General features: G+C 40.2%; 2 protein-coding genes across 2 annotated transcripts; both read right to left on the bottom strand.

Moving 5' to 3' along the window:
- Positions 1-7258: 7258 nt before the first annotated feature.
- Positions 7259-49078, bottom strand: trim62.1 (tripartite motif containing 62, tandem duplicate 1). Its single transcript, XM_073468825.1, has 6 exons — positions 49020-49078; positions 46944-47502; positions 18509-18604; positions 14331-14587; positions 12562-12677; positions 7259-8713 (listed from the first exon to the last, which is right to left on the bottom strand). Exons 2-6 carry the CDS (start codon positions 47349-47351, stop codon positions 8163-8165), a joined length of 1428 nt encoding a protein of 475 aa, XP_073324926.1. The 5' UTR covers positions 47352-47502; positions 49020-49078; the 3' UTR covers positions 7259-8162.
- A 1395-nt stretch (positions 49079-50473) lies between these two features.
- Positions 50474-57130, bottom strand: tnfrsf1b (tumor necrosis factor receptor superfamily, member 1B). Its single transcript, XM_073468362.1, is given in 11 exon segments — positions 50474-50836; positions 50838-51152; positions 51237-51295; positions 51470-51553; positions 51667-51804; positions 51836-51951; positions 52029-52122; positions 52859-53017; positions 53131-53256; positions 55455-55560; positions 57049-57130. Coding segments are annotated over 11 exon segments (1512 nt in total). The 5' UTR covers positions 57100-57130; the 3' UTR covers positions 50474-50572.
- Positions 57131-59390: the final 2260 nt, after the last annotated feature.

The following is a 59390-nucleotide window of genomic DNA, read 5'->3' as shown; positions in this document are numbered from 1 at the left end:
AAATGACTAACTAGCAGCTGGATGTTGTTAGTTGTTTCCTGTCTTTATGCTAAGCTAAGCTAACTGTCTGTAGCCTTGTACATGAGTGTTATCTCTAACTGTATCTAGAAAGCGAGTGAACACATTTCTCAAAAATGGCTAATTCTTTAAACCAAACAATCAAATCGAGGCTTATTGCTCCTGTGTAAGGATACAAAGAAATGTGAGTTAGTTAGCTATTGTGTCACCGGAGAATTAAAGGAACGTATCAAAACATGCAGAGGACTGGGTTTACTGCCAGCTCACATGTAGAGACAGAGGCTGTGGCGGGAAGAAATGCACTCATGTATCCTGAAGTGACAAGAGTTTGTATCTGGTCCAAAAGGTGAGCAGGGATGAACAGATGTCAACACCAGAGGGCACTCCGGTACAACAACAGCTCCCAGCGACTGACGCCTAACCCCCTGACATGTACACAGACGAGCCGTAGGAGGTAACAGGAGAGGGATGAGGAGGATTGAGGAAACAAAAGAAGGCATTTTTAGGTTGTCTCACCTCTGATGGAGCCGGAGGGCTGAGTGAACCACCTCTTCTTTCAGACCAGTGCACACAAATACTTGAACTGCAGCTCACACTGACTTTGGAAAGATTAAACAAAAAGGCCAGCTTCCTCTGCGGGTGCTATTTTAGGACAAAAGGTTAATGAAAGCAGTGGATTTGTGTCTTGGAGGATTTTTTTTTTTAGGATATGATGACATTAAGAGGAAATGTGTTAGTTGCTGTAATGTCATGAAATTGTTGCTATTTTTTGTGGACTCCTTGGTCAAAAAGTCCTGTAGGATCTTAATAAGAAATTCAATTTGATTATGGTCAGATTTATATATAAATATGCTACAAAAAAGTCTTATAAAAGTTAAAAAATATTAGACTCTTATAGGATTTTTAAGTATATAATCCAATAGGATTGATTATAGATTATTATAATCTGATTTGACAGATTCTGACATTTAAAAAAATAATAAACATGGCAGAAGCAGCGATACACTCATTAAATTGAGCTCACTCAACTGTGCTGGTGGCATGAGAAATATCAAGACGCTGTATAGTAGTACAAGTAATTTCCCTCCTTAACTGCTCCCAGACAGATGATTGATCTATTGATTCACCTTCATGTGACCTCTTTCTTTTTTGCTTTCAGGTCCCATGTTCAAAATCTTGAAGTCCCAAGTTGCACAGCACAGTTTTTTAGAGGTCTACAACCTACTAAAGATGTAGGTACTCCTGTAAATGTTCCAAAGTTTGGACATGTTTTCGAATGTACAGTATGTAACGTGAAGGAGGGCCGTATATTGATATGATACTGATATCACGATATGAGACTTTAAATATCGCCTTAGATTTTGGATAAGGTTATATCGTGATGTGTCCTAAGTGTTGTCTTTTCCTGGTTTTAAAGGCTGCATTACAGTAAAGACATGTCGTTTTCTGAACTTACCAGACCGTTCTACTTGTTCTAACATTGCCCTCAGTCATTATATCCACATTACTGATGATTAGAACAAGAAAAGTGTAATCTGATCAGGTCCACCATCGTGAATACATTGGTGAAGATTGTCAGTCATCCAGGTCATGAGCCATAAGGAGGCAACTGAACTCAGGGATCCTGAGTTTGAAACATCATAAATACAATACTTTTTTCAGGACACAAGAGAGTGTAGGACTGCAACAGAAGTCAGTTTCAGTTGCCCGTCACAGGTTTCCAGAGCCCAGTGTGAAAACTTCAAGTTGCTTGTTTTGTCCAACCAACAGTTCAAAACCTAAATTTATCTTATTTTCAATGATATAAAAGAGTAGAAATCAAATAATTCTCACCTTTGACAAGCTGGAGCGTGGAAAAGTTTGGTGTTTTTTTTAAATAAATTACTTAAATGACTAAATTAATTGTCTGTCCCTCAACTAATTATAGAAATCCATAATTATTTCAGCACTAAGATGGCTCAAAAATCTATTTGTTTTTATTGTAACTGTACAATCCTTAACCCCAAGCTATATTTAACCTAATGCATAATTCTAAGGCTTGTATTATACGAGCCGATAGATCTGTTCATGCCACTGGCAATACAGCTGCAGCTCATGTTCTTTAACTGTAAGTGACGGAAGAAATGAGCCTTCATTTCTGCTTTTTCCATCACTGACGAGATTACAAAGCTCACACTGCCGCCTCAGGAGGGCCACATCAGACTGGAATCAGATACGGGTCTCTCAAAGGAGAGCTCAGTGACTTTTAAATGGAGTCTTTCCCCCTCGGCTAAAAATGTCGATTACAGGACGGACACCTTCTCCTTGGATAAAAATGTCTCTATCACAGGAGTGAGAGGAGAAGAGTACCATGAATCAAAGCTGAGGTTAATGTGTAACTTGGTATCCTGAGGGTCTGCTAAGGAAAAAGAAGAAGAAGAAGAAAAAAACGCACCCTGCTACAAACTGCTCAGTTTGTTGTGGAACGGCTGTAATCATGATGCAACAAGGCTCAACTGCTTTGAGGTGTGAAAGAAAGACGCAGCAGGGTCCCACAAATGTAACTTTCTGGGTTTCTGATGCAGTGTATGACTCAACTTTCTATCACAATGCACTCGCTCCAGTTTAACAACCAGTCATTAAAACACAATCGAACAGGCCCTTTTGAAAGCTGCACTGAAGCCATGCAAACATCTTTTTACTCATTATGTCACACGCCTGGGCCTCAGCTTATGCCAAAATAGGGAATAGTAATAAAAAGAGCACACAGCCTCCCACCTCCCCGCTGGATGGCTGAGCAGGGTCGAGAGTTTGGCACGTCTTAACTGAAATGTCTGGCATGAAACTCTTACTCAACTGGTGCAGGTACTGACAGGCAGAGACAGAGGCTTCCTGCAAATCACAGAAGATTCTTCTGTCTCCAGATATGTTTCATTTTGACAGGTTCAAGTTGCTATTCCAGCGTCAGCATTAAAGGAAATTGACACGTAGGTCCTCTACAGCAGAGCCCCTCAACCATTTTAACTTGTGAGGCTTTAAAATGAAGTGAGTGAACTTGTGGATACTTTTCAAAGGTTATATTTTTTTATGAGCTGTGAGCACCTGAAGCAAAGAGTGATTTTTACCTTCTCATATGGTGCTTAGCCACAAGAACACAGTGGCTCTAAGGATCAGAGCTGTAATTAAAATATACCGGTGGGGTGGAGTGCACATCCCCACCTTACATATATATACACAGTACCTCTGCCAAGGCCCAGCAGTGCCCTTAATTCAATCAAGCCTAATCCATAACCATAATGTGAGCAGATCTCATTGGGTATAATATTCAAAATGTTGTAGTGTAGTCTACTTCACTCTCGCCACACATCTGGTTTCACACCAAAATCCGTCATATATGTTTGGATATACTTCTCAAACTATAAAAGCTACATTAAAACTGTTTCTGAATCCTCACTATCTCAGCTGCACATCGGTGGAAGTTGCATGTTTCTATTCCGATTTGTTACCGTACGTTTTTTTGTTTTTTTAATCAAGATACATGCATTATTCCCTGAGAAATAAACGAAAATGTTTGAAAAAAACTATCTCACAATGTTAAAGACACTGAGGAAATATTCCTGGATCTGTTTCTTTATCCAGATCTGCACCAAAAAATAATGAGGTCTATTCTGGGCTAAGAATCATCCTCCATCCAAGTTTTGTGGAAATCTGTTCAGTAGATTTTGTGTAATCCTGCTGACAAACCAACCAACCAACAAACGGATACGGGTGAAAACATAACCTCCTTGGCGGATGTGACAATCACAACTAAACAAATTGCCATCATTATTACCACTGGTTCCAGTTTTACAGTGTACTGTGAGTAGGTACACTCAATGTCAAAGTCTTTTGATAACCTTTATTAATAGGGGGAAGCTTGAATGTGATAGGAGTGTTGTGTAGGTTATATCACTGTTGATTGTGATTGTTTTTGTAAGAAGTTCTGAAAATGACAATTTTATGAATGGTTATTGTCTCGCAATGTTATGATAAACTCCTGTCAAACTCCAAGAGTGTTGACTCCATGTCTATGTTAACAAACATCAGCATGTTTATGTTTCCATTAGCCTAATTCTACCGAGCAGTCCGGTTAATTTCAGTTTAGGCCGTTACACATTAGAACGGTTATTTTTGCATGTCCATTACCAAAAGTTGTGGATGGTACCGAAGCCAACACTCCGAGCACTTCTGTTTTTTTGTTACCCTTCTGTTGAGATACCTAGCACACTGATCTGATATTAGGTTAAGGTTAGGTTTAAGCACTACTTTAGTGGAAACAAAGTTATTGTGATGTTTTTAGCACGCTGATGTTAGCATTTAGCTCATCAGTGTATAAGTACAGGCTCACGCTGGATTCTCACTTTTATAGGCCTGAGGAGGTTAAACCATCCAGCCTTTCCAAAGATACGAGATAGGGGTGAAAACATTAACACACTTTATGTAGCAGACAAATGATTTTTTCATCTTTCTTGAATTATTTAATCATCCTGTGACCCCTCCGAGATTATGAACTCCCAGGTCGGAAACTAGGAACGCATCAATCTGATATGCCGGATCTGTATCTGCCCCATTACAGATCTCATTAAATGGACCGGGCATTGGCCATGACATGACCTCATCCACATTAAATATAGCACAATTCAGTCAGGGCTAGTGCAGGTCTTTTAAGGCCATGGCAATTTCTGGCTCACATTACCTACATAACAGAGGGATGTGCAGACTTCACATTTAATAAAAACAGAGAACTAGTGTTGGTGGAGAAAAAAGGACCAGCATTTATATTGATGCTCTGATCCTTTGTGTTAATGACATCTAAAGCAGGACAAAGTAAAAGAGACTGATTTTAGCAGTAATTTATTGTACATTAAAACATTTCCCACAAACCTCCAGCAGCAAAAGCACACCAGAGTGTGTTCACACACGATGATGGGCGCACAGCTGCCATCATCAAAAGACACAATCATCATTATAATCATCATTAAAAGTGTCATAGTTATCATCATAATAATTTTAACCATTAGCGTCATGACCACCACCAGTAACCCAACACCATGTCACAATAATCTCCTTCTTAATATTCAAACAGAAAGTGGTTACTGAAGCAGACCACACTGAAGTCTGCAACACAGCAAACTGCGGTCAAAGTGAAGCATTTGTTTTAACCTGCAAAAAAGCATCTGCTGGCTTAATTGTATAGAGAGAAGCAAAATGACTAAATTCTGTCCTGATTGTCAAAACCGTTCAGTAATTTTTATTTTACTTTTTTTCAGTTTCACTGAGCAGGTTTACTGAGTTTATCTGAATACATTTGCCGAGTACATCCCAGAAAATAGACAGATGTTAAATATCTTTTCATGGATTTTTTCAGCAGCGTTTTTCAGACAAACAGTTGCTTCTGGAAACAGGCCCCTGCAGATCTGCGTTAAGTTAAAACAAAGACCAAGAACAACTTGCTGAAGCTCACAATTTGACCGTCGTATGCATACTGCACAAACCGGAATCACATCCTACAAAAACAAGGGCACTGCCCCAATTTTCTTTTAAACAGACAACACAGACAACACAGACACGAATGCAAAGATGTACAGTGGCAAATGAGGGGTGAGGTGATTTTTTTTCTTTTTTTTTTTATGATTTACCGAAGAAAAATCTTTTAAATTCTACCTGGAAGTATTTTGTAATAATCACTTTTGGCCACTGCGTGGGTCTGCTTTAAAGGCCAGATGGGCTTTATCAAGCACGACTTAAGCTGGATTTAAAATTATAGCTAAACCAGGCTGTGAAAACACCCCCGTGCACATGCCCACCCACCCACAGACACACACACACATCTCTCAGTATGCTGGACTTGGCTGAGCGACCGAAGCCTCTTAGAGCCGATTCTGCAGGACATGTGTGCAACTACTGATAAACAAGAGCGCTTGAGGCACGTGGGGCAAAGAAATAAACATGGGTGAGCCTCAGAGGAATTATCAGTGATTTTGTGATTATGTAACACAGCAGCAGCCTTGGGAATGCCAGTCGCACGGGGATTGTATATTAGGGAAGTCTATCCATCCATCATCATTTTTCTAGATAATTCCCAAATATACAGCTCGACTTCATTTACATAAATGATATGATTTAGAATAAAAAGAACATTTTGTCTCTGTTACACTTCGCTGCGATAATTCATCGTTAACTTTTTAGATTTTCACATTTGAGAAGTTTTTCTTTCACTCAAACAGCAAAACTTCTTTTTATTTTAAAAGGGGACAGTTCACCTCAAAAATCAATAATATATATTTTTCCTCTTACCAGTAGGGCTATTTATCCATCTCGATTGTTTTGGTGTGACGTTCAGAGTTTTGGAGATGACTATAATGGAACTAGATCGCACTCTGACTGTGGTGCTCAAAGCGCCAAAAAATACAATTATAAAACTCAACAGCAATTTCTCTTTCCAGAAAACATGACCCGGTAAGTCAAAATAATCCACAGACCTTGTTGTGAGCACTCTCATGTCGGAACTATTTTTTCAAGGATGAGAGGCTCATGACATAATTAATTAACTAACAAGCAAGGCTTAAAACGTTATCGTTTACTGTGGCTTTCCAATAAGTTAGATACAAAACCTCTTTATAGTCTGCTATTATTTATTTCCTTGCTTTTGTTATTGTCTTCCAAAATGTTATTTCTTTCATCTTATTTGCTAACTTTTGTTTTTTGTTGTTGTCATTTTAAATGCAATTTCTAATGTCTTAACCAGGTGGGACAAACTGTAATTAAACTACTGTCTGTTGAAAAGAAATGAACAGAAACCTAGCCTTGTGCATTTGGGATTTTTTGTTACTTTTTTGCTGTCGTACTGAACCTGTACCCAACTGTGACCCTTGTACCAAGCTACATACTGCACTGTGACTTCTGTGTATCGTTGCACACCTATTTGCTAAGTTAGCTAGCCTTTTGTACCACAAACCGAGTGCCATGTTGTTTCATTATATTCAAGACAAGGCAGACTCTACAGCAGAAATTTCCAAAACTCGGCAACTCACACCAAAATAATCTGGAGTAGATGGATAAAGGGCACCACAATTAGAAGGAAAAATATGTATTTTTGATTTGGGGTGAAGTGTCGCTTTAAAAGAACGACTAAAAAACACTGAAGTGGACAAAACAGGTATAATGTTTGCTCAAGGTTTGCAGTTTGTGGTTTTGGGAAAAGAGCAGAAACTTAAACAAGTCAGCATGATGAGGGACTTATTCCTTTTAACCCTTTATACTCTTTATACACAAACATGCAAGTTCTCGCTCCATCAATAGCAGCATATTTCTGGACAACCTCCACCTCCAGACTCTCCTGCCACATGTGGGAGGACTGTGCAGTAGATAGGGATGGGCAGCTTTTTCACTACTTTTTTGATTCATTTTGTTTGTTTTATGTGTCATGGATCACTGGTGGACACAGAACAATAGCTCCCCCCTGCTATGATAAGACACTGAACAGACATATATGGATGTGACCTGCAGGGGATCATGGTCTCACACTTGACAATTTCAGGGTGGATTTCTGGCCAAACAAAAGCCAAAAAAAAAAGGAGCCGAGTGCTGTCAATCACGTTTCCACACACAAAGCTAAGCCAACTGTACAGCACAGAGAAGACAAGTGACCAGTCTTCAGCGTCCGCTTGACTGGACAGAGAGGGGACGTCAAGTCTGACAAGCCTGGAACTTGATGAGGAGATCGGTTCCCCCCTGGGAGTGTGCAAGGTGGGCCTGGGACAGTCACTTTGAGAGGGGAAATCACATCTCTTATCTTATACATCACTGCCACAGACCCAAGAGGAGCCCAGGGGGTCCTTCTGTCTCCATTTAGTGTCATCATTTCATGTAAAGATGCGGAATGAGGCTCAAGTGCAGGCCATTATCGTACGGTTGTTTCAAGTCACAAAAAACAGCGCAGGTTTTAAGAGCAACATCGAGCACAATTCTTAACTGAACGGAAAGAAATAAACATTTCAAACACCCTATTAAACATTTTTTAAACTGATTTCTTGAACATCTTTTGAAACCTACACAAGCCCTGTGAATTCACCTATGATGAATTCATCTGTCAGGACAACTGTGACCACAGATGTGTGAAGCTATTAAAGGCGTACAGTGTTGATCCGCAGCGGCTGCACGTTCTTGCCGTTGGCGTGGCTCTGGCCCGGGCTGAAGTAGGGGAAGACCTTTGCAGGGAATTTCTCCCGGTAGGTGTAGAGCCAGGACATGTCGTCCGCATTGTAGAAGATGAGCAGGCCTTTGGGGTAGTCCAGGTACACCCCCACCTTCTCCAGCTTGCTCTTTACGTTGAGGCGGGTCCACGGCTCGGTGCAGGCGCTGTACTGGTTCCCGTCGTGCATAACGATGCAGTAGAAGCCGCGGCTGGGCTGGATCTGGATGCTGCCCTTGCGGCTGACCGTTTCGTGGGCCACGCCGATCATCCACTGGGTCTTCTCCGACACCATCACCTCCCAGTAATGAACGCCCGACACGAAGCCCTCTGCCCCCAGAACAGACACCTCTACATCAAAGCGGCGCGGGGAGTCCTGCAGGGGCTGCGGATGGAGATTCCCATAGGCTACTATGGTGCAGTCGTCTGAGAGGATTAGTCGTTGGTGGGCTGTGATGGGGTCGAGGGTCAACGCTGCTGGCACTGAGGAGCACAAGAAAAGGGAGACAAAGGAGGAGACAGTTTTAGAACCTGGGATCAGCATTTATTTCACTATTAGATTCAACACCGTGGAGACAAACAAGCTGGTCATGGATATAAGTTTGTATGAAAAAACAAAACAAACAGTTCACTGTGTTATAACTCAGCTTGGACAAACAGAAAAGCGAGGACTGCAGTGTCATTCTCAGCAGCTCATTCTTCTTTATCATTGCAGGTGCTGTGTGAACAGTTTTATGCTGAGGCAGTAAGTAAATACGTCCCGGCTGCTCAGGCACTTAACAAGAGAGGTGGGGTCAAGGTTATGAAATGATCGCTACCAGTGAAAAGACTTCATCACAGGCAGTGGATTAAAAATAAACGACACTGTCTGGTTGGAAAATATATACTGAAAATAGACCAGGAGGTCACACAAAATGTTTTCTATGCCTTTATATTTTCTATAAAATGTTTTTAATCAAAGTTTTGATATGTACAGTATATATAAACAGCCAGTCAAGCAATATTTAGGCTCTGATGATGAACATGATTCGCTAACCATTCACTAAGGTATGCTCTGTTTATTGTAGTCAGTGGTGCATTATAAATAACTCACCACTAATTCAATTTATTTATTTAATTAGCTTAGCTTATGGCCTTAAAGGTGCATTATATAGTTCGGGGGAAGACATTTTAAATCAGAAAAGAAAGATCTACATTGAATGATTTTTTATGCCTAAACAAATTAAATAAACAAACTTTTTGTTTTCATGGATAAACTCAAACAAACTGACCTTAAAGCAAAACACAAACTCATACTGTTTTACCTTTCTAGCTTCAAACTGTGTTCTGGGGACCTTATTGTCCTTAATATCTCTAATATTGTAAATATCAAAATTCTGAGCTTTTATTTCTTCTCCAAAACTACACAGTGCTCCTTTAAATGTTTTCATGCAGAATGAGCAGTCTTCCTGTCGTGTAAAATGACACATAATGCTACGATAATTTCAGTGATAATCTTTATTATAGATTATTATTTCCCTTCCAGCTAAGAAAGATATCTCCAAAACCTGGACCAATAAAACCAGTTCCTCAAGGCTCAGATCCTGATGCCATACCACCAGAGTTATGAGATTTTTTTTGTAACGTGGGTGAACTAAACCTTTAAGACCAACAACCTGGTGGAGATAGGAGGTGATCAAAGCCATGCCCTGCGGTAAAAGATGACTGATGGCTGGTTATTATATGGCACACCCTACTGCTGCTCCACTCTTATTTCAGGAAAATGAAACATGGAGTTGTGCAACCAGTGTGACTGTGAGTGCACCATGATACATTTTTTATACTCTGTTTTCTACCTTCATGCGTTAAATACAGTCTTCAAAGTCAAGTGCTCTCCAGAGTCCGATAGGATAGCTCTATTTGTGCAACATCAGACCACGCATAGAGGCAAAACAACACAGCAAAGAAGTAATTACAGCGATGGGAGGAGCTGCTCCAGCTCGCCCCACAGGCTCTGGGTTGGTAGGAGGCCGTTTGTGGTTTTAGGGAGGAGAATCTTCACCCATGTGTGCTTATTAGAGAACCGTATCACCGTAACAGTAAAGCTTGTTTTCTTTCACATAAATGAGACGAAGGAAAGAGTGAAAAAAAAAGAAGATTTTTTCCGGATCCTGTCTATTTATATCAGCTGGGATAAATGGAGGTGAAATGTCTGGCACTCGGCCAGCAGACAGGACAACGCCTTCTCCGCTCAATGACATCTCCAGTGTTTGTTACAATCAAGTCATTAAACTTTCATAACCTGAGTGCCTCTTTGTGTCAGAGAGAGAAACCAGTGAGCACACACACATCAGCCGAGAAACCATTTTTCCTGCTGAACCCGAGAGCGAGGGGGGGAAATGCATCTGGTGGTTATTCCCGCTAACCCATCAGTGACGGCGAGGGATGAGAGATGATGGGAGGAATGTCTTTATATCGTCTCTGGCAACCGCTGGTGATGGATCGTAACCCATTGTTCCATTTGGCAGCCAGTCAAGGGAGGCCAAAGAAAAAACTGCCTGGCCTCCCCTCGGCGGGCAGCGGGCTGAAGTGGGAGAATTGATTGAGGGAGTAAAAAGTTCCTCAGCACATTATTTTAAATAATCTCCTGTGAGTGAGTGATGGCTGGAGGGCAGAGGGAGTCACGCTCCTCTTGGCACCGTGAAACACAGAGGGGCATCTCACTGCCCTCTGGGCCCAACCAATGTTTTTCATCTGAGGAGGAAGAAAAAGCCCAAAGGATCCCCGAATCCTAATGCGGGGCTCGACTAGTTTGTGCACTCCGTGTTTAAAAGTCAAACAGTCAACTGCTGGAGGATAATTAGATAATAAGCGTGTTTTCAAAGGAACAGCTTTTTTGGACTCCTCGCTGTCCATTAAATTCAAGTATACAGATAGGTAGATGGTAAGCTTAGCTTAGCATAAAGACTGGAAACAGGGAAAAACAGCTTGTATGGCCCAGTCCAAAGATAACAAAATCAGCACCTCAGCTCGCTCATTAACATATTCTATCTTGTTTAATTCATATGTAAAAAAACAGGAGTGTACATGACAATTTGTGTTTTTTACGTGGGGGTCACTGCACCCTGCCAAGAAACAGACTGACACATAACTACTGGTCAAACCACACAAACACCACTTTAAAACAGAGGAGACTTACTAAAAATAGGCGATTGACTCCTTTCTCAACAAGTTTGCCCTTCTGTTTTTTCCGGTCTGTCATGTTCACATCATGCACATGGCAGTTGGTCAATTTATTTTTGTAACTTTCTTTTTATTGTTGTTTTCTGGTTAAAACAAATGAAAAAACAAGGGGGGATAGAAAAATAAGGGTCTGTTGTAGTACTGTTGTAGTAAGTAAAGGTACATTTCTTCATACAGTTTATTTCGTTGACAGTTGACAATCCAATCGTCCTTTGATGGCTGGTTTGCCAAAAGGACTTTATAAAAGGTATTTATTCTTGGCCATGAGATTGTCTGCAATTTTGCCCAGGTATAATGTGACAAAGAGCGATCAACTTCTATTCCAAAAATGTTACTTAATTCTTTGGCAATCTCTTGCCAAAATCCTGACTCCGAAAACCCTGCTGTAGAAATTTCCATTTTGGAGTCACAAAAAAACGGATTATGTTCTTCCGGCGAGTTCTCGCCAGGATCTTGAGTTGTTAATTTTAACCTGGTTTTCACAAATATTATTCCAATCATCCTCAGATGTCTCCTGGCCTGATTCCCTCTGCCACTTCTGTTTGACCTCAGTTTGTTTCTTTTTAAAATCTTTTACTTCCCTTTAGTTTCTTAACGCCAACCGAATGATGTTCGAGCGCTGCTTGAATGGAGATGGATGGAAAACTATTAACACAAAAAACACCTGGAACTTCATTGCGCGTAATCACATTGGATCAGAAATGAAGTAAAAAATGCTTGTGTCCACCCGGGTGTCATCACCGCCAATTGGAGCCGGGGTCAATAAGCACCCATAATTGTACACTTTCCCACTAAAGACAGAAGCCAGATGTTAACGGGTGTTAGAGGGTTTGTAGTGAGGGGGCAGGTTTGCAGACTAGCTGTTTCCCTGTTTCCAGTCTTTATACTAAGCTTAACTTATCTGTAGACTTCTATTTAACAGACAAACATAAGAGTGCTATCAATCTTCTCATTTAACTCTGCAAAAAAAGCAGATGTGCATATTTGTTGAATCATTTCTTTAACACCAGCAGTGTCTGACACTAGTTAACACACAGCATATTTACCAACCAGCAGGTTTAAGTTACATACACCTCATGCTCATGTCATGTCATGTCATGTTCACATACCTGGCGAGATATCCTGGAAGAGCAGCTTCCATATTGTATACTGTAAGGGCCCCATGTACTTGGATGTCGGGAAGTCTTCATACGTCAGATTGGTCTCATGTATCTTCCCTTTAATCCTGCGACAGAAAAACAGATCAATAACAGTCTAAAACCAATTTGCTTTTTCCAAACAATACTGTGTCTTGTTCAATGTCGAGGATTCAAGTAATTATTCTGGTTTCTGTCATAGAAATGTGGCATTATTGACATTTAACGGCTAATAAACTGCTTCATGAATCTCTGGCAACAGAGATGAATGTATCAGCGGGCGGGAAGAGGCAGAGGGGGCAGTTCAGCTTTAACACCATTACACTATGATTCAATATGAACCCCCACATGAATCACTCAGTGCACTCCTACATGTAGTTCAGAGTCCAGGGAAGATATTGAGTGGGTTTCTTACATGAAAATAACTGAACAGTATGTTGAAAACCTCACACATTTATACAGAAAGAAAGAAGTTATTCAATGTGTAAGGATTAAAAAAAATAAAAAAAAGTCAGTTAATCTCTTGGTATATATAAAAAATAATAAAAAATAATAATACAAATATTTCTCGAAAGAATATCATTATATCCTGCAAGATATGTACTTATTTTTGATGACTCACCTTGAATGAGGACAGAAACATAATAATTTAATCAAATAAAGGTGATGTAGGATCACCAACTAACCTATCCCATCATATAAAAAAACGTAACTGCTTGTGGTTTATAATAGCTTATAAAAAGAAATAAGAGAAAAATCTATTGTTGGAAGTTTAGGAACACAAACAGATTTTTCTGCTAGTATTTAAATGTTGGTTCAACCAAATAGGTCTTAAAATACTTGTTTTAATAAAGAAAAAAAAATTAGCTGAATACCTGATGTAGATCAAAGAAATCTGACAAGTGAAAATGACTAAGAATCTGAACCAGAACTTAATATTTGACACCTTTGGATTTCTAATGTGACAGTTAATACAATTTGGTACTAAAACAAAAGTACTGGTAGTTGATACAGAGCCCTACTTTATCTCTTGGGACTGCTCGGCTGAGTAGATTGCATTGATCTTCCCCGCTTGTCCATCAAATCTATTTTATAAAAAAGATGACATAACATTTAGTTGTGTCACTCTTGTTAGCTCTACATTCAACCTCATTAATCTGCTCCAAGATATTAAACTGTTCAATTAAACCGTCCTCAAGTACCCCTCACAGATTAAACACTACAGCTGGTTTATTTCAGGCCTAAAGCACCATCTGGACAGGGATTAGCCAACGCTGCTGCTCAAATCTGCACTTTCTCCAAAATTTAAGCAACCTTACACTTCGCATGAGGAGAACAAACATTAGGCATGCTCTGAGCCTTTTTTTTTTTTAATCATTTCAAAAGTTAAATATTTTACGATTATATTAAGTGTTGCTATGGGATTCAAGGGTTGATAAAAGGACTGCAGTGCATTATGGAGGCATATACATGCATTTATTGAGGAATGTGTCCATTTATTTTTTGATTTTGACTGTTTCAGTCTTCCATATCGTCACTACAGTCCAATAAGAAAAGAAATATTGTTGTAAACACATTTGCATCAAGAAGAATCAGGTTTTTGTTAACTCTTGAAGACCCATAGCAACACTTATCGTGAAATATTTGGTCTTAGATTTCTTAAAATTTTAGATTTTGACTGTTTTAGTCCTCCATATCACAATACTAGGACTGTTTTAGTAAACTCAGGGCAGGTGAAGCACCTCTCAGATGTGACAGCCACTCCCTCCAGGAAGTCATGTCGTCCCGACTCATTAAGGCGCTCCTGCAGGATCTGGATGCCCTCCTTGACGTCGCGCAGCTGCTGGCTATAGCGCTGGATCTTGTGCTCGATGTCGGCCAGCTTGCGGGCCGTGTCCATCTCCAGCTCTTCCAGCATGCTCTTCTGACGCTCGCGCAGGAAGCGGTGGAGACGCTCGAAGGCGTCACCGATAGTCGCGCGCAGACTCTTGGCAGAGGACTGAAAGAAAGAGGAAAAAGGCGGTTAAACCTCAGCCGGGCTATTTATAGCTGCCATAATGAGACTGTGAAATAGACTTTGTACTGTAGTTAGCTGCATTTGTTGAGTGTTTCAGTCACAATAGTCTGACTCTTAATTAGACACGGGTCAGTAATTCAAGAGCTTACAAAGAGCCCTAAATCGTGTTAATATCACATTAACATTCATTCATTGATTTAGCTTGTACACGTATCGATTTAAGTGGCTCTCTGAGAACAGCGTGTGTACAGCCGTCCTTTGAGGCAAAGAAGCAGTTTTTCAATGACTTAGTGAGGAGAAACAAAGCAACAGAAATAACCCTAAAAAGATGACAGAGGAGGGCGTCCCAAAGGACATCCTGTGTCTAAAGATGACTGATTTTAAGACAGGTGGACAGGCAGTTTGCGAGGGACAGCAGACTGGGAGCTGAACAGTAAAGAAACTGGTTTGTAGCTGAAGAGAAAAAATGGGAAGCTGGACATCAAAGAGAATGAATCATCTGAGTCTGAGCAGTCTGAGTGTCTGAGAGACAGAACAAAAGGGTGTGATGTGGAAACCCTGTTAAAAATCGCACAGAGAGAGCAGGAGCCTTTCAGATTGAAGCTTCTGAGGAACAAAGACTGGGCTTCATTCAGACATTTAGTTGAAAGTTCCCCCGTCTGCCCTTGACAATCATTTTTTAAGAGTAAAAGTTGAAGTTGTGTTTGTACACAGATTCAAAATAAATCTAAGCGTCTCTTCATCAAAGAGCCGCTTCAGAACAAGAGAAAATTAATGACTACTGACTCGCAGCGAAATTGATCCAAACAAGAATTTCAGATGAAACTTGTTTATTTTCTCTGTTGGGAATATCAGCCACTCCTCTGATCTTTTCAGGAGGAGCAGGATTCAGGAACTGTGATCTGAGGTTTAATTACACAGCAGGCCCGTTCCTCTTGTTCTTTCAGAGAGCACAGGGAAGGTATTCTTGCTCTGCCTGTGGGAACTTTTCAGATGACTATTTCAGGCAAGCGTGAGAGCTATGACATTTGATGAGCTGGATCGCAGCCCTCCTGCCTAGTTAGGAATTGAAAACTGATGGTACGGAGGAGGACGGGGAGGACTGCAGCAGCCCACCTATCAGTCTCTTAGTGACGTGTCTGTTGCCTTGGCCCAGCAGGATGTGATGGCACTGAGAGGGTGTCTGCAGCCCTGGAGACAGGAGGCTGGCTACCTTTCAGGGAAGCATGTGATTATCAAGCGAATCCCCGGTGGGTATGTGAATAGGACACAATGCCTATCCTTCAGACGGAGACACACACGAGCCAAGGACTCAAATTGGAGTGCAAGGCAGGAACATTCAGTTAAAATGAAAGCCGGGCTGCTGCAGTGATTCATCTCAATCTTAGAACAAGAACTGAGATGCAGCTCAGTCTAACATTAAAGGGGAAATCTACAGATTTTACACAACAAAGTCTGTTTTGCAGGTCCTGGGCAATACTACAGCATACGTGAAAAAAGTAATGTAAAGGCTTGTCCTACATTATCATAATTAATGTAGCTCCAGGACCATCATTCCAACACACTAATCACCTTTTTGTAATGTAAAAGCCTTGTGACTTGGGAAAGAGACCTGAAAAATATGCATATGGGAGAAATTATTATCTATCACATGGTTAACCTGGTAAAAGGGTCTATTTTACCCAAACCATGATCTTTTCCTAAACCTAACCAAGTATTTCTGTGTCCTGAACCTAAACAAACTGTGAGGGAAAACTGAAAATAAAAAAGAAACTGAAAATCAGAAGTCAACTAAATCTAAAATAATAAATTAACAGTATAACAATAAGTTCCACAGAGGACACAAACCCAGGTCTCCTGAGCAAAAGGACTCACTTTTTGGTTAGTTGCAATGATGGTCCTAAAGCAACATTGATTATGATGTTGCAGGAACAACACAAATATCAGATAAAGTGTGTTAAGTCTGATAAATTGCCTGGAGTCAGTGGCAGTTGGGGCTACAAGAACATAGACTACAAGTTTGAACATATTGGGGGAGTGGAGTTACCAGACCCATCTATCCTTCTCCTTGTCTCTGCTTGCTACATTAGCTGCTACTAGCATAACACACCCCGCAGAACTTGGGGGTAAGGCTACAACAAATAATTATTTTTCTTGTTGATTTTTCTGTTGATTATTGTCTCGATCGTGTTCTTCTCTGATCAGTTAGTCGTTTGGTCTATAAAATGTCAGAAAATGGTGAAGAATGTCAATGAATGTGAGAGGATCTAAGAAGATCTAGTTGTTTTTGGACAATTTTAAGCGGAAATGGTACATATTATGTCATCAACAAAAATCAGGAAAAACGAGCAAGAAAAATTACTTCCGGCAACTTTAAATTTAGCGAGAGGAAGAGATGCAGGGAGACATTTCACTGTCAGCTACCTAAATGCTTCAGAGATCACTGAAGTCACAGTTCGGCTCTCTTCCAGGCAGAGCACTCTGTGCAAATAGATGTAGATCTAATGAGATCAGCTCATTTCCAATGAGCCGTGGGGGCGGCTGAAAGGCCTACAATCTAGCAGTCAGAGTGAGTGGATGGACCGGCTGAAATTGACAGGGGATGGGCTCTCTGGCAGCTGAGGGTCCTGCAGTGCAGAACTCAAGAAGACAGAGGAGTGATGCTGTGACATCAGACAGCAGGTACAAAAACAAGAGGAAGGGGAACGTGCCACTGAAATGACAAACAATGCTGACGGCTGCAATATCGTCTCCACCAGAGACCTTTTTCTTGGTCAATAGCTTCAGTGTCACCACAGGAGAGACAGGAGACGTGTATGTGTGTGTTTGTGTTTTTGTGTTTGTGTGTGTGTGTGTGTGTTGAGAGCTGACATATCGAGTGGATGCTCATGGTTCGCTGATTAAAACAAGGTGTCGAGACTAAACAGCCGCTCAATAAACCAATTTACCTGTCGGAATTTAACTGTCAATCTGAATCAGTTTGGAGGAAAAGACGGATAATCAGTGACTGAAAGACTGCACACGCTAAACAGACCCGTCCGTTATTTCCTGACATTTTTTCTATAAGAACTTCATCTACTAGCTGAGCATTACTGTCTCCATTTGATTGCTTATGATGCAAACAAGGATGCTTTGTTTCTGTGAATATCCAAGCGCTCTGTTACGACTGACTTCCCATGACATTTGTTGGTGTATAATTAATTACTTGTTATATTTAAATGGCAATTCTGACATTTATTTTGGTATTACTCAATTAACAGTTCTGTCTGTAAAATGTCAGAAAAGTATGATTAATGGTCTTCACACTTTCATTAAGCCCAGGATGGGATGTGATTTAAGTGGGTTTGTTTTGTCCAACCAACAGACCAAAACACAAAGACTAGAGCTGAAACAATTGCTTGATAAACTTAATCTTTTAAATACCTTTTTTAAAGCAAAAATGCCAAAAATGCACAGGTTATGGCTTCTCAAATGTGGATGTTTGCTGATTTTAAAGCATTTCATGATGGTTAAAGGAGTATCTTTTCATTTCAAACTCTTCATCAGATAAAACAAGACATCTGAAAACATGATCTCAGATGTAGATGTTGATGAATTTTGTCTACTTAATCGACAAACTGTTTCAGCTCAAGACTTGAAAGAAAGAATTATTTCAAGTCTTTAGAGTTCCTACACACTTACTGACTGGTTTGTGCGTATTGTCGTGAACTGAATGTTTTGGTACTAATACTCCACCTTATGGTCTGGAACGGCCATTTATCCAGTATTTTCTGACATTTTTATCCACTACATAAATAAGGAAAACAATTCTTAGATGCTGCTTTGTGCACCTGAATGATTTCTGCTGGTGCAGCTCTACATATGAGGATTGTTCTGTTGAACAATGTTGTAATGTTTCAGTACCTTGGTCTCAGTAAGTTGTCTTTGCAGGAGCTGCAGGGCCTCAGTGTGTCCCTTCTCACTGTCCTGCAGGGTGGCCAGCTGCTCCTTCATCTCCCTCTGCAACACAACAAAACAACAACAAACAACAGGTCAGTAATAAGTTATTGGAAGTCGATATAACAGAACAGCAGAATGCTGTTCGAAGGATTTTGTTAAATATTGTATGACACTTAAAAAACCCTTCACTTCTTCTTTGCTCAAATAAAGTCAGTTACTTAAAAATAAAGCCAATATATCTGGCAGGCAGACATTTTTGCAACTCTAAATTCTATTATAATTATTTAAATTGTATTATTTGTGTAACAGCTCTCTCTGCTCAGGAACGACGAGGCAGCAAAGATTTAAGCCTCAGCAACAAAACAAGCAAGGCAGATGGAGAGCGAGATATGAAAGAGATAAAATGAAATCTCTGGAGATGTTGGGGTGTGTATGTCAGAGAAAACTGGGTCTCATCTCTAGTCAGGCACATGCTGGCAGAACCTGCACTGCTCAGCCATCTCCGAGACTCCCCAAGGCAGCAGAGAGGCTCTGCGGGAGCTGGCTGGGACGGCTGCTGTCACGAACGGCAGGGAGTTTTTATGTGGGTCCCCTGTGCCAACAACACCGGCGCACTCAGATTTAGCTTTTAGGACAGAAGTGGTTCAGCAGACGGCCTCCATTAGGTAGAGACTTGTTTATACAATTGTGCAAAGAACTGTGGGTACAAGACTCAAGGTGCAGCTCTGCTCTTTGTTAATCAGCTCTCAGCTGATGTTTTCATGCTGAGTAAATAAAGAATTAGCAGGAGGAGAGTTCTCTCCCAAACTTTAATCTGTTGAAAATAAAAACTTTTCGGGTTACATCACAGACTTGCAGAGTTTTCACTGGGGCACCCAATGTATTATCAAACAAGGTTGAAGAAGAAGTAGCTCTGTGAAGCTATACACAACGGTGCTTTCAGCTAAAATGCCTTACATGCTAACATGCTCACAATGACAATGCTAAAATGCAGATGTGTAGCAGGGTCACCATATTCACAATCTTAGTTTAGTATTTTTAGCCAGCTAACATTTGGTAATTTGCACAAAACCCAAAGTAGAGCCGAGGCTGATGGGAATGTCATTAGTTCTGAAACTATTTGCTCATAAACCAGAACACTGGAAAAATTTGATGTTTGAACTAATGGTTGTTCCAGATGAAAAAACAGGGAAGACGAGAAGAACAGTTTATGAACAGAGTGTATAAAAAGATGCTGGAAACAAACGGATGACAACAGACCACATGAAAAAACACTTGCTTGTTTGCACGTTATTTAATTTTGAGGGTTTTCCCCGACAACACAGACAATGTGACCTGATTCACGAACCAAAAAACACGGTTGGATGGACAGTTGGACAGAAGAAGCAATCGGAAGATGTCACTCTGTGCTCTGGGGCATTATAGTGAGCACTTATAACTTAGCAATTTTTTGACATGTTATAGACTAAATAGTAAAATCGATTAATTGTGAAAATAGTTGGCAGATTAATCAATAATGAAATCAATAGTTACAGCCCTATGCATGCTGACACATTTTGGTAAACAAGTGTAGGAACACATGTCCATCGCCTCTGCATTACACTGAGGCCCTGTTTTTCTTGTTAAACTCTTCTTGTTAAACTTCTTTTTAAATACTTCTTTCTCTTTTCTTCTTTTTAATTTTTTAAACTTTGAGTAATAACTGAGGACTCGCCCGGCCAGCGTTATTCTCTAGTTATTTCCGTCAAGAAAGTTGAATTAGTTCGATCAAAAGTTCAGAGTCACCACTCCATGCAAGAAGAAGACCTTTATTACGACCAACACTGTTAATAAAGACCTACAGTAATTGCCTGCATCAACAAACTGTGTTAACGGTTTGCAACAAGATAGACTCTGTGTCACGCCGAGACCGGCCTGCCTCCAACGCTCACAAGCGGTGCCATCCCGCTGGGCAGTGGACCGGGACCTTCCTGCTGAGTACTGGACGGACTGCGCTCTCCCTCCGACACCTGGACGAGAGAACCACCCACTGGGAGACCGGACGAGCTGCGACTTCCCTCCGGCTCTTGGACCGGCACTGCAAGCCCGCAGATGAGCCGCGACTCAACTGCTGCTCTTGGACCGGCACTGCAAGCCCGCAGTGAAGCCATCAACTCCGGCGAAAGGTTCAAAGTGGTGGACGTCCCAACTCTTCAGGCAAAGTAGGCTAAACACCCATGCACACTGCTGGAGTCACACGCATGTTTCCTGAGTTGGTGTCTCTTTACTTTTCATTCATAGTAATCTTTAATTAATAAGAAATCCGGTTAGGGTCTCGTTAGTGTCAAAATTACTCCCGTAATCTTTGAATGCTTCCCAGACTCGCGACTTTACCATTCGCCCATGTCCATATATTCATTACCATGATCATTTAGTCTCCACATTTTATGTTATCATTGTTGTTTGCTTAAATCATCCTTTCATTTATTCACCCTGATTTATTTAGTAAATAAACATATTTAACCGTACGTCGTTGTCTGTGCAGGTTTGTTTTAATGTGGAGAACCGATGGAAACTGTGTAGAAATCACTGCTTCATTTGTGAGATTGAATAAATTGATCTGAAATTGATTAAAATTGATACAAGTTAACCTTGTTTAGTCGAATTTGATTAATTACCTCCGGATTATTCAAATAGATAAAACATCGGAGGTGGTGCCCCATTAACGAGTGTTTTATTAATCGCCAGTGATTAATAAATTACATTTATTGGTAGTGTATCTCCTACACAAGCCTTCAACAGAACATGGCAGGCGTGGTATCATCCCCAGGTATGCAGGGGATGTACTAACTTCTGTTACTGCAATGAACAATAACATTCAGAAGAAATGGGGAATCAAAAGGGTACAAAAATACACTGCATCATGGATCTGATTATTAAAACCTGAAAGTCTTTGAGGTGGTTAAACAGCATTCTGGTAACTATCCAGAGACTGAATTTCTGCTCATTAAAAAAAGCTTTGAGTTAACTCAATTTTATAAAAGACACAACTGAGCATCAGTGGAATTATGCCAATGCATTCAATACAGACAAACAAATCAGCCTCAAGTATAAACATACACATCCACATCATCATCCACAACACGGCTTCAAATGGAACAGTGCATTGCAGAAAAGCCTTCTCCATAAAATGACATATATCTGTGGCAGTAAAACTGGCATCATTTTATCTGCCCTGGGATTTTTATCAAAAGGAAACAACCTGGCACAAGCCTCATTTATTTCAAACCCCTCCATTATGCCAACCCCTGCTGCTGGTCTCTTTGCTCATGTAACCTGTGCGTCACTTTGTCTGTGATCCACAAAGTGTCACCTCCCCTGAACACCAACCACGGCTAAAAATCCACCAAATGGAACTGTCAGCTTAGCGGGGCAAAGAAAACAACCATCAGTCAGCTACTGGGTTAGAAAATGCCACAGTAGAGCTCCACTGAAAGGAAAAATACATAATAATAAAACCATCTAGACTACCAGGGGAAAATTAAGGTTATGATACCTTACTATATACGATACTATAGAGTAAAAAATAAGCTGTGCATCAATTTGTGATGCATTAGAGAACCCTTGACCTCGACCATTAGCTGCTAAATTAAAAAGGAGCAGATGCAGGGTGTTGAAGATGAAGCATGTTTCTTGTCAAGGACAGAAACAGTGGAAAACAATGGTTGGTGCAGTGGGGGAGCGTGGCTCTACATGCTAATGATAGGAGTGCGGCAGGCTCAGCAGGCGCTCCGCCTCATCGCTACACGCTTGTCTGCGGCAGGTCAAAGGCCGCTCCCACACACTGAGAAAGACCGACACTGACAGACTGGCAGAGAAAACATGCTCATCCGCTCTGCTGCTGCTGCCCATCGCCTCACTGACTGACTGGTCAGGGAAGGGCAACTTCAAATCTTCCTGCCGTCACGCTAATGGAGAGATGTATCAGCACAAACCCACCCTCTCTGAAATCTAGAGCTGAAAGCAACGATTATCTGTTGATTATTTTCCCAATAATTCCCAACCCGATTAGTGTTTTGGTCTATAAAGTGTCAGAAAATGGTGAAAAATGTCAATCAGTGTTTCCCAAAGCCCAAGATGACGTCTTGAAATGTCTCGTTTGGTCCACTAGATATTCAGTGTACGGTCCGAGAAGAGTAAAGACATCAGAAAATATTCATATTTAAAAGGGAAAGTTCACACAAAAATGAAAATTCAGTAATTGACAATTGAAAATCAACTGAAGTAGATGGGGACTTGTTTTAAAATGTGAAAAAACAACCAAAAAAATGTAAGAAAAAAACATAAAATGGCATCGCACTGTAATCCAAGTCTCCTGAAGCCCAGAGATCTTAAATTGATTTGATAAGACAATATTTGCACCTACTTCTGACATTGTGTGCGCTAACACTTTTAGCTTAGCAGCTACAGTGAAGATTAGGTGTAAATCGGATCCAAAATTGTCCTGAAAAGATGTTATTGACATAATTTTTTAAAGGTGAAAGCTTAACTGTAGTTGCTAAGCTTAAAGTGTTAGCTGCACCCAGTCTGAAGTGGGTGCATGAGCTCAACCCTGCTTCATGGGTGTAAATAACATGTTTTCAAATTAATTTTGGATCTCTGGGCTTCCGGCAACTTGGATTACACTTCTCAGTTGTATGGAGCCATTTTATGTTTCTTTTTTTGTTTGTTGCTGTTTTGCTGTGAAGCTCCAGACAATGTTTTGTAGACTATGAAACTCCACCCGGGCGAGTAGATAATGACTCAATTTTTTCGCTTTTGGGCTCTTAAACTGTTCCTTTAAGAAGCAGGGATCAGAATTTCGAGAGAAAACCTGAAATCATCTGCAGTGTTTCTTTTGATAAACAAGTTTTAGATTCTTGTTGTCTAGTAGTTTTTGCATCATCCCCAAACTGGGTATATCCACTCTGTTCCTGTTACTGGATAGAACTGATACTAAATTAAATGCATGAGAGAATGTGAAAAGTATTTAAGATAGCAAATCCGCATTTTAGAAAAAGCAAAATCAACTTCGGTAAAATCATCTCCTCATACTTCAAGGCCCTAAAGCCTCCTCCATAACGTGCAATTACATAATCCTCTTTAATCTTCCTGGAAGCAAAATACGTCCTTTGAGTATCCTACAGATGGAGATTTTCTGTGGTGACATTTCTAGCAGCAGCAGAAAAAGGCACAGCTGTAGTGTCTGTTACTACAACATGAGTGATGAGTGAGGAATGAGGATGTGACTCACTGGTATCGAGAGGAACAGTGTGCATGACGACAGGCAAAACCATTGATATGTGACAAAACAAAAAAATGCAGGTGAATGAACGCTGGTATCGGCAGAGACAAGGACGTTGTATGTGAGCGTATGCATTGTTTGGAGGCGTCTCTCTCTCCTGTCCATCGCATCTGGCCAAGACAAGTCTGACATGACATTTCCCCAGGACGTCTAGATGCAGGAAATGGGGGTCACGGCTGGGGGATTATAAATCTCAAACTCATTTCATCCTGCTGTCACTCCCAGCTCCCTCTTCCTCTCCTGTCAGGTTAGCACCTCTGGTAGATATTTACAAGGAAATAAATTCATAAAATGATAAACTGCTTCTTCAAAAGTCTGCATGAGGCAAAAAACTCCTTATACTTTCCTTTCAGCTGCGATTTCGATTACATTCAGCAGGATTTTGAAGAGCTTCAAACTGCCAGCCCTGATGAAGAGGCGAACAAAACACATGCAGTGTCCCAGCATGAATAATAAAAAGCCTACAGGGTGGAGAACTTCCTCTCTCACACACAGACAGGACTAGCTTCCAGTGATTTCATCCACATGCATCGATGACAGGAAATATTAAAAACTGGGGAAACTGCAACTCATCTCCTTACTGGAAGACATATAGAGTACAAGGCCAATATCATACTTAGACTTTCATCTGAGAATGCAAACCCCAGCAGAGCCCGCAATAACTCAATGCACTGCAAGTGATTTTCACAAGGACGGACAGTTTGGCACAACCTTCGTCGAGCTGAGGGTGTTATTCTGTCAGGTAGCCGACAGGGTGGGTAAAAAGGACACCAGCCAATGACAGAGCAGTGAACACACTGCAGCCGTTACAGTCGGCCAGTGAGCTTTATGGGCTCACACATGGACCAGGTCTGAAATATGTCGTCCACACCCAGGTACAGAGTCAAAGGAGAAAAACATGCTGGGAGCTCAAGGTTATCAGCTTGGATATTACAAGTGAAGCAACACATTTTGCACACACCCACAACTTGACAGATTTTTCCTCACCATTAAGTGACCAAAAATCTCAGACCACATTATATAACATTATATATAAACTAGCTATCGGCGACGCATAGTCTTAATTCATGCAAAGGCATTTGGCAACCATGGTAACCGGGGTCACCACAGGAGTGCAGAGATTTTCCCTGATGTGACAGACAGTAAAAAAAGATTAAGAAATGAAGGTGTTTTGTGCTTGTGTTGTCTCTCACGGTAACTACCCCTCCATTATATGATGTACTAAATGCCTGTTTCTACCAGTTTATCATTGTACTATATAATATATAGATTATGATGTATATTGTATGTCTTTGTAAGCTCTTCGTGAGACCATAGAGCAAGCCCCCAGGCAGAGTATCAGTCACTTGATGCACTTGGGCCCAAAAAGACTTTTTCCCATAAGCTTACATTGTGCAGGAAGCAGCTGTAAAGTGGTGGGTACATTTTTTTGAGCGTCACAACTTCCCTTAAAAGACTCGTTTCACTATAAGGATTTGAGCCATTCAGTCTGCTAACATATGGAAAGTCTATAGAAGCCACAAGATTAAATCATTTTAATCCCATTCAAGTTAGCTGGACGCTAAACCGGAAGTAAGATGGCTTGGTCGGCAGAAGTCTCTAGTAACTCACGGTTATCATACCAAGTACATTTGCTTGCTGAAATAACATCTAGAAAAAAAACTAAACTGTATGTAAACTAGTGTGTCTTCATGCTTACAGCTCTTGGTGTGTAATTAAGTAAGTGTGAGCATGAACTAAACAGCAACAAATGATCTTTTTTCTTAGTCTGAACTGAATAAATTGAGTATATCAAGTGTATAATCTAATATTCGCTCCTGTTCAACCACAAGTGAAAATATTGTGACTCTGGCGGGAATAAATTAGTAAAACAGCAAGAGGAAACATGAACATTCATGTCATTACTTGATTCAGCTGAAGGTAAAAATGGTACAAGCAGGCAAGCAAACAGAGGAGAGAGCCAAGATAAATAATCTGCTAGTGGACTAAAAGTAAAAGTAAATCTAGAAAAAGGCCTGTGTTTTCTAATTGGGACACAGAAGCCAGGAGTAAGTGCAAACACACAAATACAACAGGCCATCTCATCAGCAGGTTGTCCACATGAAACATGTTGACAAGCGACTAGCCTGTGCGTGGTCATGTCCTCACAGCGCGAGGACCCTTTCACAGCACTCAATGCCAGGCCGAGTGCAGCCTAAAGACACTGACACGGGCAGCAGAGAAAGAGCTAACAGCCGACCTCCACCAGCGAACAGCAGCTACTCATGTCACAACATCAGAAATACTAGCTGTGATGTAAGCTTTGTGTTCTGAGGTGCAGGATTTTCAAAATATTTTCTTTTATTTCTGACACATTGTTCTTACAAGAGCAGCCATTCGGAACAACAACAAAATGCAGACTAATGACCTTTGGGAATACAACAAATTGCCTTTCAAAATGTTTCTTTATATGTTATACAAGTCATCATTTTTATGGATAAGCCAACAGAGGTTGATTTATTTAGGATAAACAATTGGCTAAAGCATTTGAAGCCAATCATAGAAATGTTTCACCTGTCTGTCTGGTGGGACGGCAGTCCGCCTCCTCCAGCCCAAAGGTGGCAACCAAAACAAAAACTTATGAAAAGAAACAAAAAGCAGAACAACAAAAGTGCTGTCTCAGTCTGCAAACTCTGGTGTATTTGTTCCAAGACATCAAATTGAGCTCAAGCTGCTGCTTACATCCCACAGCCTTGTTTCCTCTAGCATCAGCAGAGCCTGCAGCCTCTCCAGGGGGGGACAAGTGCGTCCCTGCAGCCTGAGCTCAGCCAGCAGAGCAGGCAGAGGCCAGCTGAGCTGACTGCGCAGGAACTGGCTCAGAAAGCTGCAGGACAGAGACACACTGTTCACCGCCAACATCTGTCCTGGAGAGACAGAAGCAGCCACAAGAACAGTCTGTACAGTACGTTGGTATTTACTTCATAAATATGAAAGAGGTTTCTTTGTGTGCTTCTCATATCAGACCTCCTGCGAAGTCCACTCCTCAGTTACAGTATAGAGATGATTTGCTGGCATATATGATCATTTTTAATCAGGGCTGCAAATAGCAATTATTTTCATTATTGATTGTATTTTCAAATCATTAGTATAGTGCTGCAAAATTACAAAATTGACTAATCGATTGACAGAAAATTAAATGCCAACCGGTCTGTTAATCAATTGATTGCTTAAGTTGAATGTCAAGCAAAATGCAAAATGCTGGTTCAACCTTGTCAAATGTAGTCACTTTAAACAGTACGGCTGTAAATCGATTATGTTTCTGTTTGGACTGTTGGTTGGACAACACAAGCAGTATGTCAGCGTGGGCTCTGCAAACCTGTGATGGGCATTTCTACCTCCACCAAGGTGGTTACGTTTTTGACTATGTCCATTTGTTGGTTGGTTGGTTACTAGACGGATTTCTACAAAACTTGGTGTGGATCCTGAAAAAAGGGAAGGATCCAGGATTTTTTTCCCACTTTCTTTAACATTATTAGATAGGGCATGTTTTTCCCCACATTTGTAAAGTTTTCAGGGAATAATGCATGGAACTAGATGAAAAAATCCTGTGTATTAGGTATATTAGGTGGCTGGTACAAACAGATGCAGATCCAAATAAATATCCGGATCTCGCCGATTTACATGTTATATTTGATATTGGATCAGCCTTGACTGAATTACAGGTGACTGTTGGGCCTTGGTGAAGGTATGCGCTTGACTGAGTGCTGTTCTAGTTGAACATTTTCTGACATTGTATAGACTAAACAATGAATTGATTTATTGACAAAATAAAAAAATAATGTTAAAAAAATTTGGTTTCAGCCTTGAGTGACTTCATTGTTTAGTCTATGGAATGCAAGAAAAAGTGGAGAAAGTGCTCCACACACACAGTTTCACAGACCTCAAGGTGAAATTGTTTTTTAAGAGTCCAAAAACCAAAGATATAAAAAGTACAATGATAAAAATAAAGAATAAACAGCAGCAAATTCGTATATTGCATGAGGTGAAAACTGGGCATGTTTCACACTTTTGAATGACAAATGACTTAAATATACATCTTTCATCATTCTTTTGAAAAATGTACAGAATAAAAAAAGATTAATCTTTCAAAATGTATGTCAATTTACTGAATGACATCAACATTTCTGATCGATCAACAAAAATATCTTCGTAATAATTTTTATCCAAATTATTTTAATAAATTAAAACTGCTGTGACTGATCCTGGGTCTGAGCACCAGATCACTAATGACCGCCATATCTACAACTCCTATTTTACAAAAACATTTGGTAAAAGCAGTGGGGATGGAGTAAAAGCGCTGATGCTGGCGGCCCCCTCCAGTCCTCTGAATATAGGGCACGTCATGTAAATGATGAATGCTCAGAGGCTGCTGCTCCACTTCCTGGAGCGAGGAAGGGCACAGAGTATGCAAATGTACTACCCCAAACATGAATAGCTAAAGAAAAAAAACACAAAACTGCATGCCATTTAATATCTTTACCCTTAAAATAAAAAAGATTTGTGATGTTTGAATCACGGGAGTGTGTGGTGTTTGCAGGGCAGCAGAGCAGTTGGACATCTGATATCTTTTAGAAAGACAGACAGGTCTCGAAGCTATCATTGTTAAGTTTGATCATCTACACAGCACAGGACAGGCTATTTAAGAGGAACAGGGGGTTTGTCTTTGGCACAAGAGTGGAAATATGAGAGGTGTTGAGCGATAAGAGAGAGCGTGCTGCTTGTTAAGAGTCACCAGCTTCACAGAAACACTCACCGACAGTCCTGAGGCTGTTTTCTCCTGACTGCCGAGCAGAACTAGCTTCTGCAGAGCTATTCAAATAAGGAGTCCAAGATAGATACACAATTTTCACAGCTGATGTGGAAAATGTATTTGACAGGCAGCCAGTTTAAATGCTTTCAGGGCTAATATGAGATTTCAGAATATTCTCACTACGGCAACCAGTTTCAACACATCTTTGAAGAGCCATCAATCAGCCCTGTCAAGAGCAGGATGCTAATCTTGGAGAGGGCTATGCATCATCTCAACAGGCAGCTGATGAAAGAAAAGCAAAAATTCATTAACAACAAAAAAGACGCACTTCCTTAAGGCATGTGAGATTACATAAAATCTTAAATAAACCACAAACTTCTCCAATGATTCCCAACGTCTATAATAAGTTGAAAAGAAATGGATCATGAATGAAACTGGTTTAAGTGGCTGTATAAGGACACAGCATCTGGTTGTGCAGCAATTAGGACTGCAGCAATGTATTGTTTTCAGGATATACAGTGGTATGAAAGTTGACAATTATCATACTGTGTACATTTGCTTATTTACGCTATTGATTTCCACCGCAAAAAAAAATAATTCAAGTTTATATCAAGTTTTATGTCTGTCAGGTAGGGTTAGGCCTATTTAAAAAAAAAAAAAAACTGTTTAATATAAGGCCTAAGACTTGACTGGACCAGTAATACCGAATTTCACCACTAGATATTACATGAGACTGTGCCGCTCCCGAGAGGATTAATAAGGGCCCATTAATTCTCATTCATGTAGCAGCACTACAGTCCATCAGGGCAACTACAATATGTTGTGTTTTCATGTCTCACGACAACAATTTAACTTAACTTTTCTTCTTCTAAAGTTTAACATCAAATTAATAATTAAAATAAGACTGGAGAAAAGATTAATCAATTAGTTTTTCACAACACATTCCTGATAACGAGATTTTATTATGAAACATTAAGAAATGAAGACTGAGCCCCGAGAGGGCGTTTTTATTTGAAGAAGTGTTACAAGAGGTGTTGAGAAACCTATTTCCATTCTGTTAAGGACCATTGTAACTCATAATAATTACAATAATTATATAATGCCATGAACTGTATTACCTTGAAACTGTGATATTTTCTAAGATGGTTATTGTACCATGAAAATCTCATACCGCTGCAACGCTAGCAACAACCAAACTCACAGAACAACTCACAAGTTGATTTAAATCTGGAATCTTTCAGTTCATTTTCTACACATAAGAGGCGTTGTCAACGCGCAAAGACCTAAATGCCTCTGAACAAAATTGGATAGACTTTAAAGCAAACAAAGCAATGACATGTTTGACACAGCACAAAGCGACATATGCAAGTTGCGACGGTGCTTGTTTCGCTTTCAGGCGGGAAAAAAAAATGGCAACCTGGTCACAATTTTTTTTGCTAAATAGAACACTGAAATGTGTTCGACACTTTTAAGGAGAAAGATACGTAGTGCAGTAACAGACACCGCAGCCCTGCAGACCGGATCCAGTTAGATAGACTTATAACCCGCGCATGTGATTGAGAGGGCGGCCAGAAGCATCTGCCAGAGCAAATGAAACATGAGCTTGTAGATTCTTCTGGTTCCCAAATTAGGAATTTCCAGTTCTGTTCAAGAAGTAAAAAAAAAACACATTAAAAATGTAATATTTTGTTTTTTAGCATTCCCTAAGGAACAACATTTCCCATAAGCCTGCTTGACAGAAGAGATGGGTCCATTGGCGAGTAGGGAAGCTGTGGTGGAAACTTGGTGTACCTTTATGCTTGTTACTGTGTTGAGTATTTTGCTTCTCTAGCACCTTGTAATATATGGGATATTTACAAATAAATGTACTTTTGCGAGTTAAAGGGGTTGCTTGCAACTTTGGGCAGCAGAGAGATCAGATATGTCTGTAATAACAGCAGGACAGAGAGGAGCCAACAGTGTAGAAGTTTTTAGAGAGCTGAGATAACAGCTAAAAAGTTCAAGAAAGATGACTGCAGAAGACAAAGTTAGTGATTTTTTTGAATATGGACTAAACTCTATGCTTAAAATTAAGCTTGGTGCTTGCTCTCTCTCTCTCTGTGGATTTTTGCTTGGTGCTCTGGTTCCTCTCATGGTCTGAAGACATGCAGATTAGGTTCATTGGCGTCTCTTACATTTTGTAGTTTCCAAAGAAGAAGGGCAAATAGCCAGACAGGCATCAACAGCCATATTTGGAAACTCAAACACACACAAACCAAACTCTAATGCAGGCATAACAACACAGCTCTAAAGAACTGCATCACCTCTTTGCTACTGCGCAGTGACTTCACTCTGTGGTCACACTGCTGCGTAAACATACCCCGAGAATAACCCTTGGTTATGTTTGACTGCCAGCAGATTTTCACCACAACCACATACAAGCGTGTCATCTTTCAGAAAAAGCTTCTTAGGATTAGTGAACCCCTCTAATAGTCAGCATGTTGTTAATATAAAACCATGTAGTATGTGTCAGGCACATAAATCACCTTGTGAAAAAACACGATGTGGTCGAATGCCATCCAGCACGACACAAACATGGCACGGATAACAAACAGTTTGTTTGCCTCCACTTCGTCTTTGCGGCAATGGTGCAGCTGGAAGCTATTCTGTTCTAGCTGTTTGTGTGTGTGTGCATGTGTGTGTGTGTGTGTTTGTATATGTGTGTGTGTGTGTGCGCGTGTGTGCGTGTACGACGCAGGCGTGATGGCTAGCCAGCAGCTCTATCTGACCAAATAAAGTGTGCGTCTGCTTCTCTTTCTCTCAGTCCCCTGACATCAAATAAATATTTGGGATGTACGCCTCTTTTGTCAAGTCACACTGTAAAATAACAGACTGTTTCTGCAGACACTGGCAGTACACTTCCATGAATTTTAAGTATAGCCTTCAGTCATGTCTGCATTTTATTAAATCCCCTGATGATTTTCAAATAATCTACATATTGAAGCCTGGAAGATCATATTAAACTAGAATTACCGCATCGCGGTTGTATGCTTCCGTGCACCAGTCAAGCTGCAGTTTACACCCATGTCTTTTCCGACTTGTATGATATATGTAGTCAAGAATGAATTCATTAAAAGGTATCCAGTGTATATTTGGTGAAATGGAAGTTATCACTATATTAATGTACAGAGGACTGATAGAGAGCTTCGTCATCTGGTGCAACATCAATATCAGAAAAACTAATGCATGTTTATTAGTGTTTAAATTCAAAAAGAGAATTAAAAAAACAGACTTCCTTGAATGTGTTCAGTTTTGGTCAATAAAGCCAAAGATTCTAAAATGTGGATGTATCACACACATGTTCATACCGGCAGCAGAGAAGATCTCTACAATCAGCACAGTTTCAAAGTGGGCACCCAAGGTGTGGAAATTTCTCGATTGTAAGATGCATCGTGATGCAGATGTGGAAGATTCTGCATCGATACAGAGACGGAGCATAATCCAGAGATTGCCGTCTCTGTAAATTGTTGATTTGTGGCCTCGGCTGTAAAGTAATGCTGTAATGTCACTCTCATGCTTTGAATTGTAGACAGACATTAGGATAACGTTCTTGTAATGCTCTGCAGTAAGATTTATGTTTTAGTATTGTAATGTTTATGTACTGAGCTCTGTCACACGGATGCTGGTATTGAAAAGATGCAGTTTTTATATTGTAGACTGTTGTAGTCTTTTTATTGAAAGGACATTCTAACTATAAAGGGAATTTACATTTACATAATGTAAACTGCTTGTATTAAATGATAAAAAAGTAGCCATGTGCAATAATATAGAAAATTGTGGGCAGCCAAGATTAGTGTCACCAATTCAGTATCTGACCAAATGTGAAAAATAATTTAATTTAATTGCCCCCCAGGGACAAATAAAGTATTTTGAATTGAATTGAATATGGTCACAATCTCAATTTCTGTTCCTGACTTATGGGTTTTAATGATGGCAAGAAACATGTTTGTGTAGAACATTATCATGTCACAGTAAAGTTGACCTTTTTGGATATAAAATGTCATCACTTCATCATCTCCATTCGAAATTTAAGTGAAAATTTGTCATAATTAGCTTATGAATTCTTGGATTATGTCCAGGGGTCCATGTGTTTTGCGAGGTCACAGTGACCTCTGAACAACAAATTCTAATCAGTTTTTACTTGAGTCCAAGTGGATGTTTGTGCCAAGTTTGAATAAATTCCCTCAAGGCGTTCTTGAGATATCATGTTCACAAGAATGGGGAGTACAACCTGAATACATAATGCCTCAGGCCACAGCTGTCACCGGCACAGAGGCATAAAAAAAACTAAAACAAATTCAGGCACAAGCACAATCTGTAAACAATGAATTAATGTCTTTTTTGAACAATATTGACCATTTCAACTCACACAGGTCTTCATCAGGTGTTCTTAATCCAAACTTCTAATTATAGGGAAGTCAGAATGCCATATACTAGTAAAGCATTGTGTGCTGCATAAACAAACCACAGAAAATAAAGAGTAAAGAAGAGTAAATTATTGATCACAGTTTAGAGAGTATAAAGAGTCATTCACCTTTTTTAAGTTTGTTCCTGCTTCACTTGTTTCTGCCAGATAACGCCCTCGAAAAAACAGCTTCAGAAGTAAACACTAATTTAGCTTGAATTATGGCAGCTAAATCTTTTCATTCTCGTCCAATTTTGTTCAGCAACCAATAAAACTGTGCTTTCACATTTGGTAAAGTGTGAAATAGACATCTAAGTTACTCAGCTATATCGCCTCTGTTCAGTCTCCTACTGATCACTCCGATCACGTATACTGTGGGGTCGCTCATTTCATTAGTTAGTCATTCTCATTTACATATTTTTCTTTTATCAAGATCTGAACGACATTGTGATTTGATAGCACTTCATAAATGCCACTTGATAATCAGAAGAAACAGTAAAATCTGCGCTGCTGTGCTGTGATTTAGAACAAATCAATACAAAGATGAAGTCGTCTCATGACAACTGTGCAATCACCTGAATTGACAGTTGTCTTCTTAACTTCCGTGCCACAGAGCTGTCAATCAGGCTTAGGTAATGTCAAAATCTCTGTTTTTTTTTTTGTTCACATTAAAATGCTAATTTTCAGATTCAATCACATTTTCAAAAAGCTCAGTTTAAAGCTAACTTCAGCCAATCAGATCAACAGTAAGAGAGCGCTACCACCAGCGGAGCCAGTTGGCACATCAAACTCTTGCCAAAGCCAGTCAAAATGGATGGGTCATGATTTTCAAATAGTCTTTGAATTAGAAATATTCAATAGTTCATGTAACTACGGTTTTGTTGGTAAAAATATAGTTTCCATTGTTTTTTCCCTAGTTTTTACCTGCGCCTGGAAATAAGGCCTGTAATAACGCGATTACAGACCTTGGTAGAATAGCGTTATTTTAATCAAGACTCTGGTAAAATGTGTGAAGCACAGTCGTCGCCACATAAGGTCAGTATAAGCTCTTACTAGTTATAAAAACAGCAGGTCATCGCTAATTGAACGATCGTCGAATAGTTCCCGAGGACTATCAAATGGAATTTTTGCTTGAAATTGCCCATCCCTCGTCGAGGGAAGAGCGAAAACACCTTTCCATTGAGTAAACCCTTCAGTGTCGCTCTTTGCTCTTCTTTCAATGAAATATACTCAAATATACGCAAATCAATCGTATGATCATTCCCACACATCTGGCTCTCTTTTAAACAGTGCATGATCTTTAAACCACCATTAAGACACGTTAGAAAAGGTGAAATGAGGTTTGTCTAAAGAAGCGTTTACTCCGTCACTTCAATATATGAGAGTGCTGATCAGACTGATGCTCTTACTTGTCTCTTCCTGATTAAAGCCATTTCTCACAGCCCTCTAAACTATCTGAAAGCTAACGCTTTAAATCCTTGACGAAGGCTCGGTTGTTTTACAGCTGCAGTTATTGTAAGTCACAGTGGAAAAGAGCTTCTACTAAATGTCTGAACTGCAAACAGCTGCTGGAGCAGGAAACCTCTGTTAATGTGCACACTGAGAGCAATGATGAGCAGAGGAACCAGGGGTTGAGGACAGACTTTCCAGCTGGCTGCTTCCCACTGATTAGCCTGACCCCAGATGCATGCTAAATGCATTATGAGAAATAAACAAGCTCTTAGGGTACCTGGCCAGAGAAGCTTGAACTGGCCATACATCATGTTAACAAAGAATTTCAGAGTAAAAGAGCTAATGAGGACATCAATTACTATACAGGCCAAAGCAAGGCAGTCATGCAAAACTTTTATTCACTTTCACTGGGTGCTTTCCATTCCACACATAAAAACGCTAAAACTGATTATTTAACAGCCGTTTTCCCTCTCGACTGATGATTATACAAATGTTTGGCAAAGAACTGTTGTTCTGTTTAATTTGACGCCATTTCCCTAATCCTACGGCTAAAACTAGACTTAGCATGTGAGAGCTTTCCTAGCACGTGGCTGCCTATCAATCATCTCCTGTCCCTCTACACCTGGACTTTCACAGGGGAAAACCACAGGTTTAAACAGAAATGCAGCTCTACCCTCTCATTCAGACAAAAGAGGCATTTAACAGGGAAACATCTTCAGGCTCCCTTCAACTGGTTCGCCCAGGAAGGGGGTCAGATCCGGCTGATTGGAATCTGTGCAGTAAATGAGGACTCCTACCAGCAGCACGTCTAATTAAATCATCTGCAGCAAATCACGGAGACAGGGCATTACAAGAGATTACAGCCCGGTCCGGCCCTGCCCAGAGACCCCCGAGAACAATGGCCTATAATCTGTCTTAATTCCCCAGCTAATCAAGCAACGCAGGGCTCAGAGTCTCAAGGCTGCAGTGGTACAGCAGTTCATCCACCCAAATATTCAAGTGACAAAGCTAAAAAGGCAGCTAGGCCTGAATAATAGCTGCTCTGCAATCACTCTAAACTCATGGATTTTTAACATTTACCAAGCTCTGCAATTGTCTCCACCAAAGAACCCATTTTACTCAAACTCTCATTTCATATTGACAACTTTTTAAAAGGCTTTTCTACAGCTAAAAGGAGAAAAAGTAGCCATTTATACGACATCTTTCCCTGCTCGGTCTTCTTCATTTAATGAAACCTTTATAGCTGGTGTCACTGGTGTGCAGGCTGCTCTCCCCACTGATCCGTCTCACATTAGGGAGTGAGCATTAAGCCTCACTTTAAGCCGCAAAACTTTAAGGACAGCACTTCCCCTTTCATTCGCTAAGATGACCAGTAAATCTCTCTCCTCTCCAGCGATCCTTCCCCTCTCTTCCCCTCTGGCCTGCCAGACTAGTTGCAGCACTCACTACACTGCTGTGACCCGAACGTTTAACTAGCACACAGATACAAGTCCAAAAGCTGATGTCAACACAACAGGTACAATACATTCATTTATAATGAATCACTGAGACAAAGTCATGTGTGGGAGTTTGTGTGCTGCTGCTACAGAAAACCAATTACACTTCTGCAGAATACACCTCTTCAGAGGGCTATTTTTGAGGTCGTATAATTTGTAATGTTGCTAAGCAAATATGTGCTCAGTTGCCAGCGTGATGCAGTCTGATACAACAGCCCTGCAATAAATCCTACCTTCATGAGAGTGATAATGCTATAACTGTTTCAGAGAGGTGTTGACTAAACTTTATTGTCATTTTTTAAAGCTGTTGTTTGGAGGCTGAATTATACTGAGAGGTGTTTTTCTAATATTTGCCTGTTGGGTAAACTAGATATTAGGAACACCTCACATTAAAATCCAACGTAGCTCAAACGCACAACAAACTACATCTTCCAAAATGATCATAAAGTTGAATCAACACGGCTCTAAAAAAGTTCTAACCTCAATGAAGGTGGACTTTATTGCAGGACTATTGTATTAAACTGCATATTTTCTTTGCATAATAATTTCGTCTTTATATTACTATTTTATGGTGTGTTATTTTACCTTTATTGTCATTACATATTTAAATTGTGTTTGTTTCACTGTTACCATTTTTGTATTATTATATGCACTCCCATATAATTTGTACTTTTATCTGTTTTAGATTCAAGTGTTTATTCCTTTATGGGCACTCAATCCGTTTTATATGAGATAATTGCCTATGATTGTATCTCGTTTAATATATGTGGTTATTTTCTTTGAATTTCACCTGCTTTAGATGAGCTTATCCACATTTTACCTATTGATATACAACTTATTTATTTTATTTTAGACTAGGTGTATGAGCTCAGAGCTGCTTCATATATGTGCTCTCATGTTCATAATTTTTGTGTCATACAGGGAGCTTACATGGGTTTCTGTTTTAAACTTTTAATCTGTAAATCTTTTAATCTAGAAAGCACTTTGTGCTTAAGCTTGAAAAGTGTTACATAAATAAAATTATTTGTTTTAGCTTGATGCAAGTGGTAAACTGGCAATCGAAAGTAATATTTCTTTGTTCAGCAAAAGATCGACTTGTGTTGAGAGAGGAGAAAGAGAGGAGAAGATATAGTCCAGACGAGATCAATGCATTTGATGAGAAGGAGAGGATAATGATGACAACAAAAACTGCCAAAATCAATTTCATAAATCAAATGTTCAATTATTTTTTTGTGTGTGTGTGAGAGAGTTGGTTTAGTTTTTTTTTAGTTTTTTTATTTCATTTTTATTGATTCAAATATCGCTCATCTAATTTCAGACTTGGAGAGAATAAGCCGTCATGACAAAGTATACACTTAACAATTTACAATAAAAGTTTGAATGTTGATCGAATCATCTACTCCCTCAAGGGGTTGCCAGTTTGTGCACTAGCTAACGTTGCTAGCTACCAACCATTATCATTGCTAAGGCAAGTTAAATTAACCTTGTGAATACTAGCTAGCTAACATTTAGTTATTAATTAAGTGCATCAAGCTGGACGCATACTGAAGAACTCAGCCAATCTTACTTATTTTTTACCGCAAACTGGCGACTACCAAGACTGTTGATTAGTGATGAAACACAGATACCACATGACACCAACAGAGAATTTGGAACCAACTGTCAGAATTCTTACACAGAGATAAACACGACAATCATTGTGGACCTGAGACATATTGTAAAATTATTGATTCACAATCATAACAACATTTTAAAGGAAAAGTGACACATTTATTCTGCACCTTTCTACAAGCTTTATAGATGTATTATTTAAAAAAATTATTTGTGTACATAAAAATGTTATCAATATGACCTTTAGGTTATAGTGCTTACAACTGTTAACAAGGTTTGTAGAAAGGTTTTTTAAAAATCATCTTATCCTTGAGATACTTTTGGAAACAGGCCTTTGGTCTCTCTGTAGTTGTAAAACATTTCTCATCTGCATGTTTCCAGCCCTCTATCCTAATAGTTTAGCAGTTTTACTTGCAAGAAAACATATGGCAAATTACAAACAGACTTCTCTGTGCAGAAGGCCTACATGAACAGTTCTAATGCACAACAGATGTACCGTCATCTGACGCACTTAACTTAAGCACGAGCCAAAGTAATCATCTAAAACAAGACACAATGTTCTGAGTGATAGACACAAGAAGCACCAGCTCTACTTTCTCCAATCAATGCAGTTGTTTATCTGCTAATCTAAGAACAGCATGGGCTGAAGTAAACATGCAGCCCAGCTCTGTCCTGCCTCAAGCATCATCAGTAGTATCAGTGATAAGTGCAGTACAAGCTACAGCCTCTCTCCGGATGAGGATTTTATGCCAGCACTCCTCTAATGGAACATGACTGTTCTGTCTTTCCCCATGGCTCCATTTTCACATGAACGCTGACTCTCTGCCACACCAAACTGACTGACCGCCAAGCAGGACAGCTCACTCGTTTGGGGGTGGGTGGGTGGCGGTAAATTAGCAGGGTGGAAGGGACTGGGAACTAGCTTCCTCAAAGGAATCGGTTACCAAACAAGATATGTGGCGTTTAATAAAGCCATGTACCTGAGAAACGAGGAGGCTGAGAGAGAAGACAGAGCAGGAGGGGTGTAACAAAAAAAAAAAAAAGAGACAGGGAGAGAGAGATGGAGCTGCTAGAGGAAAGGAGAGCAGACTGAGGCGAGCCACAGGGGAGATGGCAGCCGTGGGTGCCCTTGAAATTGCCTGACTCATTACTGCAGCAGCACGGCCATGCGTGGTGATGGCAGGCTCAGAGAGAGAGAGAGCTCTCGGCTGGGCTCTGACAGTCGGAGAGTGAAAGACAGCCTTGTTTTTAAAACCACCAGAGGAATGCTTCAAAAGAAGGCATGCTCACTCTGCCTTTTCAAACGCCGCCCTGCGTCACAGCGAGGCAGACGAGGAACGTGGGACTACGTTTTCACGATTAACCCTCCTCTTTGTGGCCTGATGATGGCAGAATAACGAGGTATAAGAACTAATCAAGGACAGCCTACAGGTGCATCTGGACGCTTTGAGTGACAGGTCTGTGTGGGTGACTTACACCACAGTAATCATTTAATTCTTCAGCTGCGTGGGCTTTAGTCAGACCAGCAGCATCACTGCACAGCTGCCTGCTGCTATACCATCTACAGTATCTATAGTCTCTGCAACAAAAGTTAAGTTCCTGAGTATGCACGGATAACCAGGAGCTGCAGTCTTACTTTCCCTTCTTATCTGGTCTTACACCGCTGTCAAGTAGAGCGGAAACACATCCCCTGGGCAAGCAGACAGCAGGAAGAGTCTGTCTAGCCCTGCAAGACTGTGGTCGCACACAGCCAACTGACAGTCTCGATCAGCACAATTAAAGCGCGGTGGCTGCCGCGGCCTCCACTTTGTCCTCTGCGGGAGTTCACTGCCAACTTTGGGCCACAGTGGTGTGATAATAAGTGCACAGCTTCGTCCAGCTCTAGTCAGGGTTACAGCAATCCAGCCAACCTCTATTTAGGATGGCGCCAGAGCTCCAAGTGTATCATGACTGTGGGAGGGAACTGTAATCTCATCGCCATTAACAACTAAAATAAAAGGCTTTATTTCGCAGAACATAAAGCATGGACTTTACAGGGTGAAGAAGATTGTGGCTCAAAGATAAGGATGTCTGGTTTTCTGGTTATAACCTTGTTTAATGAGTTCAAAGACAGGCCGAACAAAAATAACACAACAAAAAACACTTAAAATGACAGAAATCTGGAGATTTCTAGTGCTGATTGTGGTTTTGTATAATGTTTTTGATCGAGACATTAGAAATACTTTTACATTAGGAGTGTTCCTGCTCTTGTGCATTACATTTTAATTGTGTTGAATGCCATCTAATGCGAGTGGTGGAATAAAACCCCTCCTAATCAGAATGCATTAGTTCCCTCTGTGAAATCTCCACTCCCTAAAGCAAATGGCAGGCAGGGCTGCAGACAAATCCTCCCCGATCCTACCTTAATGTCCTTTCTGTTGAGGAGTACGTGCAAATGTGTTGGGTGAATGTTTGCCAGATGTGTGTGCGTCACCCTGCAATGGGTCGGGTGCCGGATGTGTTTGTGCATTACAGATCTGGCTGCAGGAGCTTTCACGTGTTAGGAAAGGATGCAAATCAGCAGGAGTTAAAGCTCTCAACACAGCATCAAGACTCAGGGCCTGAGGTCAATGGAGTGACATGCCAGGCTAAGGAGATTACAGCCTGCCACACACCAACCAAGGACTGGCCTCGTCACTGGACGGCAAAACAACACTGTCAACACAGAGTTAAGGCGGTGGTGCCATGACTTAACACATGTGTTTGTGTCTGAACCCTTTGGGAATCTAATTTGTTTGAGAATATCAAATGCGTTGTAACAAGCAACGGCCATGATGCTTAACTCCAGGCTTCAGAACAGTGGTTCACAAACCAGTGGGTGATGTTTTACACTCAGGGTTGGTTAAAAAGTCTGAGTCTCTACTGTAGATGTTGAAATTTGATTTTGTCATCCTTCAAGCTCTGATTGTGAAACACACTCATAGAGTGTTTCTGCTTACTGAATACAGATGGGTTAACTACAACACAAAGGGGATGGGATATCTGCGTCATCCTGCTCGTCTTACGAGTGATGAGGTGAGCGGATGATGTAACTGGAGCGCAAACACTGCTGGAAACATGGATAGTAATAGTGAACCATTATTACTCATACATGAGTATGGATTTTTGTCTTCACTGAGAACAAAATCACAAACCAGTCACTAGAATAAATTCTGGCAATGCACATGCAGAGCAAACCACGGATATGTTGAAACTTCAGGTTTGATGTGTTGAAACTTTATATGTCTTAAAAGCTGCAGGAAGATGCTGTTTAAAGGTGTTACGTAGGTCTATATTCCAACAGTTATCACTGTTATTGAGTGTTTGGTCAGTAACCCATGTTTCTCCTCCTCCTACCCATGCAGTAAAAGAGAAAATACATTTTCTGGTATCCCTGCGCACTTTATCCAATCAAGACAGAGAACTCAATAACGAGGCAGTCCCGCTGCCAAGCTATGACAAACATTTGAAGAAAAGAAAGAGGAAAAGAGAGCTGCCTCAAAAAAATAAAAATAAAGGAGTCGTGTGGTGACGTAGAGGAGGGTTAGGACATAAAGTTAGCTAAAACGATGAAAACACTTACAGAAGCTTTCCATTCTATTTTCAATTTTACTTTGTGAAAACGCTGTGGTCTGGTTAGGTTTAGGCAAACAACACCTGCTTAGGGATGGGAAAGGATCCTTATTTTTTTGGGCCATGAACACAGTTGGAAATTTACCCATGGTGTCGTTAAAAAGATCCAGCGGTCTCATGCTTACAAATGTTGACACACTGTCTCGAATGGTGGTCTCTCGCTTGACAGCCATCTTGCCTGGCTGTGATGACATCACTATCCCCTGTAGACTGGGCTACAAAATCATGATTCCAAATATTGCCAAATTTTAAACGGAGTGCACACATTCTGCTCCCCCTCTTCGTGAACTCCTCTTACAGAGGAGTCACAGTTCTGCAGAAGTACACAAATGATGAGTTGTATCACGCAGGCCAATGAGAGAGCAACATATAGAGACACAGAAGCAGAAAGAGTTTAAGCCAGTCCCAAATCCTATGTGCCAAAGGGTTAAACAATTCAACAATTCAACACAAAAAGGCCAAGCTTTGGCTCTCGACCTAGCAAATCCTTTCCCCCTCATCTACAAACTTTCCCACCCTACAAAAACTCTTAAGGTTCATTTTAAAGAGGCCATCGAGCTGGCAGGGGTAGTCACAACACTGGAGCTAATTGCTGCTGCACTTTAACACATCCTCACGATGTTGTTTTGGCACTTTAGTAAAGCATTGTTGAGCCTTATGCTAAAAGTGAAGTTTGTGCCTGCGGGCGCAGCTCTCACACACTTGTTTGTATCTAACACACAGCTCCTGTCTGCTCACTGGAAAGTAAAGAGACGTTAGAGTTGACTAATATCAGTATTTCTTGCACGGGCTCTGTCTTACAACTAATAAATTCAGAGAATAAAGTTCAAAGTGACTGAAGACACGTTCCTAATAAAATTTACTTTGTGATCTCAAACCGTCACAACAACATCTGCGGTCTCGTTCGGATGTTTGTGTTTGTCTAGTAAGGAAGGGATGTTAAGGAACAAACCACCCCACTTGTAGATCTGAAAAGGCCAGTATGCCGAGCTCATCATGGGACACGGTTGTTTTCCGATGGGGCCTCTGTGTACTCGTGCTCTCTTTCAGTATTGTAGATCTGGGAAGCCTCCAAAGCTCCTGCCAGAATACAAAATGCCAGAACGCGGCATTGAAAAGAGCTCCAAGCAGAGGGACAAGCGGGTATCCAAGAAAAGAGAAACATCTTGTGCTGGGCCTAATTACTTCTGCTCCAAGATTACACAGTTTTGACCTTTCTCAGGCTTCCAGCGCAGAGCCTGATTGGAAATTAAGGAGGACAGCATTGATGTCTTCAGCGCTGTTAATTATATTTAATGCAGAACACAGAAGAACATCTGTAGCTCTATACTCCCCACTAACTCACTATGTTTACATGTAATCTATTAATTAAATTCATTGTACTCCTCTTTTATTTAATGCTTTAATTCTTAATGCACTCCTCACAACCACCTCAGTGGAGGTAATTGGTTTTAATCCAATTAAAGCATTGAGGGTTGAGGAAAAGCAAGACTTATTAACATCTGTTTGTTTGTTGGTTGGTCTGTCAACAGGATTAAACTACTGGTCTGATTTCCATGAAACTTGGATGGATGCACAGAACAGTACCCCATAAACATTTAGTGCAGATCCAGATAACAGGACAGATCCAGAACATTTTTCTCACTTTCTTTAACATTTAACTAAAGCATTTTTTGGACATTTTTGTTAATTTCTCAGGGAATAATGTATAGATCTTGATGGAAAAAAATGTCATATTTCGATGGCTGGTATCTATGAGTGAGTACAATATGATTCAGATCCTACATCTGGTGAGCTTAAGTTATGGTTAAGCAGTTAGAGTTTAGATACTTAAATTAAAGGGGACTGTTGAGCCTTGGTGGAGGTATGCGCTCTACTGAGTGCCATGCTAGTTCACCAAATATGTGTAAACAAGGAATTTATTACCATTGTCAGAACTACAAAATGAAGGAATACTATAGCAAACAAAAAAGATTAGACAGCCGAAAAAGATAGAACGCACTTCAAATGATAATATACAAATAAACAAATATACAAAAGCAATATATATTACAGATTAAGTAAGGTTCTGTGTGATGGTTGGGACATGCTGTATGTACTGGACATTGTGTGCAAAGATGCTGATAAGTCCAGTGCAAAGAGTTGTTTAGATAAAAAAAAGCATGAAAGCTGCAGGAACAACTCTCAGTGTAACAGTTGTTGTTATTGCCAGTCAACTTACAATCTGTATAGTTGCAAAACCTCTTCTAGAGCTCGACTGATATACTGGTCAGCCAATATCAGCCTATCACAGCGACATCGGTATCGTCATTTGTTGTTCAATTTGTGCTGGCATGAATACTTATTTTTCTTTTTACAGTAAGGCTTACAAGTGTTTTGTGTTCTATTGGCCAAAAAATTGACATTCTAATACTCCCCAATATTGGCATCGGCTCCAAGAATTGAGTATTGGTCGTGCTCTCATCTCTTCGACACTCGTTGCAATTTTTCTGGCTCTGGCACAGAAAGATAATTCTCAGTTCTTAGTCCACCTGCTCACAAAGCTCTGATCGGCTTGGTTGTATTTCTGGCAGGTGTCTATCAGCACAACACCAGACCTACTTCAATCTCTGAAAAATCAGAGGTGCCGTCAGCTTCTGGAAATCTATAAACAGGCAAATGTTAGGGCAATATAACCTAAAATCTAGAGCAATAAATAAGGATGTAACAAATATATTTTCACAGTATTTATTTGTGGAACAGCTTAAAGCAATGATTACCTTTTATAAATAAGTGCATTACATTTCTTTTTCTTTAGTTCTGAAGTTTGACTTCTGGCCTGGACTGTCAGCTGTTTGGTTGACTGAGCTTCAGATTAAATGTCATTGGCTGCTATAGATATTCTCAGTTTAAATATGTGGATCACTGGCTGAAAATTCTGGCATGAGTAAATTTAGCCATTCATGGTGTCACTGAAGAAATAAATTACAAAAACAAATATTTTTCATTGATTGTGTCTCATCACTTCTGTCTGGTGTAGTTTATAATTCAGCTGCAGTCTGCATTTAAACCTGCCCATTGATTCAGAGCACTGAGGGCAAAATGAGCTTGACAGCGTCAAAGATATACTTTCAGAGGAGTGTAAGAGGTCAGTGTAATGAATAGTCAAAGGCAGAGGCCATCTTATTGATACAGTGTCTGGCACAGACTATGCATAATAGACATAGGCATAACATTCAAGGTTATAGAGTCTGTCATATTTTAGAAATGTGGACATAAAGCAAAGATTTTAAAAGAAACTCAAATTTCTGAATCACCAAAACTCACGGATTATGTTAGGGTGACACCCACTGTGGACTGAGCTATAAAACCTTAAATACTGTGTGTTAACCATCAACACTTTGCTCTGTTTCTTATCAGAGAGTACACCTTGCTGTCTGCCAAGAAAACAGGAAACCAAATGTTTTCATGTTACAGTTCTAAATATCCTTATCGGTAACCACAAGCTCAAGAAGTGAGGCAGACTACATGAAATAAGACTGGAATGTGTTTCCTTGCATACTGGAGCAAAGAAGGAACGGGATTAGGAGCTTTGTTTCACAGTTATTGGATTTTGGCTCCGTGGGAAATGAATTATCCAAACAGTGAGAGGAAAGAAAACACTGAACCCTTAATGTGGAAAAAAATCAGTCAGTGCAAACACACATGACACATTAACATACACTTGGTAGGGAAGCTCACATCTTTAAAGTCACTGTCATGAAAAATATCCTTGATCTAAACTTTTTGGGTTCTAACTCTTTACAACTGCTTGTGCACTGGCTCTTCCTTACTTGCAGAGTCCTTCACTGAGACAAGCCACAATTTATCCATAATACATCTAACATTACATTACATATAGTTCTGTCTTTTGTTCCGTCAACATCAGACTACCAGGGAACATTTAGAGAATCAATTTTTGACAGTTTGATTCTGATGTAAATCAATCTTTTTACCCACCCCTAGCCAACAGTTTGCAAGGCTGTGGTAGAGACACATGTCCAAAAGAAAAGCCACATTTCTGGTCAAAAAGAGAAACACACCTACTTTTAAACATTATGAAAGACTTGGATATGCACAACTAGGACTCTGCAATATACTGACATTATATCGTGATTGTGATATGAGACTGTTTATCATCTTAGATATCTATATCTAAGTGATGTGATGTGTCAAGTGTCGTCATTTCCTGGTTTTAAAGGCTGCATTGCAGTAAAGTGATGTCATTTTCTGAACTTATCAGACTGTTCTATTTGTTCTAGTACTTGTCTTTAGCCATTTAGTCATGATATCCACATCACTGATGATTATCTATCAAACATCAATCAACAGGGAGGCTGTGTTGACATGGTGGAAAGCTTAGAAAAAATTAAATTGTGATGCTAAAAAGCAACACCGTAGCCCCCCAGGGTTTTGCTCTCAGCCCCCGCCTGTTCACACTGTACACCCACGACTGAACTCCCACACATCAGGAGAACTCTATAGTGAAGTATGCGGATGACACCATCATCATCAGCCACATTACAAGCAACGATGAGAGTTCATATCACGAGGAATTCAACAATCTTGCATAGTGGTGCACAGAGAACAATCTACTGCCCAACGTCAGCAAAACCAAGGAACTGACAGTTGATTTTATAAAAAAAGGAGGCAAAGACACACACCCCTGTCTACATCAGTGCAGCTGATTTGGAGGAGGTGAACAGTTTGTTCATTACACATCACCACCCTGATTAAAAAAAAACACAGAAAAGGCTCTAACTCCTTTGGAAACGTAAGAGGGCTAAATTTCAGAGCCAAATTCTTGTCAGCTTTTACAGAGGAGCAATAGACAGCATCCTGACTGGAAACATCACAAACTGGCATTAGTCGTGCACAGCCCAGGACAGGAAGGCTCTACAGTGGGTGAAGTGAGATGTCTGCACAGAACCCAAAGGATACTAAAAGACAACACCCACCACAGCCACAGTCTGTTCACCCAAAAGATACAGAAGTATCCGCTGCCATACCACCAGACTACAGAGCAGCTCCAGCCATTCCACTTTTCCATATTTTGACGTGATAAAAGACATGTTGGGTCATGTTAATCAGAGTACACACGGCTGTACGTGAACAGTGGAATAATAGTTCTCATTAGCCATGTTTACAGCTGAGAAGGAATACTGTCTTTTTTCAAATAAAGGCAAAAAACTGCATATTTTTTAATGTAAACAGTCAGTTTTTTATTTGTTGTTGTACTTTTTATGATCATGAAAAGCAGGTTTATTTCTGTCTAAAAACCCTTTACTTTAGGAGGAATAACACCTAACTGAACTCACAGATGAGACAGGTAATGTGGGCATCAGGGAGGGAAAAATAAATTAGATATATTTCAGTCCTCAGCACCTACTGTACTGAAAGTACTCATGAGCAAAGCACTAAATCCCCGAACTGCTTGAGTGGAGCTGCTCTGTGGTAGCAGAGGACTGAGGCTGAACTGTCTGGGCAGCTCCCACAGGGTGAATGAGTGCAACTGCCTGAATGTGGCACAGAGTGCTGATGGTTTTTAAGAAAATGTCAGCCTCTACCTTGTTAATGAGCTGTCAGAGTGAGTGTGTGTGTGTGCTATAGCTGACCTGTATCTCCTCGTAAGCCTCGTCAATAGTGGTTACTTGGTGCTGCTCGTGTAGCGCCGGCTCGTCGCAGAAGAAGCACACCAGACTCTTGTCGGTGAGGCAGAAGAGCTTGACCTTTTCGTGGTCCTTGCAGGGGTAGGAGCTCCTCTGGGCGTTGAGGATGGCGTCCAGCGGGAAGGCCGAGTAGCGCTCCACAATGTTGGACAACTTGAGACTAGGCGAGAGGAGAGGGTCGGCGAAGGTCCTCCGGCACTCAGGGCAGTCCCTCGTTCCGTGAGGCTCCTGCCTGCTCCAGTGCTCGGTGATGCACTTCCTGCAGAAGTAGTGCTCGCAGCCAAAGCTGACGGGGTCCTGGTAGATACTGAGGCAGATGGAACAGAGGAGCTCGTCCTTCAGACAGCAAGCCATTTGCAAACACGGAGACTGAGCGGCATCTAAGAGGGCAATTCTCTGGAGCGGAGTATAATTGGTTTAATCTTCAAGTAAGTGGTTCACTTCCTCCATGTGAGAGTTGACTGACAAGATCTTCAGGAATCTTAGGATTTCAGCTTGAATATCTCTGTTGAAATATGACAGAAGACAACAATCAGATGCCACAAATATTTCATTATGCACCTAGTGAATGGTCTAATACATTATAACAAAGAAATCATTAACAGGAGCGGATTCTTCTGGTTACACATTAACAAAACGTACTTCAACGAGGTCCAATTTAACTTTCAATTTTATGTATAGAGATTTCAGTGGATGTTAATTTTGGCTATACTTGGTTTAAAAGTAGTGTTTTAACAATTAGTTAAAAAAAAAATTTGCTTTAATCTATCAGCAACCATTGATTGAACCATTTGATTAATAACCAATTAAGAACTAACTGTTTAAGTAATTTTTAAGCAAAAAGACTAAAAAATCTACAGGTTCCAGCTTCTTAAATCTGAATATTTGTTTTCTTAGTCTTTGTGATAGCATATTGAATACCTCTGGGTTTTGGACTGTCAGTGAGGCAATAATACTTATCTTAAAAAGGGGCACTATGTAGTTTTTGGAGAAGAAACTCAAACTCAGAATTTTAATATTTACAATATGAATGAGGTTATAATAGAAATTCAGAAATTATTTGATTAAAATTCCTTCCCCAAAACTACACAGTGAACCTTTAAGATGTCGCCTTGGATTCTGGAATAATTTGATATTTTTCACAACTTTCTGACATTTAATAGCAATCGTTAACATTTTATGACTGATTTCATGTGAATCAATCATGTATAACGAAAATAGTCCAATTTAAAGCACTTTTACACAAAGAGTAGCCTACATAAGTGTTCAAATCCGCTTAAAAACCAGCACTATCATGTGATGATATGAGACATAACCTGTAACATGTCCTAAGCTGCTCTTGTAACCTTACTTCTTCATCAATAAAACCACAACTCTTTTTAAAATGCTATCATTTAGCTTCTCACGAGAGAAGATGCAATCTAGTTTCACTTTCCCCTCACCTGTGCAAACACCTGAACATTTGGGTGGCTTTATCAAAAATACTTCCCCTCCACCTCCACCTCCACCTCCTAAATCCACTCCCCCTCTCATTGTGGAGGGTTTGTTGATCACAGCCAACTGTTAGCACCAACCGACAGGCAAACAGGGAAACACCTGCAGCGGTATTATCTCCGCTGCTGTCTTCCTCCTACCCCCGGTGTGGAGGAGCTTCCTTTTAATTCCCTTCTCAAGAGGGGTTCAACAGCCTGGACTGGAGTTTTCTAATTCGTACCATCTACCACAAACTGTCGAGTCGACATCTGTGCTGTAATTTAGCGTAAATGCTATTTAATTGGCTTCCCCCACCTTGCTCGTAAGCTGGATTTGTAAACATAACCGACCAGGACCACGACACCACCAACCACAGAGGGAGGATGAGAGGGGGGCAGAGACACAGAAAAAGAGGCGAAACACTCATTTTAAAAGCTACATATCTTCAAAGCTGGCGTCTGGGGAAGTGCGTGAGAGATGTGGGTGCCTGAGTGTGACAATTCCTAAACGAAGGAAGTGATAGAGAGAGAGATAAAAGCAACAACTCACCAGCCTCAGTAGCGACTTCAGCGGCTCCGATGCAAGTGTCTTTCAGGAAGGAAGGTAACACACAGCGGCAACAGACGCTACCAACTGTGTCGAAAGACAGGGGGGTGTTAGCGATAGTATTTACATAAATAACTGCTTCGATGATTACGTCGATGAATATGTTATGAAAAAGGAATAGAGGTTCATTTTTATATATTTTAGAAATTGAAGTGATTTGGTGAGTGAATCCAAGGCTGAAAAAAAAAGCAAAAATATCAAGTTGGATCCCACTCTAACAATGGAGTGGCTCAGTGTGGCTCCTCTCCCCTCCTTCTCCCGGTTAGCATCGCTGCTTAGCTACCTTGATTTTTACAACAAATAAACCCACTAAAATACGACAAAAGCACCTGAATACGTCGAGTAAACTGTTTTACTTAAAACAAAATAAGTGTAGGAGCTGGTATCAAAATGGACTGCGAGTGTTCAATGAGCCGAGAAAGAGAGGAGCTTCAACAGGCTGCAGTGTCCGCCTTCAACCAGCAGGGGACAGCAGCGTCCACAGAAAACACCATGCTCTTTCCAGGACAGGTGTAGAGCAAGAATGATTATTTTCTTTCACAATATTTGGACTATTTGGACCTGGAATTATTATAAAATTAGATGTATAAGTATATTCTGTACATTTTGGTTACATATTAAGATTAGAAATCGACATACTTTTCTGGCAAGTTATAAATCAAGAACAAAAATTGTAAATTTGACATGTATGGGCAGTGTTGTATTAGTGTGTTAAAATGTTACTACTTGAGTAAAAGTTCAAAAGTATGATACTAACTGTACTTAAGTATCGAAAGTAATTCTCTAGCAATAAATGTAGTTAATCAAAAGTACAAGTAAAAGTAAATCATACATTTATGTATAGAATATATACTAGGGGTCAACTCATTATCGACCGTCATTATAACATCCAGTATTCAGCGTTTCTCTGTTTTGTTTTGTTTTTTTTTAAATCTGATTTCTGATCAACTAAATTTAAAAATGTTCTTCTTTGGCTCTGATGGTAATCTGCAAAATAACTACTAACAAAAGTTATCAAATAAATTAAGTTGAAAGTACAATATTTGCCTCTAAAATGTAGTGGAGTGGAGTATACAGTTGCAGAGAAGTACCTCAAATTTGTACTTGGGTAAATGTACTTGGTTACATTCCACCACTGTGTATGGGATATATCTTTATATGGGATAAGTTGGAGGTGGGGCTGTAATTTAATACTCTTGTAAAGACTTATGATGACTGCCGACTGCATCATAATTTATTTCTTTAATTTGCAATAATTTGTACTTGCTCCACACGACTAAAGGAAAGACAATATTCACATCTTTATTTACAGCATACTATATATACATATAAACACACAAAGAGCCAGTTAATGACTTTCATATGGAAACAGAATAAAGGTTTAAGCCTGTTTTCTTTACCTACATGTGCATCTACTGGTCAGATTGTTTTCAATGTTATATCATGACACAGAGCAAAAACAAATGTATTTATCAGTCTTTCACGCAGGTGACTCTTCATGAACTGTAACTTGCAGTTTCCTGCACTGACGTCAGTGATTGTTTGCCGGCTTCTTGCTGTGGGATGCTAAAGGACTGCTCTTCCTCTCCAAAGGGGAGTTTAGAGTCTACTCCAAAGGGGAGTTTAGAGTCTACTCCAAAGGGGAGTTTAGAGTCTACATGCATCAAGTCTGTGGGTGTGACGGGAGTTGTCCCGCCGGACCCGTTTCCTATGTGGATATTGATGTTGACATTGAATTGGGGACTGGTGGCCGGGGGGGTTGGTGATCTGTGGGCTGGTGGGCTGAGAGGAGTACTGTGTGGGGATGCTGGTCTGGGGATTAACAGGATCTATGTTTGAAAGTAAAGGCATGGGCTCAGACAAAGCACAGTGTGGATCCTGAAGAGCTACGGTGGACTGCAAAGGGCCGATGGACTCAAAGCTGCTGCAGCCGTCTGTTCTGGTTGAAGCTTCAGTACTGCTACTGGACTGACTCTGGTCACTGTAGGCTTCCCCTTTCACCAGCAGACAATGCTGTTCTGGGGAGGTTTCTGTGAATGAAGTCAGCTGTGCTTCCCCCAAATAACCTGGATTAATCTGCAGTAGAAAGACATGGAAAGGTTTATTCTCTGTACTCTGTATGACCACAATTATATTCAAAGGGATTCAAGGATGACTCACTTTATCACCAATCTCACAATTTCCATTTGCATCCACTTTAGGGTGAAATTTCGCAGGGTCTGGGCAAAAAAGCAGAGTGTACCGTAAGTAAGGTTGTGATAGCAATCATTATGTTTCAACATCATATCATTCTAGATTTCAAGTTGAAAATAAATACAGTATCATATGCATACCATCAGAGCTTTTCTACAAAACAAGAACATGATTAATGCAATTTTTTTCAGCATAGTTACCTTTCTTCCAGTGTTTTTTCCAACAGAACAGCAGAATGATGGCAATGCAAAGAAGCATAACTCCAACAGTCGAAAGGATTGCAGCTAATAGAGAGAAAAACAACACAGAGGCCAAAAGAGAGAAATGTTGAGATACTGATCAGACCTCACAGCTTTCTCATAATGACTGCTTCGAAACACCAAATCAGTTACTGTACCAAGTGTGTTGTCAGATGCTGTGCTTGGTGGTGGGCTTTTTGTTGATTGGTTGAACCCTGCCTCTGAAACAGAGGTGCTGATAGACGGTGTGGAGTTTGTCGGCCCACGTTGAGTCTTTGAGTCTGAGGACTGCACTCATCACTGTACTTGCAGCTGTAGACACATTCTCAATATGAGGGTCTTTTGTTGGGCTTTGGGGCTGTGTGTTGGATCTTATGTCCTGACGTTTACACACGTTGTCTGAGGTAGCATCACCTTTTCTGACAACAACCCTCCCATGACAACTAGAAAGGAACAGAGAGAAGTTAAAAATCTGAGCATCCAAAACAGATGTATACAGATGTGGCTGTCCTTCACTCACTCTGTATGAGGCCGACAGCGATCCGTGTAGGAGGCCGTATCAGAGAAGGTCCCATTGGGGCACCGTTCACAAATCACATTTGTGTTAGCTGTCCCTGAGAACAACACGCAAACATGCTGCCATTTACTAAAATTTCACTGTCAGACATGGAAACATGACAGCAATCAATTGAGCATGAAGTTATCATAAATTCAGGATGCATCGTATTGACAAGGCAACAAGTATTTTAAAAAAGAAATCAACTTTTGTCACCATTTTTTCCCGCTAGAGCCTCTCACAGAGGACTGTCTATTTAGTGAAAATGATCGTGGCAACAACAGAGAAACACGTTATCAAAAGTGATATTTTACTGTTGGTGGGATTTACACCAAACTTACAGTATATGTAACTCATCTCTAGATGAGTAAAAGTTCTTACACTGGTGATGTTACTACGTCATACATTCGCCTTGTATCTGTCCCGACCAGAAACTCATTTACATTACCTAATGTTACCCCCATGTGAGGTGAACATGTGCAGAAAAAATATATTAATTCAAACCAGAGCGAGACAGTCAGAGTAAGCATTTACACGGTTATAGGCAATAACAGTTTCCTACTGAACAGAAATCAAAGGGAATGACCTTTGCGACATTTATATTTGAGTCCATTCTCATCAAACTGTCGTTCTTTTCTTGACACGTGAGATTTACAATAACTATAAAGGACCATCACCAAAACAAGATGGCTCCTCTTACAAAGGGTTTATCCTGAAGTTTCAAAATGAAATATGTAACAATTGCATTTCTGGTAAATACTGAAACTGTGAGTATTAAAAAGATGGTGCTGTACCTTGTACAGATACTCCATAACCAGCATTGCATTTCTTGTGCCTGCTACATTCTTGGCAGTACTGCCCCTCAGATCCAATGATGCAGTACCTCCCAGGCTGGCACCCACACTTGGACCTTGAGGTAATGGAGCAGTTCTGAACATACCGCAGACCTTTATCTGGTTGTATGTAGAAAAAAATGTTTTGCTTACAGGGATGTCGTGTTAAAAAATAAATAAATAAATAAAGCAAAGCAAAAGATAAATCATAACTTTTTTGTGTAGCTACTGACTTGATTTGCATTTGTTACAGGATAAGCAGTTTGGAGAGAAGTTCCATTTCTCCAAGTACTGTCCCATCGGACAGCGTTCACACTCAGTCTCGTTTGTTTCGGAGCATTCTTGTTTCAGTCGCATTCCTGTTATAATCATGAATGAATCTGCATGTTAGTCACTTTAAATGCATTTATAACAGCACAAGTGCATTGTGATTTCAAAATGTCTACTATCAGATGAAAACTTAAATGTCCCATATTGTAGAAAGTGAGGTTTAATGTCTTTTGCAGGTCTAGGGGCTATATAAATACTGTTCGAGTATCAGCACACTCAGTCCACAGAGAAATGTACAAACTCCATATTCAGAAACTGTCTTTTAATGAGATGTCAGAACTAAACGGTCATCACCCTCAGCCATGCCCCCAGCAAAGCCATGGCTGCATAAACACAGACAGACACTGTGACTGTGTAAAACCACAGTGCCTGCTCAGGCCTATGACAGCTGACCAATCAGAGCAGACTGGGCTTTACAGGAGGTCTTAAAGGGACAGGTACTAAAATGAAGCGTTCAGGCAGAGGGTGAATAAAGATGCAGCAGCAATAGACAGTATGAGAAATATAATTTGTTTTTCGAACATTAAATCATGTAAACATTTTCTAGTAGACATACCAAATAAAGATATGAACCTGAAAATGAGCATAATATGGGACCTTTAAAGATCAGAAGAGAAAGTTGATATTATCTGTCATAATGTTATACCATGATAGTCCCATGCGGTTATCTTGGTTTGACTTGGTTTTTCTGGTTAAACCGTATCACCACATCTTAACCTAGAACAGCGTTCTAGCAGGGGGGAGCAAAGTTCCTGCTCCTCATGAGCTGCAACTTTCTAGTGCTTTTCAAAGCTGAAACACTTTGCCCACTCTGCCCATTGACTGTATTAAACATGAGCGGAGCCTCCAGGTCTGAAAATTGAAGGCATCATAGAAGCTCTTTACATCTACATTATTTCTAATGGCCAGCAGGGGGCGACTCCACTGGTTTCAAAAATAAGTCTGATTGTGTGTAAGCTGATGAGAAAATGAGCTTACTTCTCACTTGATTTGTTACCTCAGTAGACATTTTCCTAATGAGTTTAGTTTAGTCACTAGTTTCAAGTCTTCTTCAACGCAGCATGATGTTCATTTTTTTAATACAGTCCCATTTAGAATAAAATGGACAATAAAGCAGGGAATGCTTGAGGGAATGGCTAACATGCGATTGACAAGTTGATACCACGGAGAACGTCAATCTAGAGGCATAGCAACACAAATCCTCATTTAGTTTAAGCCAATCTGGATCAAAAATTTATTTCTCTCTCTCTATTCTCTACCATACATATTTTGTCTGAAATGAGGTCCCATGGTGGTCTGCCGGAGGGCTGTGTGATCGACTCTCTATTGCTATAGAAGTAGTCAGTTGACAGATGTACAGCTTGAATATTTTAACAGAGAGAGAGCAATGCAACAGCAGTTTTCTGTGCTATCTGCAATCATTAGCATGCCTGGCTAACTAGCTTACCCATAACACTAACTGTTATGGTATTTTAAAAGTGCACTATGTAGTTTTGGGGAAGAAATTTTAATCAGAAGAGACAGATCTTCATGAACTAATATATTATTTTACCTTTTTTATAATTATACCCAAACAAACTAAATAAACTCATGATCATGAGTGGACCTTATTTTCCTCCGAGAACAGTTTGTGTATTAATTTATGAAAAAGATCAATATTCTCGATATTTGTATTATTGCCTCATTATATTGTAAATATTAAAATTCTGAGTTTGAATTTCTTCTCAAAAACTACAGTGTCCCTTTATGTACATTTTAGGGCTAACACTTTTACTGAGGTAAGATCTTTTTGCAGGACTTTTACTTGTAACAAGTATTTCTACACTGTGGTTTTGCTATTTAAAAAGCATTTGAGTACTTCTTTCATCAGTGGTGCCACTGTATCTACTTTGGTACTGCTGTACTGCAAATTCTCATCATTTAACTGCTCATACACAAATACTGTATGATATAAGCTAATGTGAGCTGATACACTGGCGCAGCTGATTTCTCAGTCTGGCTCTAGTTTGAACAAATCATTTTCTCTCAGGATGGAAAAAAAAAATACTGATAAACGTCTTCAGCTACAGTAGGCTCCGCTAATCTTCTTTCACACCTCCACACCCAAGCTTTTACCAGCACGTTTCACGATCTGTGTCTTTCATCTTTTATTCTATACCAATCCAGCTGTGTCTTTCCGTACAGTATGTGCGTGAGCATGAGTCTATGTGTTATTTAAGGAACTTACCAGGGGGGCATTTCTTGCAGCACAGGTTAGAACCGTCTAATAGATACTCTGTTGTTTGGTTGCGACACTTTCCATTTGAGTCTGCCTGATAGGGCTGAGAGCAGACCTGTGGGAAAGAGAGGTGAAACTTAAGAGCAACTCATCTTTGGCTGCTCAGATGAGGATAGTGAAGTACATGAAAGTATTTTCTCGTAACTCTCTGATACACATGAACTGCATTAAGACTAACTCGAATTTCAGGGTAAATTTAGTAATTTTGAAATTACTGATGTGGGAGATATTTGAAGCCCACTTTTGTATCAGCCAGACGTTTTTCCTTGAAATGCACCTGCTCTGAGGTAACAAACAATCCTAGTCAACCAATGATCATAAAGAAAGTCATTTTAAAGTCAACAGTTTAGTCAGAGAAGTTGACCAATGACTGCAAGTTGTTCACGTGTTAAACAGGAGCTTAAAGTAGCACCAGACCACCCACACCTGCACCCACTTTTTCCCTTCTGGTAAAGCTGTTGGCCTGAGCTGCAGACAAACGGGCCGCCTTTGTTCTAAATGTATACAAGGTGCATTTCACCTCCACAGTATCCCTCATTCAAAGTCCTCAGGTGTAGGTCACTGCACAAAGGCATCGATGCAGTATCTCATGTACAACCTCGCTGACACACATACTGTATAAATGTCACACATACAGCTACTAAAACCACAGTGTTGGTGTGCTAAAGAGTCATGACACAGTCGCTGACACACCTGTCCTATGCACACGAGTTGGAAGTCTTTTACCACAATGCCCTCCAATGACAAGCAAAAGTAAGAATATGCTGACGGCTGCAATGTACTTCTCGTATTACAGGAAACAGAGGCGGCAACCTAGAAGCCCTCGTTTCAGAAGCATACACTTCTTTTGTGGTGTGACCAACACAAGATGTGATGATAAAGACTAACCTGTGAAGCTTTGTGTTAATTTTCACGGCCAGTTTATTGAAGAGAACATTCTGTTTTTTCCTCCTTCCCCCTGGCTGCCTGCCTAGACTAACTCAACCTCTTTGACAGGAATGCACAGTGATAAAGGAAGGCAGTAGACAGGGCTGCTGCATCATTTCATGACCGGGGCTCTTAACAATGGGACATTCAGTCCGAAAGTGCATCAGATGCCAAGCAACCGAAACCAAATATTCATACAGGTTCCCCACATTACTATTTGTTAAACTTTACAGTAAGACTTTCTACTGTAATGTGACATTGTCACACTCAGGAACAATCATGAGGTATTGATTCAAAAAAGAGTTTATAAAGAAAAATGAGAAATGAGAAGACGTGACAAAGTTAGACCGACTAGAAACATGTTTAAAAGATTAAATAGATTTACATTCAGAGTTAAGACACAAAAATATGTTTTTAGCAAGTGTGAAAGTGTTAAACTTCACACTTCCTTGAATGAATCCTGAAAGAAACTTAAACTAACAATTCACTCTTTAAGAAGTATGTTGGTCATCGTATGAATCAGAACACTGGCTGATATCCAGCTTGTCCAGAGACTCAGATAAACGCTGCAAACATGCATGACAGACTTCCAGACATAAACACACACAAAGCCTACCTTGGTAGTTTGGGTATTCAAGAGAACCAGCAGTACGAGTATGCCCTTCATTGCTTCCTTTAACCAAGTTAAAGAGTGTGGAGGATGCAGCTACCAGCGTGTGAACTGTACTGATCATTTTACAGAGGCGGGCCAGCAGTCGGTGCAAACAGGATCTATTTCCTTGAACTGATCTGAGTGTTGAAGGAAGGAAACAGTGCAGGCAGGCACTAACCTACATCTGCTGATCTTATATGAAAATCTGTTATGAGGTGAGACAGAGTTTTGATGTGGTTAAAAACTGATCCTGTATTTCCACATATTGATATCTATTGTACACATAGAGCATGAAAATACAGTGAATTCATCGTTTTAACCTACACCTGATTAGAGGACAGATACAGTGCTTGTGAAAAGTTTTCACACCCATTTTGACTTTTGTGTGTGTTGTTGTTTTCAAGATTGAATCCAAGTAGGATCTAATGACCTGTTTGCATGTAACTGCTCCCTTTAACAGGATACATCCAAATCACCAATGAGTCATAATCATTGCAAAACCTGCACTTTACAGAAATCCTTAAAATCCAAAGCCAAAAATCTGCTCCCACAACTGGAATTAAAGATAGTAAGCCCCTTCATGGCAAGTTTATAAATCATGACATTAAATTAATAAATTGACTTGTGTTGTATGAAGGCTGCAGAAAAATCCACAAAAAGAGAACATTTGTTAATTTTCTCAACGCTGTGCCCTGTGTGATTCAATTGTACGTATTGGTTCAAATGTGCTACACTAACTTCTTGTCCATAACAAAACAGGAAGTGGACTGACTTAGATGCAGTGCAGTCACAAAGCCCAGCATGAGGTGCCACATCGACTGTAATAACAATTGTTTTAGTTTTCACAGCATGTGAAACAGGATGTCAGTGGAATTTAGAAAGTGGTTTTCTGAAGAATTTAATCATGCAGCTTGGTTTCTGCGCTGTGGCAGGATACTGTAGCTGATATGTAGATAATAAACGTGATGTCACACATTCGTGAAGCAGAGGACCTGGGTTAACCTAAAAAGAAGGCACTGAAAACCAACATCATCTCCCAACTCCAACTGCCTGAGGCCAAACATACTTTGGCCTGAGGCATGGGAATAGCTCAAACAAAGGTGAAAAGGTTCATTGTTGGTGAATAAAACAACACTCTCTGGTCAGTCTTCAGTGTCTTAAAATGAATTACAGTACTGGTACCTGGTAGGCAATACAACTATTTTCCACCAACAAGGAACCAGTTCTGTTTCTGTTCGCACACCTTATTTTTAACTGTAATTTTATTTATCTTATTCCATTGCACCTAAGAAAAAAGTACATAGTAGACCAGTAAAAAGAAACAGAATACAAACAGTACATAAATTGGGAATTAAGAAAACAATAACTTCAGAAAGAAATGTGCAGGACGAGCCAATCATAAGGGCCTCATAAGGCCCTCCTAAGGTGATCCGTTCTGAGCTTTTTGACTGAAAGTTGGTTCCCACCAATAACCAAACATAGCAGATTTTTTACATGACTTGAAGTGTGAACTGAAGTGGGCGTGTCATATTCAACAGGTCGTTGAGAATTGTGCACCTCCTTCCGTCAATGATGCGTCCTTGATTACTATCGTTCCGCTCGAAACTGGTGGAAACGTGAGGGTTGGTTCTCTAGATGGCAGCAAGATTCAAGAATCCAAGCAAATTTTGGTGGCAAAGTGGTATCTGTGTCAGTTGTCCACCCTTTTCTACTGGTCTTGGTATACCCATGAGAACAAGGTCATAAAGAGAAAACACCAAAATCCAGTCAGAACCAATTTCAGACAAACAATTCTAAAGAACCTGGAGGTGCTCTCATCTTAGAAAACTCAGAAATTTCATTTTCAAACACAACTGTACTCTACTGACTTCTGTAGTTAAAACATGTCTTGTCTTGTTTAATTCACAGTACTGTATGTTTGCTGATGTCGTGCCTAGATTAATGTCCTAATGTTTCCTGTGTGAGATGTTGACATTTCACAATAAAGTTCCCCCTCCCACATCCTCATTATTTCTCTGGTGTTCAAGTACAACAGAAGCAGCCCTGTGCCTATATTGTGGTCTTGTTGTATTTTCTCTGCTGTATTAAACTTCTTTTATCGTGTAATTATGAAGCGATTTTTAGGATCATACCTTAAAAACGTGACTATAGTAGAAGTGAAACATGTTATAAAGGATCAAAGTCGCGTTTTTTCGTCAGATTTGGCCTACTTTCATGTTTTGGTGAACTGATCTTCGATACTGTACCTGCCTGCTGACTCATTTCCGAACAGTACAGCATAACAGTTGCTAGTGTAAATGACTGAC

Source organism: Pagrus major, chromosome 6 (genome assembly GCF_040436345.1).
Source record: "Pagrus major chromosome 6, Pma_NU_1.0".
NCBI classification, from domain to species: domain Eukaryota; kingdom Metazoa; phylum Chordata; class Actinopteri; order Spariformes; family Sparidae; genus Pagrus; species Pagrus major.
Note: the sequence above shows the minus strand (reverse complement) of the source record. Positions and strands in the feature narration are given on the sequence as shown.

Excerpts from the sequence above, each read along its gene's own strand:
- trim62.1 (XM_073468825.1), bottom strand. The coding sequence starts at position 47,351 with ATGGCTTGCTGTCTGAAGGACGAGCTCCTCTGTTCCATCTGCCTCAGT. Across the intron at positions 18,605-46,943 it reads AGGCTTACGAGGAGATACAG|AGGGAGATGAAGGAGCAGCT; the intron begins GTCAGCTATAGC and ends GTTGTGTTGCAG. Across the intron at positions 12,678-14,330 it reads GTGGCTGTCACATCTGAGAG|GATTAAAGGGAAGATACATG; the intron begins GTGCTTCACCTG and ends TTTCTGTCGCAG.